Genomic DNA, 71,833 nt, shown 5'->3' with positions numbered 1-71,833 from the left:
AAGGTAAAAGCGTAGAAGTCCAAGAAGAACGCGTGCTCGCGTACTTTATCCTCATTTTTTCTGAGCACCCCGCGTGGGTTGCAATGCGGCAAACCTGTTCTTACCGTCGTGCAGTGACAACCGCACGATAAGTTTTATGGCGACGAACGCACGGTAAGTTTGCTGCTCTATCGTGTGGATTTGAACTGTGCGTTTTCTCCGATGTCCGATACCGCTACAAATGTTTTGGTCAATTTTATTCCAATTCTTCAATTAAATTGATTCTTATCTTAATAAGTTGGAAGGCTAATGTTATAAAGCAATATTTTTCTTTAACGAATGTCAAAAATGTTCAATTATATTTAAGTCTGGAGACTGTGCGGACTTGCCAAAATAAATGGACATTTGTAGAACAACCACATCTTTGCCATCAATCCCGAATGTTAAGTATTGTTGCCCTGATAAAATCCAAAGTTGTTCGTGATGTCGAGTTCTTCAACACTCGCCTGCACATTTTCTTTAAGAATGTTGAAGTAAAAAACTACATTCATGAATCCACGAATGACATAGAGTTTTCCTAACCCCTTGGCAGCCATACAACCCCAAATCATTATGGATCCTCATTCTTGATTCACACGCTTTCCAGACTGCACCGTCGCGTAACGCGCGTAACCCCGCGTCCACACGGCATAGTAGCGTAGCGATTTTGACACTCCGTCGTAGCGTAAATGATGGTCGAGAGGCTTTAGCCACGGCCATAAAAAATAGTTGAGACTACGACGGAGTGTCAAAATTGCTACGCTACGATGCCGTGTGGACGCGGCCTAACGCGACGTCGCCTGACAGGCGCTGAACTCCATGCAAAAAAAACCTTGCGCGATGTCGCGCGAATCGCGCTAGATTTTTTTTGCATGGAGTTCAGCGCCTGTCAGGCGACGTCGCGTTACGCGACGGTGCAGTCTGGAAAGCGTGACAGTCTTTCTGGTGAATCGTAAAAGGCGTTTTAAATGATTGCAACTTTCACTTACCAGTAACTGCCAAACACTTATTTCACCCATGTGAAACCCAACATAGCACGTCTAAACGCGAAATAAAGAAACAATTTGAGTTGCGCAAATAAAATTTCACTTAACGTAGCCGGGCTAGAAATTTATTTCACATCACTGAAAGTTGCTTGACAGCTCGTGCAACTGACAGATTTAGAAGGCGTCAACAGTATAAAACAATTTAAAATGATCGTTAAACGAAATAAACAAAGTCGTTTTATGCATGATTCACAATGCTAAATGAGTATTACTATTGTTGCAGAATGTAGGTTCTTTCCCGGGGTTTGACCTTAAAAGGAACACGTTGTTTGCCGTAGCGTTTTATTCACACACTGAGAGAAGTAATTCCGGGCGCGCCCGCCTTTATATAGTCCGACATATGCAATATGTCACAATGACAGCTAATGTCCCATGTAGCAAACTGCTAACATAGAGGTGGTAACATCGTTGTTACCGCAACAATTATTAATTTTAGAGATGTAATAAGCAGCTCATTTACAATTCTACATAATTTGTTTACCGACTTATGATTGCCGGTTGACAGTTAGCGTTAATTTGTTGTGAGCCGTGTAAACGCGTGATGCGTTCGGAAACTTTCAGTCCACTGAAATGACGACGACTGAAAGTTTCTCTTGAACATGACATGAAATCTGATGCATCATGACATCTGATGCATAAAGATTTATTTTTGTTTCGTTTCTAAACCAAACCTGTAAAAATATTTAAATCTAGCTACAACGGTTATACCTTGGATTAAAATTCTACATCTTTACCCATGTATTATTTTGCGAACTCAAGCCGTAGTTAATGATTTTTTCAGGTATGACTGGTTTTTTACTGTCACTCTTCCAGCAGCGTCTAGCACTCGATCGCGATCGGATGTTTTTCGAGAAGCCAAGTACTTATATGAAGAAAAAAAAGTGATTATCGTGCGCTATCTCTAACATAAGCCCTGCAATGGGCCGAACCAAGGGTTCAGGAAAGAAGAGGAGAGCCTCGCTTCCGTTAACACTAGAATCCAAATTAGGGTCATTTTGACCCCAACGCAGTTTTTGATATCTAGAAAACGATTGAATATTTTTACAAAAATAATAACGCTTTTCGTAAAATTCAAAGTTACATCTAAAACAAAAACTTCAAATTTTTCTGTTCGACCAGTTCCGAGAACCAACTTGACTTTCTCTAGAATGCTTTTTAGGGGTCATTTTGACCCCTACTTGTAAAACGCTGTAACTTCACTATTTTTGAAAAAATATATACGATACGTATATACGTTCAGGCAACGGGTCTGAAGCCACTTTACATGTCACACAACTACGTTTGTTGCACTATATGTTCACAATACCACCGGCATTTTATACTGCAAATTATCTTTTAGACACCCTATGACGAATGCGTGCCTTTGCTGTATGGCACGTGAGAAATGGAGTGACTTGTTAGTATGCAGGTGAAAACTAGCATTCAATTATCATACTAAACAGACAAATAATATCCCAGCGGTTTCCTCAACTGAGCTACAAAGCAAATTACCAAGTAGGGGTTTTATTCCCGTTCATAGCATTAAACCACGATTGCCACAAGATGAGCAAGCTCACCTATTTAGCTGTCTCACCTAACTCACTAGCTCAGCGCAGCATACAATGCTCCTCCCAAAAAGCTCACCAAAGTCAGCTGATCGGTAAGTTCAGCTTAACATTTAACTTTATGTTAAAAGTTGTTTTCCTAATGTTAGCTCCTAATTAAACTAAGTAGGTGACCTACCCTTTTTTCCCCTTTGAAACAAAGCACTTCATTCGAAGACACGTTCTAAAGCGAGAGAAAAAACACGAAGACACGTTCTAAAGCGAGAAAAAAAAATTCCCTTCCTATAATACATTAAATGCTGACAAGAATCCTATTTGCCCCTGTTCTACAATCAGTAAACATTATGGTACCCTAAAATGGAGAGACAGAATCATAATATGCTTCACTTTCAGTTATTTGTGTCGTGTCGGAGGTTAGGAGTTTGATTGAACACTATTCTAAAGAGCAGGAAAATTTTTAAGATTTTTCAAAACTTTGATCGGGTGCGACTGTGGTCACTAGTTGTTTATCTTTTTCCATTGGACATTTTAATACCACGGGAAAGAAGTTATTTTAATAACACATGAAACGCGTGAAAGCTTCGACTAAGTTAGACACGCTGTGCAACATCGCGACTAATCTCATCGAAGGCTATCTTGTTTACAAAGCTGGCGACAAACCCACGAGCTGCACGAATACAGATGTACTAGATCGTATCGAATTTAGGCCAAAAAATCTTCTAAGCATGGGTAAGAAGAAATAATCTGTATCTTTGGGAGTTCAAAATGCGAGCAACACCCACACATTTAAATTGCTCGGGAAATGTGCCTGTATGATGAGAAGCTCCTGTTAGTGATTGAGTTTCTAGTATATATGTGTATTATTATAAGCTAACCACAGCACAATAGGGAACTTGTATGGAACAAGCGGACATTATAAGTTTTAACGAGAATCGGTGGGCATTTTGCGATGTTAATGTTCGCATGTGGCTTACTCAAAGCCAACATTAGAACTATTCTACATGCTATGGTTTGTAACATAAATATCTGTCCCCAGCTATGTAGCTCATAGCTCATAGCTACGTAGCTACGATATATCGTACGATCGCATTATTTAACGTAGCTGGAGGGGGGGGGGGGGGGGGGGGGGGGGGGGGGGAGTTGCTGTTAAGTGAAAGTTGCGATCATTTAAAACGCCTTTAAAAGAGGAAATGAGGCCCCGGGGCTAGATTCTCCTCTTCCTCCTGGTTCACATTAAGCGCCTGAAGCTATGCAAAACGCGACGCATGTATTCTTTTCGAATATTTGATCGCCAACATAACGGTTTAATTTAATCACGCAGTGGAGGGTGAATGCAGGTTAATATACTTTTACATGTTAAGTTGCTTTGTAAATTATACCACGCATGATGGACATCATGAAACAATGGTCATTCGTCTCTAGGACTGCGCTAGGTCTACCGAAAAAGGGAGTTTGTTATACTTTTGTGATATAAGGGGGCTCGTAGATCCCCTCACACCGCGCCCCCTGGATTGATTGCGTGGTCTACATTAACGGTACACACAACGGTTTAAATACAATACATCCAAGAGCAGAGATTCGTCGGACGGAAGTAAATTGCACCTAAAAAGGATTGTGGATTATTAACTTCATGCAATCGACAATTTTAGCAAGTACTCAGCTGCTCTTTAATAATGTTTGTGCATCTTTCGGAAACTCACCCACGAAAATACTCCTCAGAAGATCGAGTAAATTGTTCAAAGCATGATCAGTTTGTCCTGTCACTAGAGCCCAATAACGAAATGTTTCTTTAAAAGACTCATCTTCGTTCTTCAAGTAAACTGCTGTATCTCGCTGCTACCCAATTCACGTTTTTCCCCAGCATCTTCTCTAGTCACGTCACAAAGATGTTCCTGAAAAGATTCAGAAAGATATTCAGCGCTTTCCGTGTTCTTCAAACAATTAGGATTAGCTGAATATTACAAAACATTTTTTTTCAACAGCTAAAGACTACCTTCGCTCTGATGTATCGAAGGCGCTGAATATTGCAATAGCGCTCATAAATATGGGGTGATTTGCAAAATGATTTTTTCGGCATGTTGAACTTACGAGAAAAACATATGCATAACACCAATGTGAATGTAAGATGTGCTGAGAATGTTAACTGACAAAACACTAACCTGTAACTCTCTAGAAATTAAAATAAAAAAATTGAAAATATGTTTGAATACTTTGTTTTGAACCAAGCAGCATCGTTCGAATCAAGAGCAAGTTATCATACCTGTTTTAGTGTAAATAGTAAAACGATAAAGGTAGAATGAAAACGAATGACCGCGTTTCATCGGACTTAGGTGACTAAGCTGTCAAAGGTTCGTTGCGTGGTAAAATTTTGGCGCATTTAGCAGGTTGATACCTGTAGTGACAAGTAGACATGTATTCTTTTGTTTAATTCCACAATCTCATGCTTAACGATTTCTTTCACAGCATGCTTACTCCTTGGAGGATTTGCTTCTGATACAGGACCGACGGATTCCTGAGCTCGGAATGCACACTGCGATAAAAAGCGCACGAAGGATTTTATGAGGAAAACATTCGGCGATGATAGAGCTTTTGCAAGCAGAATAAAACCAACTTTTGGAATTTTCTCAAGGACAAAAGAGGTCATTGTCGTAATATGGCCTTGGTGATGAGGTACAAGTTCTAAAACGTTGTTCTACACTCTTCAACGGGGTCGACATGGGTCCGCGAGAGCAATCTGCAGTGGTACCACCGAAGGTGCGTCGCCTTCATCATGGACGGCAACAGGCGGTACGCCAAGAAAGCCAACATTGCCAAAGCCGAACGCCATTCGGCGGGGTTCGGAAAGCTCTCGGAAACGCTCCAGTGGTGCCTGGAGGTCGGTATCAGCGAGGTAACGATCTACGCCAGTGATGTCAAACTCATTTTAGCCTGCGGGCCGGTTTGCGATCAAAAACCTGCTTGCGGGCCAAACGTAAAAATTTGTCATTCATATATAATAGTAATATTTTGGATAACAGTAAAAAAAAGTACAACATTGGTTCAAACATAAATTTTCTTGGTAATATTGCGGCAAAACTGGAAAAATCGAATGCTTATAAAAGAAACTGTCAATTTTCCGAGTTTGTAGAGACCTGATTTCGCTTCTCTTTGACTAACTTTTCAATGTTGGGTTGGGCGCAAGCTGCTTTTAGCGCACTATTGATATGGCTTTGAGGTAATCTTGACCGCGGTTTAGTTCTATTTACAATTCATTTCAGAGAAAAGTTGTTCGTAAACGTACGTTGGGCCAAACAACGAAAAAATCTGACCAGTAAGTTCAGTTAAATTAGGATTCGTTGGTATCAAATAAGGATACAATTTGTCTACAACTACCAACAAAAATGTCTCCTTAAAATTCGTATCGTTCCTGGACGGGCTTATAGACACGACTTGAACGTGTCGTGTCCCTGGACACATTTTTGCTGCTGCCAATAGTATGCCCCGAGGGTGCCCATGACGCAGCGGTAGCGCGAGGAAACACCACACCACAGGTGTGGGATCGAATCTCGAGTCTGGCACCCTCCGGTATTACGAACGGCTGACCACCGATCTATAATATACCGTCTTTCGGTCACACAAACTCTCTTCGGAGAGAGGCCTTGTCCCACCAGGGGATGTCGTGCCACATAAAAAAAAAATAGTATGCCCCTCGTAACGAATTATCCTTCCGTGAATGGTTTCAACGCTGTAGCAATTTCATTTGGTATGACGTAACTAGCTTTCACCGCACTGTCACTAATTTGTGTTTACTTCATAAAGGAAGATTGTTGTTTTTTCAATTGTAACATCAGCTTTTTCAGTTCTTGGTTACGCGCTTATCTTTCATATTTTTCAATTATTTCCTTGTGATACGAAACACAATGCTGACGAAGATGCAATTGTTTTATCACAGCAATAGTTTTGCCACACACCAAACACACAGGCCCGCCAGGTCGGTAGAAAAGCAAGGAAGTGAAAACCGCTACGAGGATTAACTTGGATGATAAAGTATAAGTTCAGGAATCAGATGTTAAGCCATGCCACCTTACATGCAACACAATTACATTTGTTTTACTATATGGTCACATTACCACCAGCATTTTGTACGGCAAGAAACGTTTTAGGCACCCTATTAACGAATGTCGCACAATAGTTATGTATTTTTCACGACGAAAATGATTCACAGTTTGTGAGTTCGATTGCGTAATGCACAAAAAATACAGCCCTAAGGTCGTGTAGGGTGAAGAGTTAAAGGGATTCGTTTATTATTTTTTTAGTGACTAGCTGATTAGTTTTTTATCAACCAGTTCCAGCACGCGTCAAGATTGTATGAAAGATGATCGTGATTAGTAATCGACACAATTTGTTTGCATCTGCTCGACAAGAGTGCTGTGGTGAAAGAGCAAAATGTATGAAATCAGTTCAGATAGTACCTTACATGCCACTTTTTTGGAAAAACGTGTGTCAATCATGATTAGCGTGCACTCCAGTGAACGCTGCCTCTTTTGTTCATCTGCACATAGCGACCTTCTACAGGACGTCATAGGTGTATCGATCACCAGCAAAAATCGTTTTGTGCACACACTAATTCAGCACGGATGTACTAACCCTTCGTGTTACATTGTGTTACAAGCTCCCAACACGCTATTAGATATTGACGAAAAGGGCCTGTTGGAAACGTTTCGGTCCAACGAAGCTGCCCGAACAAAAACGTCGCCGCGACGGCGATGTTTTTTAGGTAAGCATAAAAAGGATCGAAGGACGCGTCTCCGCCTCTTGCAAGGCGGAACAGTGAGAAGTCAGAAAATTTGTTGGCGTATCGAACGACCTTAATAGATAATAATAAAGTTAGTTCAAAGGCAAGAAAAGCTGGTTGCCTTTCATTTATTTCCGCGAAGAGCACCTTTAAAGACAATCGTCTTTAACAGGGCCGATAGGGAAGGATAGGAAACATTAGAGATCAGAGAACAACCGATATGATATATGACCACTACTATGAAAGTGCCGTTTGTAAACAACATCATACAAAAAAGGAGGCATCCGAGCAAGCTTTAGTGCTACTGCCGCTGGCGTGGTGGCAAGGATGTGTGCCCGACATGTTAACGGGGATCCTTAAGGGCACGGTAAACGAAGCGTAATCGCTGTGCTTTGTTTATAATTTGCAATTTGGTAAAAGTTACAACATTTCTTGAAGGTACAGCTATTATTTTGTTGTATGTTGTTGAAAATACAAAAACTAAGCTAAATAATCACAGAATTCCGATACATATTCGCGATCGAATGACCTACCGAATCGTTTGTTAATGTTCAGACAAGATTACGCATGCGATTATAGGATAGGTAAGTCAACATTCTTTTTGACAAATTGAGCAGTGGAATTACACGATTACGCTAGCGATTACGCTTCGTTTCCCATACCCTTTAGAGCGGGGAAACGGCGGCAGGATTGTCCCAACAAATACCAACAGCCACTTACATATGCAGATCAGGGCGGGCTTGTACCCGTGGGGACTCACCCGAGACTGGTCGTCGATGGCGTGGTTTTGGTGTAGGTGGTGCGCCATTGCACACTGCGGCCTTTGTGTTCGAATTTGGCCGATGCTTGTCCGATTTGCATCAGGTGCATCGTAGCTACTGATCGGCAGTTTGTTCGTGGCCGTTACCGTGGTTTGAGCATCAAAGGTGGCTCAGGTGTTCACCATCTTCACGTCTTTGCTGTGTGTTTTTACTATTTTGAACTAGGCACGAATTATTATCAATCCGAAACATCAAAGTTTACTAGGATCAACTTGCTGCAATATTGTCTACATTCATCTCGTGGCGAGAACAAACTAGGTACAGTTGATCCTCGCCAAGTCAACGGCCATTGTGACGATCAGACGAACAGCCGAAGCAGGTTATTCACACTTTCATCAGCATTCCGTCATGATGTTTACGGTGCACGCGCGTGCAAGCGAAAGGAAAAAGTAATTAAAAGTGCATTGCCACAACATGTCCATTGTGACCTGGTGCAATTCTTGTGTGTCACTCGTGCGATAAACGTTTGCAGTAAACACGGCGTACTCAACCGGTATTTAAAATCGTTTACCTTGACCTCCATTTTGCACGTTTTCGTTTTCTGTTTGTGCGGTATAAATGGACGTACAACTGTTTGGTATTTGAAACGACATCGTCACTAAACTGGGACTTACTGACGTGGATATACTCGTAAAGACATACGAGCTATAGATATATGTGGATACAGTCTTTTTTTTGTCAACGGTCTCATTTATTGAACCATAATTTTTTTTTATTTAATGCAAAAAAAACCCGATTGCTCCATAGATAAATCTAGAAAACTGTGTGCGTGTGTTCGTATGTTTGTAGCCACGCGAACCATGTCCCGGCTCGGTGATAAAAATAAACGCTTCGCGTACCACGCGTACCACTCATTCATCATCCACGGTCGTAGGTGCTGCCCATCGGGTTTTACTTTTTTTCCGACCAGATTTGGGGTGCAACCTTTTCGGTGTGGTCCGGATTCCGGTTCGAAGCTGCTCCGAGTTTTGGTGGTCACGCTCACACCGTGATGGTAGCAGCTGCCGGGAATGACTCCTCACCGAGGGGGGCGAGACGGAGGTGATATCAGCAACCTAGGTGGGGGCGAGGTTATCAGCTTGCTCGGACATTATAGGGCATCTTCGTTCGTGACCCGCACTCATCTTTGTGGCAGTTGACGGAAGCTGCGGTACGGTGCGTGCTCAGGACCAACCCTGGGAATCGTTAGCAACAGTGGCATGGGAAAATGGCCACACATTTTTGTTGCTCTGGGAACAGGGTGATAAGATAACGTTGCATAACGATGAAATAGGGTACACGCAATATTGAGCATTTAACCTGATCAATCCTTGAACTTAGGCTTGTAATGGAACTTTTGTGGAATATTTTAAGAGCACAGTGCATGCATGTTGATAAGCTCTTCCCGACCTTGACTCACTTTAGGGTTCTTTTGCCTAGTGATACGCCTTCGGTACTTGCTAATATTATTAATGCATCTAATACAAACCTAATTTGGACAAGCACCCTGCTGTAGAGGATTAATTATGACCATTAAGCCTAGAATTATTCTTAAACTATAAAGTGCTTTCTGATTCATCTCCAATGTGTGGTATCATACATGTACTAGTCTTCGTCTGCATGTTCCAAATAAAGTACTTTGCACTTCGATGCGTTTCGAAGTAAACATTCCCATATAGATCAACGGACCCGTCCATCGAGGGGTGGGGGATCATTCATCGAACTCCTGAACTCCGACGCGTTCCACAGATAGCGTAATGTTTTGTTTACTACCCACGTAGTGCTGTAATAATGGATCGCTCGGCAAACAAATGGCGGGTGGAGTGGAAATAGTCGACCACCCTTAATCAGCTGGACGTCTTAAGATAAGGAGTGACTTTCGCTCCATGCTGCTTGTGGGATTTACTAACTGGTAAAATCCGGTTAAGGATTCTCTCACGGTGCGGCGGATGCTGATTGTAGTCTTTGGATTGTTTCACTTCACGGATCGGTTTCCATCTCTTTCGTTAGCCGGTGAGGTTAAGGAGCATGTTCAGTTGATAACCATATTTAAAATAACGCGATCGTTGTCCCACTCATCGCCCACTGTTGGTACTTAGGGTATGTTTGTCTGATTTTGCAGGTTCAGTTACTTCCCGGACGTAGAGTAGACCAGCTGACCAGAGCGATGAATCAAGTGACCGTGTTGGATGGTGGTTTCGCGACGCAGCTGTCGGTGCACGTTGGTAAAAGCATCGATGGCGATCCACTATGGAGCGCCCGTTTCAACGCGACCGACCCCAACGCCGTGTTCAAGACACACCTGGACTTCCTGGAAGCCGGTGCCGAAGCGATCATGACCAACACCTACCAGGCGAGCATTGAGGGATACACGGAGTACCTGCATCTGACCGAGGATACGAGCCTGAACCTGATCAAGTCGACTGTGCGGGTGGCGCAGATGGCCCGGAATCACTTTTTGGCGAAAAAATGCGATGCACCCCTTACCATTCCGCTGCTGGTCGCTTCCATCGGTCCGTACGGGGCACATCTGCACGATGGCTCCGAGTACACGGGCAGCTATTCGAGTGAGGTGTCGGACGATACGATCCAGAAGTGGCACCGGCCGCGCATCGACGCCTGTCTGGAGGCGGGTGTTGACATTTTGGGCATCGAAACGATCCCTTGCAAGGTATGGCACGGTAAAAAAAAGGTTCCAAAGGGAACTGAGAACTAACGAAGTGATCCTTTACAACAGATGGAAGCTGAAGCCCTGCTGGACATGATGTGCGAAGAGTACCCGAACGTCCGGTTCTGGATCTCGTTCCAGTGCAAAGACAACCTACATCTTGCCAACGGTGAGCTGTTCAGTGAAACCGTCAACTCGCTGTGGGCGAAGGCTCGGGCAATGGGCAACCCCAACCTGATCGCACTAGGGGTGAACTGTGTCCATCCGCAGATCGTTACGCCACTGTTCAAGAGTGTTAACGAGAAGAAACCACCAGCAGCTCGCATTCCACTCATCGTGTACCCCAACTCCGGCGAGGTCTACACCGTCGAGGAAGGGTAAGTCAATGGCGTCAAAACGTGTCGTTAGTCGATTCCTTCTCACTCTCGATCGATTTTCCCCCCTTCAGCTGGCAGGGCAAGGAAGACTGCGTCCCACTGGAGCACTATGTGCCGCAGTGGATTGACCTGGGGGCACGATTTATTGGAGGCTGCTGTCGAACGTACGCACGTGACATTAAACGCATCAAGCAGGCGGTGAACGCGCACGGCAACTCGGACAATCACCATTGACTACCATTCACTTGACAAGAGCTGCAGCTCGAATTCGCTGATTGTTCAAATCGTTCTGCCCAAAATGACCATATGTTGTTCGTGTACGTGATCCTTTTATGTGTCACGCCCCATTAGTCTTGTAAGCAATTTATTACGTGTTAAAATGTGCCTTTTATAATTTAGTATGCGCAGTGCGTCAAATATGACAAAATAAAATATGTTTTAACGTTTAGTAATATCCTCGACGGCGTGGGTTCGAATCCCAACTGAGACCGGACCCTCCCCTGTACGAGAGGACTGACTATCCACGTACAACAGGAAACAAGTCTCGTAAGCCCTTCACGGGGCAGGCATGACCAAACAAGGTCGTTACGCCAAGAAGAAGAAGAAGAATATTTAATTCCAGTGCTTTCGATGGGTGTTATTTGGAAACAATGTTTTGGTTTTCTATCACAATCCTATGAGAAAATAAAACTAAGTTTTGAATGTTTTACATAAATGTTTTGCTTTATTTGTTTCTTTATGGTTTCTTATAATACAGATCATACCAATAAACTGTTTCGAATGCAAACGGAACGACTTTTATTTTACTCTTCCTAGCTTCCTTTATGCTGGACTTGGGTTTGGGTCAGTGAATCTATTTAATCCTGCACCAACTCCTCCAATGCCTCGGGGGCAAGGTCTTGTGTTGATATTGTCAACTCATGAGACATTTTCCATCGACCCTGCTAATATACTTCTCCAATCGGGGATTACTGTTTTAGGTGTTTTGCTTCCCTTTCATAATTAATTCAAACCGACAAACAACCCACTTCAGCGTGTTTTCCACCACGTGGAGTAATGCATCCTGTTTGTTTGCAAGATGCAGTGGGGGCTCTTAGATAAACTTTTTCCCCCCATCCAATAAATGGGAAATCCTCGGCTCAGAAACTCTCCCAGTGCCATTCCGATAAACAAACTTTAATGAGCATTCCGAATCCCCACTCCTTCAGCCGCCTTTGGCATCGCGCGTACACTTATAATACCGAAAGTGAGACACTTACAATGTACTGTAACAGCATACAATGGGAAGAAATGGAGGGTTTTGGGAGGAATATGTTTCTTCCACTATCAACCGCTTTGCCTACAAGTTTACTCCTTCGCCCGCTCTGTCCCGTGTGGAAGCGCCCGATGAGTGCCGCTTATTAACACTTTACATTAAAACCATGTCTGAGGACTTGCTTGTGGGAAATATAACACTCTAAAGTCGATGTATCGAATATCCGCCAGTGCGTTGGCGTCTGTGTGTGGGGTTTGGGTTTTGTGGCGTGAGATATAACTAACAGGTTTCAGGTGTCACTCTACCGCTCCCCCTTCGTCCGCGGACTTCTTCTGTCACTCTCCCGCTTCATCTAGCATTCGACCATTGCAACATTCTCTAGATTCCAGAGGCCGTACCTTCTTTGTAAATATTCCCTTCAAAGCTCTACTAATGAGCAAAGGTATTTATAGCGTGTGTAGACATTTTGATTATAGGTTTTCTGTGAATGTTTGTGTTCGTTACTATTTCCTGGTACTGGCTGATGATGGGTCATTTCTTACAGATAAAGGGATAGCGTAAAGAGTATGGTATAGTTTTCTTCTCGATGTGGGTTGGGTTTGTTTTTCTCTACTGCTTCATTTCATTTTGTTAAGATATGGTTTGTTATTGGGTAGAGTGATAAAATATTTACTTCTGTGTAACGTTCTTGTCCTGTTTGGTTGTAAACACTCGTACCCTATCGTACAGATAGTTGAGAAGGATATGCAACGTACCGTTTTGCCTTTTTCTTTCCTTTCCGGATCAATGCCAACGAGCTTGCTTGTCTCTGAACCTATCGTGAGTATAAGCGTTTAAGGAGCTTTTTTACATTGCTTAGAAAATTAAACAAACACACAGGTTTTGGACAAAGAAGCCCGATAGAGATAGTTTGATATCGTTCTATTCAGTTGATATGGTTTACGGTTAAAGAGTGCGGGGTGTTGAGGAAGAAAATGTCGGCCAAAGTTTCATAGAAACAGTCACGTTAGTGCTTCTTGGGTTTGTTTCTTTGGAAATGTTTCTTGTTTACGTTCATTCACCAGTGTCCTTCAGTTTCTGGTTCAGATTTCTTTATATGATCGACAAACCGCTTCTTTCGATAAATTCTTACCACCCTTAATCTTAGCTTAAACTTCACTCAACCCATCCCTGTCTTTGAAATCAAATGTCCCTACATCACCCTTTTTCTAATTTTACCCACTTCCACTCGCCCTTTGCCAGTCTGTTCGAACACTCATTCGCACACTCAATGAGCCATATTATATTTTAATCATATTGAATTCATCCCTCATTTAGTCCTCTTTCCTTACTTGATCCTTTTGATTTTCTTGGATTGAACCATGGGTTTCATTAACCTCTTCGATACATACGTGCACACTATTATTAACTCCAGGCCATGGTCTCTAATGGAATAGAAGAGCAACCCTGGGTGGGTTGTGAGCCACCCCCGCTATCTCGTCGTAACAGTTGTGTGCGGGAGGTTCGGTCTTAATCCGGCCTAATTTGCAGGGCGGAAGGAAAAATTGGGGTGTCCTTTAAACTTGTACTCTCTTATTATATGTATATGGTTCGCGAAAAATCATGTGCCTCGAGGCTCCACTCTCTAGCTCGAGACTCCACCGTGGAGGAATGTTGCGCTCCCTAGTCGGCTCCCTATCCGAGAGCGTTCGTATCACAAGGACTTTCACAAGGATACCAAGGACAGTTGGGGCTTTCTATGTTTTGTTTCCAATGGTCATTGGGTTTACTACCAACTTCTACTACGGTGGTGCACTACTATCGGGGAAAATAAAAACGTGCCCTGGGATGTGGTTAGGATCCGCCTGTGGGGCCTCTCTAGATTTCCTCGTAGCTTCGACACTGGGGCACCGGTCCGGACCAGTCACCCTCGGGCGTACAGCGGGGACGTTCCGGGGGGCCACCGTTAGCGCCATGCTCGACGAACCCTGGCCGGCACTGGACGGTGAGGTAGTCTCCCGGATCGTAGTGGAACTTCAGCGGCGCAATCAGTCCATTCGGTGGGTCTCCGGGGTAGGGGCACTGTGCTTTACCTACGGTAGAAATGAGGAGAATTGATTTGAACGAAGGTGAAGAAAAGACAAATTTGGATAACTCATGTAAAGAGGATTTTTTATAAAAAAGGGAAAATAAAGAATAACAGTATTTTTGTTTTATGATATGTTTAAGATTTTCATATGTTCTAGCAGACGTTATAATGTATTCTAGTTTCAATTTTCAAAGTTATATACCTAGCAACGTCAATAACACAGAACTCTAGCCCCAAAAATTTGTCTATTTCCATAGAATATATTTGTCATACTGAAAAGTGTTGGTCGATAATGAGAAAAACCACTACAAATAAGTGAAAATAAATAAATATTTTACAAAATCTAAAACGTAATAAAACGTGAAACGAAACAAATCCCATTTAATATAAAATTAAATAGTAAGTAATAATCACGAAAAAAAACGCTTAAAGAACTCAAAATGATTCAAATATTACTCGGTAAAGAATCTTCGTCTAACAGTGAGCCAACGAACGAATGATTTGTTTTATAACGGACGATTAAATAAGAAGATTGGATCAATTTTCGTATCGTTTCGTTTAAATTTTTTCCGAAAAACTTTCTTTCCAGGAATTCCCATAAAGACCCATTTCCTTTATGGGAATTCTTTCAATGATGAAATTTTATTTTAGTGAGTGAAATTTCGTCCGCAAAACGTCCGCAATGAACCGTGAAAGCAGGGATGATTTTATGCAATGATTCTGGTAGCTCATTGAGTCGATATAATTTTGTGTCTTTTACAACAAACCAACCTACGGAAATGTTCAACCTTCTTACGTTTGTTGCTTACTACGTGATGGAAAATTTATATGAAAAAAACAAAAATGAAAAGAAAAACTGTTTAAAAGTGTCAAGGATGTGCTTGGAAAATGGCAAGCTGGATGGTCACTGCACCGTGGCTTCGAGTGCCTCACTCGTTTACTTACAGAACGGGGGCGGGTGTGACCAGAACCCGGTTTCGGTGCAGACAATTGACGCCTCGCCGACGAGAAGATGACCCTCGGTGCAGCTGAACGTTACCAGTGCCCCGACCGCATAGCGTCGCTGACCGTACATCGTCAGGCCACTGGTGCCGTCGATTCTGCCGTTTATTGGAACCAGTGGCTGTGGACATTGAATGGCTAGATGTAGACGTACAGAAGGTTTTAGGATCCACATGAAAGGTAAAGGTGTCGGTGGAGGGGGGAAAGTGAAAGGGTGGTTTGGGGACGGTATCGGTGGGGGTACAAGAAGATAAGGGGAGAAAGAAAAAGATAGAAGAGATAGAACGATAGTTTCGATAGAGAAAAAGCTGGCCCATTTCTCCATTGGGGGTGATGGGCCACGTGTGCGTGTGGGTGAGGAAGGCTGTGTTGGATGGAAGGGGAGCAGTAATAGAGCTTGCAGGAAGGAACAAAATTGAAAAGTTGAAAAAGTTGGTCCGGTTGGAAAAGTAACGGAAAATAAACCATCCAATCTTCGGGGAAAATCTACCGGAAACTTAAGTGGGATAAAGCGTTGAAGCACAGTTGAGGGCGTGTGGTGGCAATGTGTGGCTTGTGGGAGGGTGTGGTGCTACTAATACTCTCCCTACTCCCTACACTTCCGTTCCACTTCCCTCGCCAGGAATTCACTCAAATTAACTTGTCGAAGCCAATTGGTTAATGAATGAATGCACCGAGGGAAAACGGTGGGTGAACGAGGTGGCGTGTGGCGGTGATCGAGCATGGAATCGCCCGCCCGGTGATGATGGTGGTTATGATGTGGTGAATGTCAAGAATGCCATCCGTGACGATGCCCTGCGGCATAGTTGGGTCCCTTAACAACGACAACAACACACACCCACACACAACCCACAGCGGCCCACATTCACCCACGTTTATTCGCGGAAGGTAAACACCCGGAAGGTGGGCGGGGGCGGGTGGGGTGGCAGGACGACAACATACCTCGGCAGCGCGGTATCGGGCCACTCCAGTGTCCGTTCGGTTCACATTCCAGCCCGGGTGGGCCGCTCAATCGGTAGCCCCAGGCGCAGCGGAATACGGCCCGACCCCAAGCGGACGTGTTCAGCTCGACCAGACTGAGATGCGGGTCCTCGAGGAACAGCGGCGGACATTGGATCGGGTGGCAGGTGGGCGTCGGCGATGACCAGTTTCCTGCACCGTGCATTCCCGGTTGTAGCGAATATTTTGCGTATTTTGCGGGTAGAGTTTTGGGGAAGAATGTGGTAAGTTACGGGGACCGTGATTGAGAGAAGGTTATGTAAATTATGGAAGTTACTAATGGATAAGTTAGATAAATTGCGAATGTGTTCAAAATCGTAGAGCTGTACATTGGTTTTTAGGTTCCAACGTTAGGTTTAGATACTTAAGTAGTTAAAGTACTTAAAGTACTTAAAAGTCTATTCAGAACTCATTATGTAAAAACTAGAGCAATAAAATGTAAGAGGCATGATTTGTTAATTTGTTATTCTAGTGCTTAATTTTATGACTTGTCTTAAAGCATGATATTTAGGAAGAAAACTTCAACAGTAATATTTACTTAAATATTACTTGAATCAGTTTTATACTTATTTCTGCAATAATTCTATTCTTTGTATTATTAAACTGATTATAACTGTCTACAGTTTTAAGAGACCTTTTTTCATAAATAAAATATTCTGGATTCAGATTTAGAGCTGTTCGTTTAATTTTATGTTTTGATTACGCACTTTGAATACTTATAAGTTAATACAGAATTCGATTTACAAGAATCATATAACGTAAAATTTAAGATCCATGGTATATTAATGTGTTATCTTGGGTCAAATTTGATATCATATATAATAATATCTAATAAATACGTTTTACTCAGAAACAGTATCTAAATTTATTTCTGGAATGGTTCTATTCTTTATTAATATGACCACAATGGTATAAAGCTTTAAGTGAATCTTTCTTTTTATAACTAAAATATCCTGGATTCAATGTTATGCGAATCCAGATTATCTACCTTTTCACGGAATATTTATCAAAACTTACTTATTTTACCAAGCTATCTACAAATTTGGACACCTACCGGATGCGAGACAGGTAGCGTTCGCCTCACCCTGCAGCATGTAGCCGAGCGGACATCGGTAGAGGGCGCGCTGTCCCAGCTTGATTCCTTCCAGCCGCAGCGACAATGGTGGATTCGGTTCCGACAGTCCGGCACATTGTGACACTTGGTGGAGATAAAAAAAAAAATTGGAGGAATAAAAGTATTCCACGGGTCGCACGGCAACTTCGCCATTTATCCAAACTTACCTGCGACAATGATTACAATGCTGTTCGTGAGTCCACGCGGTGAAGCGCACGTGTACGTGCCCGAGTCCTGATTCTGGATGTCCTTGATCGTGAGCCGGTAGCGGGAGGCTTTCTCTTCCGGAACGGCGGACCAACCTGGTGGGAGGAGGTGAAAAGGAAGCCGATGCTCGAGTACATACATTCTCCAAAGGTACCCATAATAAGCGAGTGAAGCGAGGGGAACTACCTACCGGTCAGATATTGGCGGAACCATCCGGTCCAGGTCCACTCGGGTGAACCGCGCCGTCTCGGGTACATGCAGTCCAGATGGATGGTGCTGGTGGGTAGTACGGCCAGCACGCCCGATGGTTCGTACGCGGCCGAACCGACCCCAACCTTGATGCGAATCGACGGCGGGCTGTCATCTGTAACGACCAGGCGGAGGCACACATTAGAGTCACTAAATTCTGGTGAAAAATGGGTGCACGTGGTGAACTTCCGGCGAAAATTTCCCGCAATCCACATGGTGCCTGTGTCATAGAAATCTGGCGGAAAAATGGTCAATTACCAGAGTAATTAGTTAGCAGCGTCGTTGGGACGCAGGATGGCATCTTCGGTGCCCACAGGCCGTTGGAGCAGAGGACCTTCGATTCGCCGAGCAGCTTGTAGAGCCCGAGATCGCGGCATCGTGCCTGGAGCGTGTGCCCGTGCGGGAGATCCCAACCGAGAGTCTGCGGAGATTGGAGATCAAAGGAAATGGAATGGAAAACGGGGGACTCTTTAGGGACGGTTCTCTTTTGCAACATTCTATTAAAAGTGGATGTTCTAATATTTGCTGTGGACCATGAAGGATCTATTCTTGTCTGGATCTAATAACATTGTTTTTCAAAAATATTTGGATAAAGCCTTCACTTCCGGGAGTTCCAGGAGTTGGGTGAGTTACCGGAATGTTTGTGGATTTTTTAAAACAATTATTCTGAACTCAACGATTCTAAGGAAGGTTCAATAACCCTGCCTTACATGTTGTTGCTTCGTCACAATGTTACTGTAGTGGGCACGACCCGTTCCCCGACTTACCACCGACACATTCTTGTAGCTCAGCAGCAGATGGGGCGGAATGTGGTCGACGACGCACCGCTTGTACAGCGGCTCGAACTTCAGCTGGCCGTGCTCGTCCTGCTCGTGCTCGTTCATCGCGCACAGTGGGCCCACCCAGCTGCCACGGATGCACTGGATCTTGCACAGCCGGTGCCCACCGAGCGGTCCGACCTCGCCCGGAAACCGCACCTCCGAGACCTCGCGGAACTGGTGCAGCTCGGGGCTTTCCTCCGTCTCCTCGCTCTCCTTGTCGTCCCGGTCGGGGCTTTCGGCCGAGTCGGGCAACGGTGGCACGAAGCTTCCCTCCTCGTCGTACTGCCCTGTAAGTGGGTTAGTGGCGTCGGACGCCCAACACCGAGGAGAAAGATGAAGAGAGTAAGGGAAGAAAAAGTGGGAAATGGAAATGGTTCACGTATTTGGGCTTGGAAGACGGTGGACACTAGCGGGGGGTGGCCAACGCTAGGGTGGGTCCCCAGTGAGGGTGCACACGCGCTTGTGTGTGTGTGTGTTTGTGGAGCTGTGTTGGATTCTTTCGCGAATAGAAGCACCTACTTTTAGGAAGCGAGCTTTGCTAGTTGCCAGCTGCCTTCAGCAGAAGGTAAGCAACTTCCAACCGGTTTCCTTCCAACACACTCCAAAAAACACACACGCGCGCGCAAGGTGATTTTCACTAGGAACTAGTACAAACTAAAGGCTCTTATGAGTTCTCTAGCACAAGCAGTAAGCTGGGTGTTGCTGGGTGAAATGGGCGCGCGAATGGCGGACGAAATGATTTTCTTGCCAGCAAGCAAGCGGAAGCGAAGCCATAATGCCAATCAAGTGGAAACCGCAGGAAGCACGCCACGCCACAGGCGCGCACACACACACACACACTGATATGAATAAGTACGGGTACCTGATCGTGGTGCAGCAACTATGTATCTACTAAAGCATGGGCTACACATACACACACACACACGCACACAGGAACTGAAGGGAGCATACGCGTGGCCACCGGAAGTAGCAACGAAGGGTTTGGGAGGATCGAATGGAGACGCGTGTTCCGCGTGAAGTCTTGGGCTTGGTGTGCTACCCTGTTCACACACCAAGTGCATCCCAATGAGGCTCGAATCGACTCGCTAGATGGGCTCACACATCAGGCATACACACACACACACACACACACACACATATACGCATGCACATTGTGAATGCACTTCATATATTTTCGAAAGGGTAAGGATGCTAAAATAATGTTTCGCTTAAGCTCGTCAACTCGGCATCGATCCAGCGCCTGGCGTAGTGTGGAAAAGTGTGTTTGCATCCCTTTTTTTCCTCACTTTTTCGAGTTCTCTATGGATGTTGAGCATGAAGGAGGTGGAATAATGTCTGCAGTTGACGTGCAGCCCGTGTGTGTGTGTGTGTGTGGAAGGAAAGTGAGTTTGAAGCAGCGAAATGCAAATGCAAAAATGTATATATCGGAAAATGCTAGACATCGCGTGTGCGTGCCGCGGATGCACTGATGCACTCGGTTGTGTGTGTGTGTGTGTAGGTGAGCTTGACTGTATGAACCGTTAGATTGTGAAACTAAATTTGCTTATAGCCGGGGCAACTTTTCTACACTCGGCACCGATACGATGAACTAGCCCGACTATGAAAGTTCAACTTTATTTCATTGTGATAACCAATTTTGGGATAATTTGGAAGCTGGGAAAGCGCTCTACATCCCTCAGGGCTGATTGGGAGAATTTCATGCTGGCTCGCCGGATGCACGTCGTTCTGTTGCTTCGTCTGTTCCATTTTTTTTTTCATTTTGTTAGTTCGAGTTTTAGTTTTGGCTTTGCTTTACCATTTTACCGATGCGGAGCTAGCCGACACTTGGCAGCGGCACGTAGCGAATTGCGAAATTGGCGCTAATATACAGCGGTGCACGAAGCAAGTGATGAAACAAAGATGCACAAAGTGGCAAGCGGTGGGTTTGCTGGGTGAAGTGTGCAGATGCGAGGGTTGGTGGTGCAGAGGTGAATGTGATGGTGGTCACATGGTACAGGGTGGCGTAAGTCGCTGATGTTACTTTCTTTTTCTTCTAGCGAAGCTATCGGAGCAATTCTTATGTTGTACTTTAAGAAGTTGTTTCGGTACATTCGATTTAATCTATCCTAATAGTTTTGAAGTAGGATAATATTGGATAATTGAAATGAAATTTTTAGTTTCCTTATCCATACTTTAACGTATGATCTTTGTATTGCATGTTTATAACATAGTTTGGGCTCTAGCTAAGGGTTGTCTGACTACAAGTTTCTTCTTAAATAGAGTTGGAAATCATAGATTACTTAAGCGTACATGATAAGTCAGTAGGAGCAGGATATTAAATCCTAAAAGAGTAAATGAATTTGCTTAAGACAAGACAAGCTTAAAGAGTAAGTGTGTTAATTTATTCAATTAATACCAAATAATATAAAATCTAAAACAAGTTTCACAGGAACCCCAAAAGAGTAAATAAAAAAAATAAAACAGTCAATAAGCTCAGAGAATAAGTCTGTTAGTTTTATCAAATAAATATAAAATAATATAAAACCAAATTAATGTTTTGCACTTACTTCATAGATGCTTATCTCTTTTTTTAGCTTTCACTTTTTTCGCTTCGGTAATCACTTTCATATTTTTGTGGATACTAGAGACTGTTTTACTTAATCCTAATCTCTTTTAAAATTTAAACTTTGTTGTGAGTTTCAAATATTTATGTACGGAAAGTACCCTAATCATCATAGGTGCATTGGTTCAGAGCAGTGTCAAATCATGACCCAGGTCTAGTGATCCAATAGAAGTTTTCTTTTGGTATGCTTCGACGAATCCTGGCACAGGTCTACGAAACTGTTGTAGTTTGAATTTCGCACTTTTCAGTTTTTCTCTTTTGTTGATTATTAATTCGTTCTTTGAATCATAAACTATTTTCGGTTAGAGCGCATAAACTGAACCTATTCACCGTTGAATTGATTTAGATGTGGACGCAAATTTACCCATTCCTTTTTCTAGAATTAAACTATCTGTTTGGGATTTATGTCTCTTTGGTGACTAATAGCTAATGTTGCTAGTAGAACTACAAACAAAAAAAGTCGGTAGTGATTTAAATATATCAATTCATTAGCCACATTTTACCAGTGGAAACATATTGCAACATATTGGAAGGTATTAAAATTCATCCTGCGAGTTGACTGGTAGCGCAAGTCATATGTTTTAATAAACCATAGCATGTGGAAATCACCATATTTTTTCCCTCGGTTTGCGGTTGCCACCCTGTAACATATGATTTACTGTTTCGTGTGTGTGTGTGTCTTTTCGCCCCCAGTGCGCTTAATCGTACTTTGTTTTTAAATTTTTGAAAACTCCAACTCTTTGCGCCCTCGCCAGGTATGGGTTTTTTTTCCGATATCGTGGTAAGCTGGTGAATTTCGTACTGGTACGTCGTGCACCGGGGTGCACCACGGTGGAAAATGCAGCGTGCAGAGCGGGGTTGGTGACTGTGACGGTGAGAGTTTTTTTCGGTTTGCTGTTGCTGACTTGATTGCAATGGACTGGTAGGGCTCACCTTTGTTGGCATTGCGACTAATACTCTTGCTGCCACTGTCACTGCCACCCTTCGGGCGGCTGAGCGCGCCGGTCGCTTTTCCCGACTTGCGCTTCACCCGTACCACCCGGCGGCCCATGCCCGGCCCGGGCTGCTGCTCGACCGTGTCGCCGGCCGGTTCCTCGGCCGCCACCGCGACCACGTCCGGCCCGTCCGCGCCCGCCCGATCTGATTGCATGTAGGGGAGCAGTAGAGGATTGGTTGGAGTTTGGAGTGGAAGCGTTCGGTTGGTGTGTGTGTCAGTTTCCCTTCTGCGCGCGATTCCCGTGGGAACCCGTTTTTCACAGGGCTTAGAGTGAAAGGATTTGTACTACTGTTTTTTTGTTTCGTTGTCGTTAACTTTGTTTCTAAAGCTACCTGCATTTTTCATCTATCATTCATCTATCGAACTATGGCGCCATCGATCAACGGATCAAACGCACCGCGGAGTTGCCGGAAGCAAGCTGTGTAAATTATTTTATGTTCCACCCTTTTGTACAAAGAGTTATTTTCTGAGTGTGTGTATGTGTGTTTTACTCATAACTCGTACCGTAACATATTGCGATATTACAAAAGCGTTTTTACGTTGCAGTTTGATCTACAGATGTTTCTATTCGCATAGCGTTCGATACGATGTGTGAGCTGAACGTGAAAAGTTTCGAATGCTGCTTTTGTTTTCATTCGTACGGTTCACGTTGTCATAATATTTCGAAATGAACAAAAAAAACAAAGAAATCACTTTTCAAAAATTATAATAAATCATAATTTTTCCTGTTTTCCCTTTTTGGTATTCTCCAAGAGTTATTTTAACTATTTTTATCGCCTTCAATTTTGTGTTGCAGTTATGCAAATCCCGATGAGACACTTAAAATAGTCGTTATATTATTAACCAATTTCAAATGTGTAGAAATTTCCTTTTTTTTAAACTAACATATTAACACGTTGACTGCCATGGCTATCATTTTTGAAAGCCAGCTGTTATTAGTTCTAAAAAGTTTTTTCCCCATAAATAAGTAAAAATGCTACATAAAAATGATAGTAATATTTAATTTCAGTTCTTTGGCAAGCTAAGTTTTTGCTCAGCCTTCAATCGTTGATTTAATAAAAGTTACAAAAGAATTTAATTAAAAAAGAATGTACTAAAAGTGTGCTAAAAACGCTCAACGTGTTAAAAAGTCAGCCTTTATCTCAATAAGATGATTTAATTTAATTTAATTTATTTTAACGAATCGCGAAAAAAAGCATAAAATGCATATTATTCAAAGTGGTTAAACATTTACAATGTGTTATGATGAATAAAATAAAAGCCAGTTTAGTCTATACATTTAGAATTGAAAAGCTTAAAAATGTAACAAACACACACTCAGAAAGAGGACATTACTTCTAATAGACCATAACAATTCGGTTGACATTTTGCAAGCTTTTATAAGCTTGGCACGTAATGCTTTCCTCTGAGAACAAAACTGAAATAATTTATCACAGAACCTCCGAATCTCCCGAAACTTCCGCACTGGATGCTCTAAGAGCCAAAGAAGTTTTTGCTATTCTAGAGTTACGGTGAACTGATTCCGCGAAGAACTCACTCAATCCCCGCACGACGCCGGAAGCGTTACTTTGATTAAATACATTTCCTTCGAGAAGCCAATTTTCTTGTTTACCGAACGCATCTGCAGCGCCACGACAATATAACCAATGTCACGCGTTCACATCGCCGAAGGGGTTTCGGGGGTGTGTAAGAAATTTTCCTACCAAGTGTGTGTGTGCGTGTGTGTTTATGTGTGGAAAACTTTCTCCACGGTGAACGGTGCGGAGGCGCCAGCCCGAGGATTGATTGACTTCGCGACCGACGACTGACTCGCTATTGACTAGCGCTATTAAGAGAAAGTTGGAATGGTATCGATTTCTTCTCTAAACTATCATTGGCCCTGGTCGTCCTGTCGACTTGGCTACGTGATGGTGGTGGTGGTGGTAATGTAGGTGGTCTCGATACGTGCTCGAGAGTTTAGACGCCGTTCGGGTGGACGGCGTTCGAGAGTCCTTCGGCTGGCTGGAAAAGTGAAGCGGAACGGCGGTGTAATCCGGTCACTTACCTTGCTTGTGATGGCGGGCGATGCTCTTGCTTCCACCGTCGCCACCACTGCCCGCCTTGGCCCGGCTCAGCGCACCCGTCGTCTTGCCCGACTTCCGCTTCACCCGACGCCGCACGATGCTCCCGTTGTCGTCCATCTCGACGATGATCTCTTCGCCCTCGATCTCGTTCTTGTCCATCCCTGGTGAGCCTTCGCCCTCGCCCCCAGCACCGGCACCCTCGAACTCCACGTCGCCCTCGACCGGGGCGCTGTTGAGGAACAGGTTGTCGTACACGCTGTGGTCGCTGTCGTTCTCGTTGAAAATGTTGTTGATCACGATGGCCGGACTAAGCTCCTCCAGGTTGAGCAGCTGATGTTCGTTGAAGGAGGCTGCGGAAGAAGAGCGACGGCGACGCCGGTGATGCCGATTGGCGGCCCGTCGATGAAGCACCCCCGAGGAGGCACGCTTCGAGCGCGCCGGAAAGGAGGCGGCCGCCAACGACTCCCGAACTTCAGCATTCTGTATGCCAAGCTCCCACCAGAAGGAGGTATCGCGGGACCCATGGAGGGCCGCATTGTGGCCACCGGGGTCGGTCGCGGGCGCGTGCAGACCGGACTTGCCTGGCTCGACCAGCTCGAAGTCGGCGGTCGTGAAGTCCTGCGGAAGGTAGATCTGTGTCGTCTCGAATGTCACGAAGGGCGGCTCGGTTGTGGCGTAATGTTTGCGGGGTCGCGAGATTTTCAAGTCCGGCGGAGGACACCCGGTGGTCGTTTCTGTCGTTCGGTGGAAAGAGAAGAAGGAAGATGTTTTCATTAGCTCAGATTACCGACTTTTTGCATATTAGAAATACAGTCATTGTTACTGATCTTTGCCTCTAACCTACCCATAATTGAAAAAGCGCATCAACTTTTGTCTATCAACAACTTCTATCTCTATTGAATTCTCTATTGCTGTATTTGTCTGTAGTTAAAAAGTTTTTGTCTCCTGATTTCAGGTTGTCAAAATCCTTTAATTTAGTAAAATAGGATCAATCTAAACAAGAAGAGTATCGTTTGTAAAAGGAATAATATCCTGAACCGCAAAACGTAAATTAAATGCATAATTATTAACAAATTAAACGTTTGGTATTGACTATGCAGAGTTTGAAGGGCTCTAGCAAAAATGTAAATCAGTTAAAACACAGTTTACAAACAGTAAATCTTCATTGTTTCATTTTTTATCACTGCTACAGCATATTGTCAAATAAAATCTCAATTACCTATTTTAATTCATGTTATTAGCAAGAAACAATAGCAAATGATTATCAGGCAAATAAAGATGCTTTAGAGAAAGTCGTTCAGAAGGTATTTGAAAGTTGGATGCTTTCGAGACAATGTTTATTGGCAGCATCTATATGATATTTGAAAATATTTATTTTCAATCAATTTCAAGTGTTTTAGTAATGTAAATTAAACATTTTATTAGTACAGAGATTCGACATTTTTAGTTAATTATGTACTGTAGATATAAATAGTTATTAGTCGGGGTGACTTTTATAATATCATCAATGGTTCAGTGTAAGTGTAATTAACATAAAGAAATCAAATGACTATCGATCGGAAATAAATACCTTTTAAAGAGCCAATATTTAAACGTGCTTGCAACACTCGATATGATCATACGGTAATGCTGTGTTTAATCCAGGGAGAACAAAGAAATTTGTGGTTTCCATAATGGCCCCCCAAAAGCGTCCCCGTCCCCCGTCCTCAGGCACTCAGGCAGCCAATAAATTGGAAATATCGTCCAGTAATGGCACCGAAACCGGCACGGAATCGATTGATTATGCAATCTAATCCAATTACAATCGCCGTTAACGCACGGACGTCGCGGGCCACGTTAATGGGAATGTAAATTTGCATCCCGTGCCCGACTCCTGGAGCCACGGATAAATTTGAATGATGGATGAAAACCCCAGAAATGGTTCACATTAAAATTAAAAACAAACGAGAAAAAAACAGGGTCTCGCTTCACCCGGCATTGAATCGAGCAGCTTAAATTACAAACCGTTCGGCCGGTTCCCGCAGGCCCGGCAAAACATTCGGGCCGCAAATTATGCAGTAAAATCATGATTTCAATTACTCCACAACCAACCGCGACCACGGGGGAAGGGTTGCACGCCATATCGAACCTGTCGCTTTCCAATTCGGCGGGCCGGTTTAAATTGCGAATAAAGTCAATTAAACCGATATTGCCCCGGGAAACAGACTAGCGTTTTTCCGGTCCCCGTTGGGCTGAGGGCGAGCGATAAAACCATATTTACACGTCGCACGGTGCAATTTAGACTCGCCGGATTACGGGAAATAAAATAGTACCAACTTCAATCAAAATCTAGGTCGTTAGATGGTTTCTGTGCGGGAAATGGATGCAGTTTGGCAACCGAAACCCGGGGCACATTCCTGAATGGAACGTGCAATTAAGCGCGTGTACCAGAGGTCTGTTTCCGAATAAATCGTTCGCAAATGTACGATTAAATACATCCGGCCGGGAAAGTGGAATGCGTCGAGATACCTCAACGGTTCTCATTAACCCTCGAGTTCCGCGGGACGACCGTTGGCCCGATTAAATAACCAAAGTTGGCACCATCGAATCGAATTGTTATCCTTACACGATATACGAAAAACCATTACTCGTTGTTCGACTCAAATTAGATGTATCAAAAGGCCTCGTGACCTCCGATGAACGCTGGTCTCGGTTTACCTCCGCGTGGGGCGGAGCATATTTCACACTTGGCACTGTTTTCCACAAATCACAAACAGTTTCTGTCGTTTGGAGTTTGTGGCTTGAAAATTCGAAACCATCCCCCTCCGTCCGCCTTTCCTGTAGTGTTGTTTGTCCCCCCACACTCTGTTCAACTCCGTGGTCTAATCTGTTTATCATTCAAAATCCTTTGGAAACATTCGAGCAGCTTCGGTTATTATCCACGGGAGAATTCATTGTTTTCCGGCGCACGGTCCCACAGCAGTCACGAATGATTAGAGTCAGCCGGGCGTTAAATATCGCGCCGATTGAGGTTGACGGAAAAGTCATGTCAGAGTGTTGAGGAACAAGAGAAATCTGCAGCCCAAAATAGTTTAGCATAATAAATAGGGAATGTGATGATGATAGGTGTACATTTGAAAAATTGGTTTATTGTCGATAAAATATTTTCTTAAATTGTCGAAAATGAGGGAAAAATTTCGTCAACATGCAAGGAACTTTTCCGGCAACCTCAGCAATCTAATTCGTGCTTGATGTGCGCCATCATCGACACCCGGCGCAGCTACAAGTGCATAATGCACCTCTCACCAACGCTAGTTCCGGTTCGACACGGGGCTCCGACACCGACTTCGAAATAAATAGCTCACCGCTGCCATTGTTTCACCCGATTCGCCTATTCTGGCTGTTGTGTTGTTCGCGCAACCGCGACCCTTTTCGCTGCGCGTTCTCGTGCGAAAAGGATGCCGCCTTTTGAAGATCATATTTCATGCGGATGACAATCGGTACCGCTCGTGGAATCGTCGTCGCTGTCGCGGTTTTCGATATCCGGCCGAAATAGAAAACCGCCACCGTCTGAGCACCGGTGAAGCAACCGCGGTGTGAAGTGTGCCATTTTCACGCCAACAGATTTCGCCCCCAAACACAACACTCCCGGACGCCTGGAAAGGACGAGCTCTCTAGATTGTTCACCAACCAGCTTCTCCAACGGTCCGTCGTCGGCGTGTGGATAAATTATCCTTGTCATAAATGGAGCCAAAACAAGTCGGCCGTATGCCGATGCGGCGATCGAATGCAGATGGTTTTGGGGCTTTCGAGTGAAGGCTCGAATTTGCATTCACAGCTAGAGTGAGAGGCTAGACATATTGCGGAGGTACAACGAGGAAATGCGAGAGGAGCAAGCTGGGATGAGAAATGATTGGTAATAAAACATCAAAGTCGCGCGGTAAGCAGCGACATCGCGGACGGGGGAGAAGTGAAAGATAACTTTTTGGGGGATTATATGGTACAACAAGGTATCATTCGGCAAATATAGATTTATGGTTCACTAGATTAGAGCAGCGGGGAATAATGCATTCGTATGAATTGAAATTTATGGCACTTACAGACGAGTGTGCGCGTTGGAAAAATTATGTTTTGGATTTGCAAATACGATTGAAAATATACAAATGAAACAGGGACGGTATGGTTAGTTAGATTTATTTCTTTTAAACTCTAATTACATTTTTTAGTATTACTTAAAATATTACATAAGTTTCAATGCACAGTTCTACTATATTAAAACTTCTGCTATATTGAGGCACTAGGTTTACTGGACCCGTCATTTTCACGGATATCTATCTTTAACGGAAAACATTGAACTAATGTCTTCATTTCCGTGATAAGTTCAAATAAAACTTTAAGTAATAATTTATTGTTACGTGAAGATTTCTGTTGTGGAATTCAGCTTACATTAAAATTGAATAAATTTAGCTTACTTTGTATAATATAGTCTTTCCGTCATTTCGACGTCAGAAACGACCGTAAACCTAGTGTTAAAAAGCTTCTACGTGATTTAACAGTTCATTTGAGAAAATATGCTGCTTTCCATTTCAACAATTTGTTTTATTCTTCTTTTCTTCTGTAGTTTGTTTCCAATTGAAGTTTGTACATTTTTTAAATGATCAGTGCTATAGAAAGAAATTTTTCGTAGTGAACTTTTAATGTTTTGTGGAACAAAAATAATTTCGTGACAATATTTCAGACTTTGCATTCTTAAATTGTTTTTTATCATATAATTTTCAATTGTGTTTGGCTCATTGTTGATTGAAAGATATCATTCTATGACCAACTGATTTAAGATTTTATTCGTTCATTGAACAAATAGTACTCTTTTCTTAAGGAAATTGTTCCATTTATTAAATCCTTTACCATCTTTCGTTTGCCACGTCACGTAAAAGGATCGTTAAGAGCGAGGAAAAAGATTTTCGTATCCATCAATTTTCTCACCGAGCTGATGCCGCACTCGTGCATCAAACGAAACGGTTCTCCCAATTGAAGTGAGTGTGTGTGTTTTTTATTCCTCTCTGCCCAATGAACAGAAACAGCACGTCCAAGTCCTTGCTACTGCAGCAAACTTTCAGACCACGCGAAACACGTTGTGGTTTTGTGTGGCAAAACCACAGTGTTTCGTGTCCCGAAGTGCCGAAATCCGTCGGCTCATTAAGAAGGTACCGGCCGGTGTTCGCTTTTCCTCTCCTTCCAACGCGGCGTCCTTCGCCAAAGTATGCAGCCACGTGCCGTCGGGCCACCATCGCCATCCCACCGGTTCGCGGTGCAGTGAAGTGCATTTTCCGGCCAACAAAACAAACCCTTCCCGAAACTAATTGTCCGAAATGTGTTCCAGGGTGGTGCGAGGAAGTGGAAAATGGGACGATTGTGCGGCGTGCGATGGGGGTTGGGTGCATTTATTTTATATTTTACCAACAAATGGCACCTTGTCTGGTCACCCCGAACGCTTTCCATTGCTCATCGTTCCCTTGGCTTTCCCCAAGCGCCGATCGGAGTAGCAAAACACGCTGAAGACAAACCTTTAAAAGTTTGTTTCACCGCTTCCCAAGAGCCGCGACGACGAAATGGGAAAGGAGTTTTCCGTTCGCTCTAGCGCACCCCAACGGGAGGTAATGGCACCGGTTCACTCCATAAAGCGTTCCGTTGATCGTGTAAGCTCATTAGTCGACTCTGGAATTTAATTGTTCGAAGAAACAATTGTTTTCCCTGCCGTTCCCTGCCGGGAACCTCTTCCTCCGACTTTCCTTTTATTGCTATCTACGAACTACCGACTGTCCAAGGGACAATGTTGCTGCTCCCTTAATGCTGTTGTCGTTTTTTCCTTTCGAGCGCCGGTGGTAAACAGTAATTAAAGCACCGAAGATATTCGGATTTCGGGCACGAATTCCTTTCGCAACCGTTCGCTTTCCACGAAGAAGAGGCTCCCTGTTGGCTGCATACTGCCAGAAATACCGTCGTGAGTGATGAGATTTTTTCTCTCTGTTCAGTTTCAGTTTTCTTTTCGGCTTTAGTTCACGCTTCTTTTTCGCTCCGCTCCAAAATGAGTCAGTCTCCATTTTGAAGCAAAACACATACGAGCTGTATTAAATGGCGCTGGTTTTGTTGCCCGAGTTTTTACTGTTTTTCCCCACTACGGACCAGGCACGGGTTGGGAAAATCCGGACACGTGCTAGAGGCGGCGATGATAAAGAGTGAGCAAAGCGACTGGCAAATGGAATCCAGCAATACACACGAAATAAACGTCCCCAGCAGCCGCCCGGTGATGAGTTCCGCGTGTGGAACAATCGTTTCATTTGGTTCCCGGAACAAGGGGGAAGGGAGGGAATGTGGGTGGAAAATCAAGACCTAAAAAGAAAAAAAAGGTAGGTAAACACACGAGTCGCAGCTTAACTGGTGCAGAGATAGATGCGTCATGGCGAAACCGAAACCAGAAGCGGAAAAAGAGTGTAAAAAATCCCATATGTTATGGAGTGTTTTTTTATTTTCATTTTATTTGCTCTCAAATCGACCTCCACCCGCGACTCTTGGGATACCGAGTTACGAGCACAGCGGAGGTAGGTTCGAACTCCATTTGTTTCCCCCGCTCCCCAGGACAGTTTCGGTTGCCCCTCTTTTTTGGCCAAATAAAACCCCCAAAACTGTGGCCATATTTTACGAAACAAATAATTTGATGGAGCAAAAACGGAAAGCCTCGATGCTGCTGCTGCACCCGCCCGCCCATATCTGTCGGTCGGAACTAAATGGAACACGGAAGAGTGGGGCCATCATCAGCTGGTGTTTGCCGGCAGGCCGTACATCACTCATAAGGCTGTGCAAACACACGAACGAACGCACGGAAAGGAATGGCATGAAAAACGTAAACCCTTCTGCTCCGCTCGCACACGCGGAGAATGATTAATGGGTACAATCCGTAAAATGAAATTTTAGCCTCCCCACCCGCCTCCCAACCAAAAAACATCAGATGGTTAGTCTCGAAATTTTAAAAGTTGCCCATTTCAGCCCCCCTTCCTTGTACTCCTCACACTTGGTGGCGTGTTCAGTTGGCGAGGGAAAAAAAAACATTCTCGCGTTCGCCGCGTCGACGATAATAATAATAAAGTAAATAGGAGAAACCTTTCGTCGGGCGGAAAAGCGTCGGGCAGACGCGAAATGCGTTACGGAGTCTGGAAAGTTGAACCATAAAGTTGGCGGGCATTTGGGGTAAAAACAAAAGAAAAAGGAAACGTAGTCCGTAAAGGGAGGAAAATAAATGAAAGAAAAATCGTACGAGAGCGTAAGGCTTAGTGTTTGTATTACGTAAGGCAGGCCTTCGGTAGGCAGCGAACCCGATCGACATACGAGCGCCCCCTGAGCGCGTGTGTTCACGAATGACGAATTATGGGTTCAAAGGTACGCACGGTACTTCGCTGGGAGGACGATGCAGACAGGCATTAGAAGACAGACTCACCGAAGTCGGCGCAAAGGGGGAGCATACGGTGAGGGCACAAAATGAATCTCCTAACATCAATATTCACTTTTCCCAACAGTACACGCACATACACACACACACACACTCGCACACGTGGCTCGTTTCTCTTCTGCCTGTCTTTATTAAAGGAACTCCGGCAGAAACAAAGTAACGGAATGGAAGTAAGAAAAAAAACAACTGCCATCCAACCAAAGACCGAGCCGTGGAAAAGTGAAAATTTATTCATCCCCTTTTATCGGGTGGGGATTTCCTAAGGCGTTGGTGAAGGTGGCGGGAAGCTGCGGGGCCGTGTGTGTTTGAGCAATAAATATTCACACGCCGCGGAGACGCATGAGTAAAGCCCGACTAAAGCCACCGAGTAAAGGGAAAGCTCAAGGAAAAACCCCCCGTGCGAGGAATATTAAAATGGAGACGAAAAAAAAAGGAAAACATAAAAACAACTGCACGTGAAGATGAAAAACAACACAAAAATCGCACCAAGCGCGTGGGCCAATTTTCTCCACTTTTTATCATTTGCACAGCGTGTCCGCTTTTCCAACCCCACCCCCGTTCCGCCCGCCAGGGGACCACCGAGGGGCGTGAAACTCCCGCATACAATTTGTGCGCGCCGATACGGTGGTGATAGTGACGGCTAGCCATGCGTCCCATTCCCATGGGTGTGGAGTTTTTCCGACCCCTTTCCTTTGCCATCAAAAGTCGGGTGCGATCGGTTCGCGATACGATCTCCCGGCCCGATAGCGGCGTTTCACTATTGCTGTGTGAAAGAGTTTGCTTGCCATCGTAGATTGTTTTTGGCTTCGCGAAGAATTTTCATATCCTTGAATTTTATTGCTTTTCCACGAGCGCACTAAATAACGGAAGCAACAGTGTCGGCGAATGTTGTAGCGGACAGCTCGAGAGGGGGGGGGGGAAACGGGAAAAAACATACCCATACAACATGCCAAAGTCAATGTCCTGGGCGGGAAAACGCTGCCGGAGAAAAACGTAACCAAACGCTCCCTCCCCAAAAACCGCTGAAATAGGCTGACGTTGAGAGGCGACGCATAGTTTGTTAGCGAGGCGAGTCACGTTGTTGCGTTTGTGTCCTCACATGCGCTCGAGGAGCAAGATTTATTGCATTTGTGATAAGAAGAAAAAACCGGAGGGGGGAGGCTGGAAAGCGAACCTGAAATGACGCACTCCGATGAATCCGATTCAAGAGAAAGGGTGTAGGAGAGGACAAGGAAGAGAAAAAAGAGGAAACGGAAAGGATGGTCCAGTGGGGCAGAGAAAGATAGCTATTTTTAGTCCGGAAAAGCGCCAGCTATGCTGCCGTGAGGGTGCGGAAGGGACATCCTGGTGCGAACTCGAAACGAAACCGGTGGAAATACTACCGGAACGCACGCAACCAGCTACTCCGAGGGTGGAGCAGCGTGGGCGGACAGGAAGGCGGGAATAAAATGAAGTGAAAATAAAATACAATAACATAAAACCGACGCTTCCGAACGCTGAGCGTTATTGTTGCCATTTCTCATTGCGGTGGTAGATTAAAGGCGTCATTTGAATAATTTATGTACAATACGGAAGCGCATGCACATGGGTCGTGCCTCCCATCGCACCACCCTTCGGTTCAGAGATCCCTTTTTGCCCCACCCTTACCCGACCGGGATGGTGCGGATATTCCTTTGGACGACAATTTCCCCAGCTTTCCCAAACCGACCGGAGTGCGTTATTCCACTTTCTAGTTCAGAGCCAACGACGGCCGGACTGTATTCGACGTTGGGTGAAATCGGTGGAATAATCCTTTATTGCAACCCTTTCCTTATTTCCCTTTTGGCCCTTTCATCTCCCCGGGTTTAACTCCGAGTGAATTGCACCGGAATGCAATTCGCTTTGATGTGTTGGAAATTCAATTGAAACATTGATTCATGTTCCAACAAATTTATTCCTACCTCGCGGCCTCTTGCCAGCCATTGTACAGTTTGGTTGTTGTCTTATATTTTTCACTCCGTTTCGAACCCCTACACTAAGTGGCACTCGTTGCTATTTGCCTACATCGATGGAATTCCTCTACGTCTTTGTTTGATGAAGGGTTGTTTTCATGCCGAGCGTCATTCACCGTTCAACAACAAGCCATTGGGAGAGTTTTTATGTTTTGTTTTAATTCCACCGCGGGAAAGTGCTTTCATAGTCGAAAGAGGCCCACTTGACGCGAGCTCGAAGCTCGTAATCAGAGCTAATGAGCAACTGATTGATTAACCGAATTTTCCTTCCATCCGGTCCGGCTTCCGGGCAATGCAATGCCTCGATTCCTCCCGCGAAAGGGCACGCGAACGAGTCGAAAAGGATGAAGTTCTCCAGCAGGAAGAGGAGGTTTTCGCCGTTTCCGATTGCGACCCCAAATCCCGTGGAAAGCCGCCCGTGCCGTGTTCCGTTCGTCTAACTTCGTTGAGATAATTCCGATCGGAAATGTAAACCAAACACACGCCCGCATCGGGACCCTTTTTCCGTCGCCGACTCGGAGCTCGGCCAAAGTCAAGTGGTTGGCTGCCACGTGCACACCGAACCGGGGGGGAGAGTGCCGGGTTTTTCCCACTCCCACTTCCACCAGCGCGGATGGAGGCGCCTGGTGCGCCGTACAAGCAATCAATCCCTCCGACGCCGACGATGCCCCGAAACCACAACGTTGCTAGCCACCCGCCACCACCAACCTCCACCTCCCCCTTCCCACTCTTCCCCGTTCGCCGTGTCGAAGGGACGCAGGTTAACCTCGTCGACGGAAAATCAAATGAACCGGCAAGTAGCAAATTGATTTGCCATGCCTCTCGCGCGCGCACACAAACATTCTTCACGACGGCGGGTGGCACGGGTTTCGGTTGTTGCGGGCTGTTGCTACTACTCGGAATTTCGGACACACTTCGTACGGGGGGAGGGAAAAACAAATTTGCGCAAACATACACAGTCTGATCGGGGCCCCGCGCGGGGGAGGGGTTCGCGGAGAAATTGATTGAATTGAATCTTGCGAACGGGAAAACGGTTAAACGGAGAAAACCTCACCACCGACGACGTCGGTTACCGACGTTGGCCGTTACCGACCTCAATCAACGTAACGCGCGGGCGAGTGGAGGAGAGAGAGAGGGGGTGGGGGTGGTTTTGGGCGCCACCCTTCACCGATCCAATCTTATCAAGCACCCATCGAAAAATATCGGATCGAGCAGTGAAGCGTCCTTCGCGTCGGTGGTTGTAACGGGGAGATTTTCCGTGGGTCAGATGATAGATAGCGGTCGAAATTTGTCGGAGGCAGGTTCTCGGGTACAACTGAACCCGATCAATCCCGGTGGGGAGGCTCTTTTTTTGGCTCTTTCGAGACGAGCGGACATCATATACATTATTTAACAGTTCAAAATGACAGTAGCAGATATCGTAACAAGCGACTAAAGGGCTTCCTTCCTTCGATGTGCGGGTGTGCGTGTGTGTGTGTGTGTGTGTGTGGCAGCTTTCCTCACTTTTTTACTAGATTTCGGTATTCGGCTCTCCTCTTCCCCCGACCTTCCCTCACGTAGGATTTGCGGTGATGAAATTGAATGGAAAATTTATCCCACGGCAACCCTCCTAATCCTGTGCTTGTCCCGTCCTCGGGACGCACGTCCCGGAATGGGATGCCTGCGACGCAGATTTCCATCAGAAAAATACAGTCAGCTTTAAATTGTAGCTCAAGGGAGATTGTGGAAATTTGTTGATGTCAGTTTTGTCATTATTTGATTGATTAAATTATGGAAGGATAGAGTGATTCTTTTTTGTCGGATGACATTTTAAGTTGAAAATCACTCGGAGTGCAAAGTGGTAGAAAATGATTTACAACCAATAAAATTTGTAGGTTTTTACAACTTTTAATGTAACAAAATTGATAAAGAATTTTATTTATTATTTCGCAAACGGTGAGGCAGTCAAATAAAATTATTTTGACGTCAACTATGGCTCGGATATCGGTTTTTAGTGGTTGATGCTTAATGGTTTTAGCTACAAGCTTTAGATTTGTGTAATACCGATTCAGATTAATAAATCTGAATGACTCTTTGCTACGTTTTCGAGATTTACAAATCTTTTAATGATTCCTAAAAATTTTAAATGTTAAACAACAGAGAAGTAAAGGCAAAAAAATGGAAAGAGAGACACCCTTGGTTTTTTTGATCGCTCCATCTACGCCTATGAGAGAATCATAAAGATTCATAAATGTTTCGAAAGATTCATCAATGTTTTAAATGTTTTAAGATTCGAATCCCTACAGATTTACGAATCAATCAGCAGGTATCTTAGGACATTTGTATGAATCAATTTCGCCTAAAGATTTATAAATCACAACACTTGTTTTCTTTTATATTATGGCTAACCAATAAACATGCTAATGTAAATTCTTGTGAAATTGGCAATTGATTTTTCTTTAAAGTGTAAAAGCGTTAGTAAAAGTAGAATATTGTAAACTATCAAATGCCACTATCGAATGCAATTGTTAAAGGTAACAATGTAATCGGTATATAGATTAAATCTCTTTCATAATAATATGGAAGTTAGTCTTATCTTTTGTTATATTTTAACCTTAGCTGTCAGGATACGAAATAATACCATGTGTTTGATATTTAATTGAATGAAAATGGGAAGGTACCGATTTACTTTTCAAAACACCAACCCAATAACTTCTAAGCGAGAATATTTTGTTAAAACGTCATTTGAATATATTGATTAAGTAAAGGTGTATGATAAACAGGCAGAAGCCAAAATGCTCATGTTGTTGAAAAACGAAGCTCACTGTACCGAATAACATCGTCAGTCGATGGAGAGTAGAAGACGCAACTACACAATACAGCACGACAAGATAAAGATCTGTGGACGTTTCGTGCCCCGAGGAGACGGAAAAGAAATCCCACTGACCCGCCCGCCAGAGTGGAGTATAAATGAATAAATTACGGACTGAATACGAATGAGCGTCGGTCTCGGACTGCCAACACGGGGACTTTCTGGCACGGAGGACGTCCTCTGATGGGACGACATTCCGGTTAATATTTATAAAACACTCGCCCGAACATGACAAACGCGCCCGGAGCGTGGTGGTGTGAGCGAGTGAGTGGTGGATCATGGCATTACAATTTATGATGACTCCGGTGCGCCATCGCTGAGCCGAGTACCATTACCTGTTCAAAGGATGTAAAGGACGATGCTGCCGGTTCACCTTGAGAACGGCTCCGGGAAAGGGCGAAAAGAATAAGAAACAGCTTGCATCAATTTTCCTCCTCCGCCCTCGTTCGGGGGAAAGCCAAACATCCAACGTCCGACGGCATTAGATTCAGTGCGACGCATCGACACCACCATCATCAGGATTAAAGCTTACCGAATCTCAACCCAGCTCGGTTCCTTCCGTTCCTCGTCCTTGAGGAAGTGACAAAGTGAAGGAAGGACTCTCGCGCTGAGTGAGGAACATATCTCAGGTCCGGGCGCTCGTTCGACCTCCGGTGATTAGATTACGGTGACCGGATGTCCAAGTAAACGCTGGGGACGCCTTCCCCTTTCAACCGGGAAGTAACATTTGTCGACGATAGCCCTTTTTTCGCCAGCGTTTTCCCGCTTTCCGGCTATTTATAGCTGCTGTGTTTTCCGCTTTCGCCGCCACTTTCATATCGATTGCCGTGTGACGCAAAACCGACGCAACACGGGAAAGGTGAAGGAAACGGGCCAAAAAGGTGGTCAACCGTTAATGGAACTCCCCCCTCCTAAAGCGCCTTTTACTTCCGGTGCGCGCGCGCTCCGAGTCGAGTGGAAAAAAGCACCGAGTCGCGGTTCGCGCTTCATTTTCGCGCGCGCACACTTTCCTGTGCTTTATTTTATTATGTGGCCCCGGTTTTTCCCACGACGCGCGGGTATGGCGTTTATTTCTTCGCTCGATACCGCAACATCAAAGGTGAACGTCGTCCGCACCCGAGACACCCGAGTGAAAATTGCTTTCGGCTCCGGATCGACATCCCGCCTCCCTCTCGCATTTTCCTACCGTACGGTGAGAAAGCCAAACGCTAACGCCATCAGCGGCGTCGACGAAGTTCCGCAGCGAGTTTGTAACGCGTCGCGTTCAAGTTATGAAAAGTGGAGAAGTTTTGCAATATTTCACCATATTCGACGCGATTCGCATATCGGCGAGCCGGTGGGGCAAAAGGGACGTAGTGCATCGGTTGTTAACCGAGGGAGGGTGCCGGGCTTTTGAGAAAGTATAAAACTGTTGTAAAAGTGCGAAGTGGGAGAAGTTTTTCCCGGTTTCTCATGCAGCGTGCGCCGGGCAAAGGTATAATCGCGAGATCTTTGCTTCGAAAAATTAACGATCAGCAGCAGAAGACGGTAAAGTTTACTCCCCCCCCCCCCCGGCCATGTTTCTTTGTGGGACCGTTTTGATGGTATTTGAAGCATGTTGATTTGATTCTCTGTTCATTTTTCTTCCTCTCGCAAAAAGAGGAAAAAGCCAATAAAAATGCGCTTAGCTTTCGGAGAGGGACGAAAATTTAATTCGATATAAAATGAAGAACAAATGATGATCCACCCGGTTTCAAAAAGCGTGTGCTGGGGAGGGGGAGAGGCGGGTTACTGGTATGCCATGGCGAGGGACAAACTCACAACCGGGAACACTCCAATCCCGGGATTCGATTGGAATGCTGGGATTAGCGCACTTAAATTGTTCCAATTCCATTTCGATAGATTCGAGTGGTGCCAAAATTGGAAGATTTCCTCGGCAAAAATTGAACCAAGGCGTGTTGGTCGTTAGATGCTTGGTTTCATCTTTTTTTTTCTTCCCTCTCTCTCTATCGCTCTCTCGATCTAATAAAGAAAAAAGGAAAACAGAAGGTTTGTTCTCTCGGATTCGGATAAAAAACGGCTCAGCGTCTGGTGCCGTGCGGGTTTAGCCGTTATTCTTCCAGTTTATTTATTTTATTCCGCTTTAGCTTTTCCTTCTTTTCCGTTCGCGCTGTCCATTTGAGGCCCGAATGCTCGAATATGTTCCCCTGTTGGCTGTCAGTTGGTTGTGTGTTTGTGCACGTGTGGGGATGTGTTACTCCCTTGGACAGGGACGAGCTACGGCTTTTCACTTCCATTCGCGAAAACTCCCTGCGGCACATCAATTTCGTATCACGGCTATCGATTTCGGTCCGCCGGGCTTTTACGCGATGATTCGCGATTTGTTTGTGTGTTGATATTTCGCAGGCGAGTGCAAAATTGAACCACAGAATATCGCCTCCCTCTCTCTCTCCCTCTGTAACGCCGATTTTCAGATCCGAACGGGCCGGAGTGCCGAAAGTTAAAACCAAAAATATTATAAAAAGAAACACCAGGCCGGAAAAAGGTTAATGCACTTTTTTTTTCTCTTGCCAATCCAACCACCGGTGGATAAATTTCGGCTGCCTGGGGTTTTCTGCTTGTTTTCATAGCGAATTTTCTTTCGATTTCCGTTCACGTTGTGCGCCGGATGGTTTGCCGGGAATGGAAGAGCTTTTTTCCCAATCGCTTTCGCGGTCCGTGACGGATTTTGCTTTCGTTTCTTCGCTCCGTTCCGCAGGAAGTGGCAGATTGTTTTCCCGTTCCTTCGACGGTTTTGCTGTTTTTTTTTTATGTTTTATAACTGGAAGGGAACAGCAGGAAGCGACTGTGAAAGTGAAAGCACCCTGATGGGAACGGCTTTGATGGTAGTTTTCGCGCGCCATCATCATTCGCAGCTGCGGAGGGCTCGCGTGCCGCCCCGCCGCGGGGAAAGACCCGATAGGGAAATCTGTTTTCATTTCCCTCCTTGGAGGATGAGTGTGAGTAGAATGGCTTAACTTGGCTAAGCCGTGACGGTGCCTGAGATTGAGTGTTTCATTTTCAAGAAAATCCACTCGGTTAGGCTGAATTGGTTGAACGGTGCCGGTAACAATGTGGAAGCATAGCTTTGAGAAGGAAAACAAACATGGGAAGAAACAAATTTTCTCATAGAACTGTAAAAAGAGCAAAAATTTACTGAAACAGCTGCTGTTAAATGTAACAGTAATAATAATCTACTTTATGAGTTTTCTTAATTTCGTCTCTGTAATATCATCCTTATATAACAATTTTAGTTGTTTAACCCGTTTCACTTAAAGAAGGTTGATTTGAGCGAATTCGCATTTTTAATATTTCATCATAATTCATGTAATAAATTTAAAATATTTCAATAAAGATGCTAGTTGCTCACTTGAAGCTCTTGTCATAGTTAAAAACCAGTTCTTTTTAGTAAATTGTTGAGTTAAAAATGTATCTTCAGTCTTCTTACATTGTGCATTTGGTTTTCTATTCCAGCATTCAACATACGGAACATACGATATTAAAAATAAGAATTATATTCTTGATAACAATAGAAAAATCAATAATAACAAGGCAAGACAGATTGATATGCCAAAATCATAAAAAAAAAACATGCCAATGGTGATAAAGAACATTTCAATCCATAGCATCTAAAATATGCTCCATAGTGACCAGAAATGGTCGTTCGGAGGGTTTCTTAGATTCCAAAGAAGCCCACACCTACAGAGCACGAGAAGATATGTAAATTGCAGTTGATCAATCAACATGATCGATAGGTGAAAGATGGACGATGTTTGTTCATTCCAATCATAATGATTTTCCGGCTGCAGCTGTTTCTCAGTATAAAACTAGAGAAGACAAACGAATGATAGTCGATGAGAAGCAATTCGGCTTCCGCTTGACAAATGAATGCATAACTGTATAACCGAGCGAGTCGTTCGGAAAAGTGCAAATGATGAACTGTTTGACGCAATCGGACCGAAGGTAGATTTAAATCAAACAAGCCGGCGAAGAAAAAAATAAAACGAGGGAACGGTACAACGAACCCGGTGGAAAAAGTACCGGCACACACTACAAAAAGCAAAAGACAAATACTGATACAAACAAACTAACTTACCGGGTTCGCTCGTCGGTGGCGGATGTGGATCGGCCGGCGTCGCACCGGCCTCCGCCTCGTCGCCCCGGACGCCCGCAACGCAAACACTCGTTAGCAGCGTGACGAAAAGCAAACATTTTCCGATTTCAATTTTACATATTTTCATCCCCTGCTGCAGCGTTGCAGCCCGGTGGCGACCCGGTTGCCGCTTCCGGCCGGCCACCACCGTCGCTTCCGCCGGCGGCACGGCTGTTGACATCGATTCTGGTATGTTAAACTCGTCGCCGTCAGGAGGTTTAAGCCGTCGTACGTCGTACGGTGCACCGGAAGCCGGCAGCCGTCGGTGCAACTGCTTCGTCGGGTTGGTTGATTTTTGTCACACTCGTCCCGAAACCCGCCGTCGATGGGGCCGCCCTCATGCGGGGGTTCGGTCGTGATTGCTCCGAGAGGGAGGGGGGACCACCGGGGTGTTCGCTGTGCTGGGCGGTTAAGGGAGGCGGCACCACACTGGTTCCGAAATTCAATTCCGAATCCAATCGAAAATCCTAAAACCAATCCAATTCGTCCCGTTTCGTTCCCGGGTTTTCCCGGGGTTGGGGGGGACCACCTGACCAGTATGTTGATCTAAGTTCCCGTACGAAACCTGGGTGTTTGCACAAGGTAAACTCTTCCCTCTCAGCCGCACACACACAAACACACACACACACTTGCGCTCACACTAACCTACGGGTAGGACTCGGTTTCACCATCCGGACACTTGGAGAGACACTTCTCGTTAGCCGGAAGCCGAGTTAGTTTTTCGTTTCGATTTCCGGACGTGTTTTTTTTTATGGATTGTCTTTTCGTTTTGTGTCCCTCTCTGTTTCTCCTTCTTCTTCTTCTACTTCCGCTTCTCTTCAAACAATCACCCGCGATCGAGTGTCCTTCGGTCGTTAGTCACTCGAGTCACTTCACTTATGGTTTCATTTGCTCGCCACGCCGTTGTCGCTGAAAATGGAAAAGAAGAGGGAAATAAATAGAGTGAGTGGAAAGCCGGACGAACAAAGATGGCGTAAAGAAAAACCAAAAAAAAAAGTCGAAAGAGGTTAGTTAGTATCGTTTCTGTTTTTCCTTCTCGACCAGGAAGCGTTATTTGGACGACGTGTGTCCGGATCGGGTTCGGTCCAACAACACACATCCATCGGCTTGGCGCAGTGTCAGTGGCTTGCGATGGAAAATATCCACCTGTCCGGAGATGGATTAACCAGTGTGACATCGCAGCCCGGTCCTCTTCTCCCGATCGCCAGCTCCTTCCAACGTTCCGACTCTGAATTTAATTCTTTTGTTTGTGTCCTCGGAAAACTCTTCCCGGGAGACTTTTCTTTTGCGCCCCCTCCCACCTGACAAACACCCTACCTAGAAACCGTGTTTCCATTCATTTCGGGATAGGTTTTTCCCTCTTTCTAATTCCCCATTCCCAACCAATGGCCAAAAGTCAAGAGTAAAGTCAAAGGTGTACAAACTCTTCAGGAAGCCAACGTCGAGGAGCGACTTCGGAAAAATAATATTTATTTTTGCGGGATGGAACGGGTAAGCCGGTCGAGGGAAAACTATGAAGAAACCTCAATTCAAATTTAAAAAAATTAAAGAACCATAACAAACTTCCTGCCCACCCAAGGGTTAAGTGTCCGGGGAAGCAAAGCAACCCGAACGAAGAACCCATTCGAAAATTGGTGACGGCGACGGTTTCGAGTTCCTCTTGCTGCTCCGAAAAGCAATCGTGGTGTGACGCTTGTCTGCGGCATGTTTCCGCCAAACTTGCTTCCCTTCCCTCTCCACCGCCACCCACTTGAGGCTTGAGCAAGACGTACTCATCGGGAACGGGCGGAAAGCCAAATATTTGTGCCAAAAATAAAGCACCGAACCCCAGAGGAAAGTTTCGCGATCACTGTTTGTCGAGCACTCTCTCTCTCTCGCTCTCACTCTCTCGTTTGCCTTTGGCCCCGGCCTCGGAACTACTGTTGGAGTGCCAAACGGACCCACCGGGCCATCGAGCGGTACGACAAACATCCTTTCGCCGGTGGCGCGAGTCAACGAGACGGAAAAAGGGGGCAATGGCCGCCAGCGACGAGAAGTGCGCGCGACGGAACGGATTGCAAACCGGGCTGGAATGGATTTTCCCCGATTTTCCCGCCCGCAACTTCCTCCCCGGGGAAACGTGGCATGGAAAGTGATATGAAAATAATCTTCACACCGTCGGCGTCTCGTTGGACGCGCATCGTCCGTATATTTCTTCGTTTCATTGCGACCTTGCAGCCCCGAGGGCGGGCGATGACGACTTGGTAGGCTTGCTTGGCTCCACGGGGGTAAAAAATTTCCCAGCAAATACTTTCGACGCCACTTCGAGTGTGTGTGTGTGGATGTACCCGGGCGTGTTTCATTCGTTCGGCCATAGCGCCCGAGGGCCGGTTCCTTCTCGTACGGTCGGATGATGAGCTAGTTGATAGGTTTGTGGCCAACGCTTCAGACGCATTGTGAGTGATGGTGTGGCAATGCTACTCGACGGCTCGCTGGCAGGCGCTGGATGAACGGCATAAAGTAGCATTCAAGTGAAGGGAGTAGCAGAAGAAGAAGAGGAAAAGAAGGAAAAGAATTTCCCCAGCAATGAAACTGAATGCGCGAAAAATCAACAAGATGGGATAAGGCTAGACGTTGCCTTGGGTTCTTGGCACGATACAGATAGATCCTACCGGGATCTCGGTGCCAGAAACAACCACATCCGAGCACAAACACACAAACACACACACACACGTCGAACAGAAGCCCTCCATAACGAGTTACAACCCCTCGAAAAACGGGAAATGGTACTTGAAGGGCGTTTTTCCGGCGACCAAAGAAACCCGGAGGTTCGTTCCGCCTTACGGGTGAACGAAGATCCGTTGCTGGGAAATGATGAAATTCTACCGGCGACGCATTTTTCCTGCCCTCCTACCATGCCCTTATCACAGAAGCACACACACACGCAGCAGGAGGGCATCGAGCATCTGAGGAAACTTTTCTGAGACTGTATGTGCACGGCTTCCGATCCTCCCTAATAGAAGAAAACCATGCTAGACACATTCGCATACACACACACACATACGGCTGGCTATGGAAAACTGCCCAAGTCCGTACTTTATTTGCACTTCCGGCAAGGAAGCTGCCGTGTGTTTATGTGTGTATGCCCGTTGTAGTGCTTCGTGTTTTATTTCATCCTCATTGCTAAGGACATTCGTTCGTTGTTTTCATGTGTCTAACGCTCGCACCTCATCGCACCGGAAAACCACCCTCCGATTTCACTTCAATCTTCTTCATCTTTTCCAGCAAAAAAAGGGCTCCATGCCGGTGGTGGATGACTGCCCCGTTTCGCCAAGGCCTCAACACGCCGTTCCAAGACCACAGATAGAGAGAGTGCTCTTCGGATTGCTTCACACGACCGGAACCATCTTCAACCGGATGTAGTCCACCGGTCGCCGGGTAAACAACGCCCGGACCCGAACTAATCGGCCCACCCGACGGCCGGATGCTGGATGTTTGGTTTTTCCTCCCTCTCCCCCTAGCGAAATGGAAAATTGAACCAACCAACAAAACCTAACAAAATAAAAGCTTATTTCTTCGTCAGCCTCGTCCCCTTGGTCGGCCGTTTCGCCGGCCCCGGAATGTAGCGTCGGCCCGCAAGGGGTTTATTTCGATTTTGCCGCAGGCAAAACAACCGAGCCTCCTCGGTGTTCGACCATCGGCATGGCACGCACGGATCGTGGCATGGAATCGAACCTTAGTAAGGAAGAAAAATCCTTGCCCAACGCGGGGAAAACCTAACACCAGCGGTAGTACCTTGGTGTTTCATGGAAGGAAAAAGTTGCCTAAACTTTCCCACCACCGGTGTGTTTGTATTTTTCTTTCCTCTTTGCGCCGTACGGCTCGGGCGTAAAATTCTTCCGGAAGGAAAACAACCACCTCCGCCCGGTGGGGTGAAAAAGTTGTCCCAAACCACGCAGATGGCGGACTCCCTCGGCTGCCGGGGGACGGGAGGGACGGGAGCGTAGGGTAAAAGTTGTGGGAAATTTTGCACCATTCATCAAACATCAATCAATCGGAGTTGTGAAGTTGGGTGGTGCACTTTTCACGTAACCTTTTGCCGGGAGGGTGGGTAAAAAAAAACCACGCTGCCAGAGTTATTCCGAACCGACCGAAAACACATTTGCACCACCGCCAGATGTCGCTGATGATCCGTCCTGAGTGGAGATCCGAAACTAGTTCGGAGAGGCTTTTTACATCCACTTATCCCTCAACCATCTATTCAGTTGGGTTTTGCTGCACGTTTTGCCCTCTTATTGGAAGTGAGGGAAAAGCTCATCCGGTTTGACCGAAACGTCGGCACAACATCCGCGTGATGGAAGCTGGTGTGTGTGTGTGTGTGGGGGGGTTTGTGTTTGGCCTTGCTTTTTTCCTGCCTAGTCCTGTTGGCCAAACTACTTCCCCTTCGAGGTCCCTTACACATCTCCCCCTCCTCACCGGCATCGTTGTATTTGAGGAGTTTGTTGCATCAGCATAAATCAACAAGCGGCGCAGAAAGCACTTCTTTCAACCAGCCGGCGCCACGGGAAGAGGGAGGGAGGGAGAGAGCGGCAGAGAAAAGGAAATACATCATGCAAGTTGGTGGACCTTGGACGGGGCCGCCGTGGAAGAAGTTTTTCCCCGAGCCCGAAGTGCGAGCGAAGGGAAGCGAAATCGGTTGCTCGTAAATAAAGCATGCTGTTTGAAAGTTTTGTGAACATTTGACTGTCGTTTGCTTTACTACCATCGTCATCACCCAGCAGGTCAGTTTCATCTCCCCTTTTACCACCTTCCCCTCTCTCTGGCCACTCTTGTTAACTGGAATTCGTTCGTTTCCGCACTGACCAAACGAACGTTTCCCTTGCGTAAGACCGTGTCCGAGAACGACGTCATTCCAGCTTTGTTTCGTCGGATCTTACTGGTGGTGGGTGAGGTGGGGAAAAACGGGAGGCCATCCTACAATGGTACAACATGCCGGAGGAAGCAAAAAAAAACAAAGCGTCCCCTCCGGTTGGCTACGCTTTAAAAGTTGTGGAGATGAACTTTGCTTTGAGGACAGGGACTTCCTGGCGGGGATCGTTTTTCCGGTGCGCAAGAAAACGCACCGAACCACATGGTGTCCCTGTTTTGTTTTGTGTTTTATATCTTCAACCAAACCCCTTTTCCTCTTTCGCCGGTGGGCAAACTCACAACTTGCACATACAGCTTAGAAAATATGGCAAGTGTTAGCAAAGCGGCCCAGGTTGAATTGCACAGGTTTTCCGCGACCCACTTCCAACGGGGTGGTGCGAGAGGGCTGCGTAATGGGAAGGAAGGAAAGTTTTGTAGTTAAATTTTTACCGCTTGACTTTCAGCCCCACCAAAGCAGGAAGCATCACATGGGAACCGCTGTGCAATAAATTACGCAAATTCTGTATTACTTTTTCACCACTTTTTGTCTGTGTGTGTGTGTTTTTGTGTGGACAGGGGGACTTTATTTTCCACCCGGCGCTCAACATCCGTGGGAACGTGGGTAAGCAGCTTTTTTTAACAACAGGCACCACATAAGGTCCTGCATAAGCCCTTTTTTCTCTTCCGAAGATTGGCGACTTCCGGTTGTTTCGCACTTTTGCGAAAGAAAGCGTCACAAAAAATGCCGTTCCTCGGGAGACCGAAGGAAGGAAGTGAAATTAAAAGAGCGAAATGGAGCATAAGTTTCATTGTAGTCTCGTTTCCGGTTCGAGCCGAGGGGGGTTGGGAAATATGCTGAAGGAAACTTTCCCCCGCCTTTGGCAAGGGTTCTTTTCCACACCGCAGCGTAAAACACCCTCTCCTTTTTTCTTGTTTTGCTCACCTTCATGAGCATGAATTTCTCACCGCCTTATGATACAGTTCCAATTTTCAACCACTTGTTCCCTCACCTCCCCCCCCCCCCTTTCCTTTCCGCTTCTTGTGTTATAATGTGTCAAAGGATGGCGGAACCAACGGAAAGGTGGGATTTTAATGAAATTTTTAGCACAAGAAAGGTTGCTCTTGGGTGGTGACTTTTGGTGAACCTTTTCGCCTTCCGTTCCTGTCTCGAGTGGGTTCATTTTTTTTTTTAATGAAAGCAACCGCTCCTCCCCAAGCTCTCTTCCCAATCCTCCGCTTACTTTATGCTCGTGCAAATTTTCTCGAATATTCCTACAATTGCATACATTTCCCTGGCTTCCCAAGACGATGATGATATAGTGAAGTCGGTTTAGGGTAGTTTTCGCCCACTCTCTCCAGTTTTCTTGCCCACCCCGGTCTTGTAATATCCTGCAGACAGTGGCAATCATCACCGGCGTTTCGGCATAGGAAAACCGGAAAAATATTGTACCAATCGCCCCGACCGACCACCGAGCGCTGCGAGCAACACGGAGCGCGTGGGAATATTGTGAAAATTGATTTATATTTTTCTACCAGCATAGTTTCCACATGAACCCACATTTTTTCCACGGCGATGCGCACATCTCGTCTGCATCGTCACATCGGTCGTTGTTGCATACAGTTTTTTTCCGGTCGCCTCCCCTTGGGGTGGGAAGGTGCTTTCTTTTCCATCGCCCATCGCTTCGGTGGTTTTTCCTTTCAACGCGTTCAAACCCGAAACCAACCGGCGATAACTGCGAGCTTTTCTTTTTCCCCCATCCGTTCGTTTTCTAACATTTTATATCACCAGAGTTGGGTTGGTAAATCATGGTTCGTCGGGTTTTCACGCCCGGAGCTGGGAGGCGGGGGGTTGGAAAAACTGCTAGCGCATGTAAGCCCGGGATGTTGTGGCAGTTTGCGGTTACGATTTGCCAATGCCAAAGCTGACTTTTTGAAGAATCATCCCGAGCTGGCAGATCTGCATACCGTGCATCACCGTGTCGGTGGGTTGAGTGTACGGAGTAGCGGCACACATATACACTCGAGAGAGAGAGAGAGAGAGAGCACCGGTTGATGTTTATGGCACCGATTTGGCAGAGTGGATTATATTTTTTAATCCACCACCGCAAACCGTCCCGCACGGGGATGATATTTTTGATGCTGCGCTGCCCTCACTCAGCTAAACATTTTTACAGCGACGCTGATAAAGAACATAAAGCGTGCAAAATGGGAAAAACCTCGACACCAACTTTATGCAGCTCGCGAACGTGGTTTGCGCCCACTTCAGACAGTAATTTAATAATGTTCTCTGTGGTTTGCGGAGTGATAAATATACCCCGGGTTTTTCATGGAGTTAATGTAACAGCAGCAACAGTGGACCCAGTGTGCTGATGCTCCAGCTACATTTTGCATTCCCATAAACCCACCCCGTGTCCCCGCGGGAGGAGGAAGGAAAGGTACATAAAAAAAGTGTATAGGTAAGTGCCCACTGACGCGGGCAGTTTTATATTTCTTTCACGTTTGAATAATTTTCACAACCGGTTTGAACCTTTTCTACTATTTATAGGACATAATTTTCCATCGGAAAAAATGAAGAAAAACCACAATAGAACCCCGCGCAAATGATGGCACCATTTAGCACAACTTCAGCCAAGGTGAAAAACGGTGAAAATCATCAAAACGATCGTTTAGGACAAAATGTCAATAAAATAAACTCTCCCCTCGCCCTAAAAATCCCCAACCGATGACAAATGGAAAACGATGAAAAAAAGAGAATGGGAAGCGAATAAAACTCCCCCCGCTCACCACACCACACTCCCACCCTCTCATATGAACTAGTTCGGGCGTCATCATAATTTATTCATCGGTGCAAACGCGCCGGAAGAAAATGGGATCATTTTATTTACGGTCCGACGGGAAGCTACAAACAACCGACAATCTCAATAAAAGTTTACAAATGATTTTTCATGAGTGCGAAGGTTTTTTTTTCTCTGCTTCCCCCCCCTTGCCCCGGCTCGTCGTTTTTGTTTGTCATTCTTTTCGCTACGCCTAGCGTGTGGCTTTCCGCATCCCGAGGAGTCCACTTTTCTTCGATGATTTGGTGTTTTGTTTTTTTCCGTTTTGGTTTTTTAAACACGCCATCCGACGGGAAAATGTTCTTCGTTCAGGGAGGGGGGATAAAATGTCCCTCCTAGATCAAAAACGGTTCTGCTTGAGGGAGGAAACAAAGAAGGAAAAATGAAAATATGAAACCCCTGCCAAGGGACGATCAAGGAAGGTGTGTCCATTATAAATGGCCTGTCTGTCCGTCGTCCGCCAAACTTCAAACCAAAGTCGTCCACGAAAAAGCGCACACCGAAAAGAAACGCAACGGTAGGCGAACTGTCAAAAAGTGTGATCAATCTTCTCTCGCGCGCGCCGTCGGGAAATGGAAAACAAACACAATCGGATCGGAATCAGCGTATGAAAATCGCGACCGAATCGAAATCGTCACGCCAGCGAGTAGTTCGTTGGGAAAGAGGTCCGCGAGGGAATCATATTTTCACCAGCAAACTTCACTGAACTCCCGGATTGAGCGGGCGAAAATGGGGGAAATGTTTGCTGTTCGGAGCACCCGCGGTGTGAAACCAGGGGTGTCAAGGCAACCGTTCCGTTCGATTATGGGTTTTTGGAAACGGGACTTTCGCTACCGGTACGGACCGGCATCAGGAGTAGGCTCTCGGAGTTTCCTGTCCCAGCGGACGCCAAAAGCAATGGAGTAATTCGAACCTCAAAAACAAGACGACCGTCGTGTTGTCCCAAAAAAGCCAATGAAAATCGAATGAAATCGAAAGCCCGGTACGGGGACAGTAGCCTCGTTGCTGCAGGTCCGTTTTCCCGTTTGTTCTATCCTTTCCATTTTCCGGGAACCTGTTCGAGAGACGGAAACGAAAAACATGATTGATGATGCCGGCGAAAAACACGGACCGGTCGGGACACCGGTCAAACACGACAACGGCACGCAACCCGTCCCGGATCGACACATCGTCACTCGGACGGCACGGTCATTTTCCCAAACGGTTGACAAAATTCAGGGAAAATCGGCACCCGGCTCCTTCCGCTCGGCACGTTCATGCAAACGATTCGGGAAGCATATTAGAAACCGCTTCAGGGAACCGTTTCTTCCGATGGATGGAAGGAACGGCATGACAAAAAAAAAAAAAACGACATGTTTCCCAGGACGCGCCAGGATGAAGTATAATTTTGTGTAGCAGTTTTCCATTACCACTCCACCGCACCGGGCTCTGGTGGAAAAGTTTACAGCGTGCATGCAAAAGCAAAAACCCATCCGGACGGCATCCGGCCAGGGTCGGTCGTTCTCATCGTCGCCGTCCTTTGGCGTTGCGTTGGATACTCATTTCGCTTCCATCAGCGGCGAACGAACGGGCACAATGTCGTCAGGATATGGGTTTTCGGTCCCTCCGGATACTTGGGAAGTCCTTCAGCAGCCGGAGCTGCAACACAGTAACACCATTACGTTTCCCGAATCCTGGATGCTGAGAAATCCTTTTTTGCATTGTTTTCTGGCCCAGCCTTTTCCCATTTTCCATCCCGAACCGGGAACGCTGTGGCACCACGGGTGCAGTGGCTCTTGATTCTGTCTCATTTTCACCCAGAACGACTCCCCTTCAGAACCTCCCTTCCGTTTGTTTCGCTCTCCAATCAAACGCAAGGACGACGTAGCTCGGAAAGGCGTCCACTTTCATATTCAGCTCGACCGCAACCGTTTGCCCGCTTATGAAGTATGAACTTCATGATACGCTCGGTGCCGGAGCCGGGTTGAAACATTGCCACCGACCTGTCTGCACTCTTCCGGGTAGAATCGGGAAGTTTCCTTCGGCGAACACCGACCGGGTACAGCGTCGCGCAAAACATGGCAACAAATTGAAAGCAAAAAAAAACCCTCACTACAAAACGGTTACAGACCATACAGTGCCGATGGGTTGTCGAAGGAAGAAACAGATTCGGCGTGCACTTGTTCCAATGGAAAAAAAACAGGAGAGTGAGATAGAAGCACGCAACCGGAAAGAAGATGGCGAGCGAAAGGAATCCCCTTTCGAGCTGCTGTTCGTTGAAGCATAAGTGGTGCCATTTTCATCCTTTGCTGTCTGCTTCTTGTTAACATTTGCCAGCGCTCGCTTTCCACGCCGGTGTTCCTCGAGTCGAGCCGGTGGTCAGTGACGATCCCAGGACGATCCTCCTCTGCGGTCTCCGGTTAGCAGATGTGATGATATAAAATATAAAACACAGACGGAACAAAACACTAAACCCCCACGGGCGGTGATGGGAGAAAAACATCAACGATAGCAACAACTTGACGCAAGCTGTCTCCATCGGAACGTGAGCTATGCTGTACGAGTGTGTGTGTGTGGGATCGGATGGAGCTAAGAATCCACTAAATGTTTACCCAAATTGAGGGAAACAAGCTGATTAGTTGTTTAGTCGTCAACGGTATCCTCGTTTTCTTTATTTCTCGCCGTTTCACAGCTTGCTTCCATCTCCCTCCCTTCCCCTTCGACCTCGGGTGCTTTGTCGGATGACTTTGCCAAAGTTTAACCAAAAGGATCGCATCGGATACCTTTCGGTGCGCTTGGGAAAGTCCGGCTGAAAGTCATTAAAAACAGGGAAAACGACTTGATGAAGAGGGAAATTCGGTTGCAGTGAGGTTCTAAACTGGTTCTCGTCAGTTCCCTGCGGTAAAATGAGTGTTCCAAACCGATCAATCTTACAGGGACGATGAACGTTTTGAGAAGCGGGTCGTTAGACGAATTTAGCTGCGCCATTTTGCCCTCTTTCCATTCCCGTCCAGCGGAAGGAGCTCGTTCCCGTCACGGGTTGTAAAAGTTAGGACAGGTTGTGTTTCAACTTCCTCCAAGAATTTCGGTGTGTATGTGTGTGTGTGTGTGTGTACAGAGTTTTCGAAGTAAACTTGGACCATTTCCACGTCCACCGGCCGGTCATCCAGCCTTCGACCGTCTCTCCGGTTCCGGAGGTCAAAAGAAGCGAGTTCAAGTTCCCGAGTTCTTCGTCTGAGCAAAGCTGCTGCAAACCGGCCGGAGACGCATCCCGGCGGGAGCCATTCGTTTGTTTTCCACCGCAAAGCCGGTCTACCGGTACCAACATCAACCATTGTTTCGACCGTACCGTTCCCCTCCCTTCGCTACATGCCATAAAAGAAAATGTTATTTAATCCTCGGCCAAAACGAGGAACGATACCCTTCGGAGCCGGAGCCTTTCCAGCGTTCCCGGTGTGTGTGTGTGTGTGTGTTCCGATGTGTTTCGAAGCGCACCGGTTCGCCGTCTCGAAGGCAAAATAAACGTTTAACGCTAATCCTCCTTAGCGGGCGATTGCGCGCAGTTTTCCGACCGCTTGTCAAACAGCCGTTATGGAGTGTCCATTCGCTTCCAACTGCGTGTTGCACTTGTCGTCAGCGTTCGCCTCGAAGTTGTGCCGTCCTAGGGCACGGTTTTTGGCCATCATGTCGTCGGTATCCTCATGAGAGAGGGAGCGAGGAAGGTCCGGGCGATGGCAAGATGTATGGTTGTGATTATAATTGGAATATCTTTTCCGTTCCGTGCACAAAGAGCACCACGAGGCGAAACGTGCACGACGATCGAGGATCCTCTCTCTCTCTCTCTCGAGGGTAAGCAAAACTTCATGGATATGGATGCCTCTGGCCGTGCGAAGCTCGAGCTGTTTCTATGACCACTTTACCGCAAACGGATGCCCATTTAAGACCCAACGTTGGTGGCGCTCTGCGGTGACTCGATTCCGCACCGTGGAGAAAAAAAACACCAGACGGAAAACCCGGGTGCAAACTGTGGGAAAGAAGCGAACCGACAGCTGTCCCCAGATCTGCCGTGTTATCTTTCTTGTCTCATTTTATTTTCCCCGTTGGAGTTTTCCCAAGCACTGCACCGCAGCGGTGTTTTCATTTTTCCAAATCCGAGCTCGGACGGAGCTCATTTTTTCAACCTTCCTAAACGTTGGGCTTCCTCTTTTCCTTCCTCGGACTGCGTTTGACAACGAACTGCTTGATCATGTGTGTGTGTGTGCTTGTTTCTTTTTCTTCCGATTCAGGATGCCGACGAGGAAAGAGGGGGGTTATTATCTTTCCTTGCACGATGTTGCTCATAACTATAACCCTTTTCCATCGCGCAATCCGTGTTCCCAGCGTTGTGTGTTGGCGGTTTTCCTTGGTCACCGATTTTGGGAGCCACCCTTCTCCCCTTCCACTTCAATTTCCACAAGTATTAAAATGTGGAATGTCTTTCCACAGAAGCACCGGGCGCCTCCATTTAGGAGCGGTTTGGTGAGAAGATTGGATTTCTTTTTTTCGTTTTTTGGTTCCTCGTATGCTTTTCATCCTCATTGTGTTCGCATCATTTTCCAGATACCGTGGTTTGTGGTCCGGCTTGCCTAGGCAGGCTTTCTCAAAGGATTACGAAAGCACTCTTGTTAGGATAATTAAAGAAAAGCCGATTTGCACAGAGTGATTCAGAAAAAAATGCCGTAATTTAATTTTAATTTTCAAATGAAAGGAAAAGATGTTGAGAATCAATTTATCTCTTCGGTTTGAGAACCACTGCCTTATTCGCTTATGATATCCTCGATTCGCTCGCATTCGGGTCATTGGAATAAAGACAGTCTCTGCCTCTTCTGCCTCCCTTCGTTTCCCCGCTTGGAACACATATCTCCCTCAAAGCAGCCTATTATCGACAAACCGTAGCGATTGAATTCAATTTTATTTGTCGACAGCACCGGCCCGCCACCTCGTCTTGCCCCTTCCCGCCCTGCACGACGAATCCGAACGACGACTGCGACGACGACGACGACGACGACGCCGACGACGTTCCGCCGTAGAAACGCTGTTGCTTTTACAACCGCATCGAATTTGCATAATTTTATCATTCTCAGTTCTCTCGCCCCGCCCCGCGCCCTGCCGCCACCCCCGGGTTTGGTCCGATCCGGGGGAAAATGTTGCCCCATACGGATATGGATCCCAATGGCTTTATGTCGATGCCGATGGCAGCTTCAACATGGCCTGTCATCCTGCTTGCGAATGCAGCATACATCGTCCGATTCGTCGCCCTCCGCACCCTCCGCACGTCGTTTTCACTCCCCCAGAAGTGGACACCTCGGTATCCGATATATCCGTTCGAGTGCGGTTTGTGCAGTCCGACGAGTGTGTGTATGCATGTGTTTGAGTGGCGAAAATGAAGGCAAAATCTAAATAATGTTTAGAGTCTTGTTCAGTTGTTAAATTGATATAATAAGTACTAGTTTAACTCGAGCCTCGTGTCCGCCGTGAGACACAGCAGATCCTCTCTTCAAGCCCGTTTTCCCTCCGTCCACGATCCAAGCTGAATCTCACACGAACCTCGAAGCACTAACTAAACACGTTTCGCCCTAAAGTCGATGATTATGTCCACCTGCAGTACTTTCCCCTTCCCATTTCATTTCCCTCTCTCTGGCTCTTTCTCATACACACACTCGTCTATCTCTTCCTCGAGGGTGCTGCCTAATCGGGTGCCCTTTCGCCGGCTCGCAGGCATTTCCGTTGATGCAATGGAATAAATATTTCATTAATGACCTAACTTAAAATGCTACGACCGTATCGTCGCATTACCGGAGGAACGGCTTCCCTTCCGGTCCCTGGTTCCAAACGCTCGAGTCCTTTCGGCACAAAACTTCGATGCCCGGCTCGAGCCCTCCTCTCCACAACTTGCCTTCAGTGCAAACCAAGGCACCGCAAACCGAAGTGCAAATATTTATGGACTGCAATCTACGTGCCCTTCGTTGAGCACGCAGCCGAGGATGAGCCGCCGTGTCTGTGGGTTGGTTCGAAGCGCATACACATAAACAAATTAACATCGCACACACACACACGCACACACACACACACACATACAGAGACCGTGCACATATGTATGCAGTCTCACGGATGCCGGAGGATTTCAATTCACCGCTCGACCCGAAGGTCCCGGTGTCGGGTTTTGCATTATAATTTAATTATCGGCCATGTACACAAAATATGGCTCTGTTCATACACCGTGCTTCATTTCGAGCCGGAATGGTCCGCCCTACTCGGTAAGAGGGTTTTTGGAGGGGGAGATTGGGTTCGGTTTTGGTTTGTTTTATTTTCGCCCCACTCCGTTCAGTTATTGCCCTGCTTTTGATTATTTCGGCAGGCAGGTTCCCCGCTTTGGGCAGGTCGGCGTCGGTCACTTCTGCGGGCCGGCAAGCTCATTTATGGCCATGTCCCTCGACCCGGAAGATATACACCGCAACCCTGCCCGGTCCGTGGGAACCATAAAGGGCCGAAGCAATTTATTTTACCACCAATTTTTCGCATTTTTATTCATACCACGCCGTGGCCGATTCCTTTGCAGCCAGCAGTGTTGCGTGTGCCGGACGCAGCTGGAATCGGTGAATGCGTTTGTCACGCATTGCGGGCAGCCGGGGCTTGCAGGAGGGGGGGTTAAGCTGTAAACGAAAGGAATGCCCTCTTTTTCCCGAGTGAATCCCCGGAATTTTATTTTATTCATTTTTAATACCACGTGACGCTCGTTCTCTTCCCGCTACCTGCCATAAACAAAAAAACATTCACTTGCTTACCACAGTGGACAGATACTTTTTGGTTGGTCGGTTATGGGTAATTTATATTTTTTCTCCTCATTCGCTTTATGCACCGGTTTTTTTTTTATTTTTATTTCGCTACTCCATTTTTGCATAATTGGGTCCATGTTTGCGCGGCGCAAAGAAGTTAATTGCAGAACTCGTTTGCACGAACGCAGCAGCGCAGCAGGCGTACCGGTGCGTTGGTATGTTGGTTCCCCCTCGCTAACCCCCGCTTTTCCCACTTGAGGATCTGCTTTTCTTCTCGGGAGTAAAAATTCCACACTGACCGGCAACGCACGTGGATCGTAATAAGGCATAATTTAACATACATTTGCCGAGCGTCGAGCAATCTGCGGAAGCACTGAAGCGGAACGGGGAGGATTTTTCGCGTACGCATTAAATATGTAAACCCTTTTTCTGGAACTGACGGATGAAAGCCCTTTCGTTACCCGCTGCCAACAAAAAGAAAAATTAATGCAGTGATTTAAAGCCAAAGATACAACAATATTCCATCTGATAGGGTTTACATTATAATCGTTTGGAAAAAACAATTTCCGAAAAATATTGTTCATCCGTTACGTTCAGTGGAAGAATTCTTCAATGTTCAATAAACAATTTTCTGCTCTCTTTCTTTTAATAATCTATGAGGCAAATTTCGAGAACGTTTTAATTGCATGATTCGGCTTGCCGTTCAACAAAAATTATCATAGAAATTTCACATTCGTCAATTGTTATATCGACTCCCAAAGTGAAAACAACAAAAAGATGGCCAAGAATCATTCAACTGTGGAAATATGTAAGTTGAACTTATTGTTGTTGTACTTATTTTAACTGTCATTCTATCACATGATATATTCTACACATAATACCAATGCAATAAAATAAAATAAATAAAAACTAGCTGCCAAGAAGAAGAAAAACAAAAAAAAACTAACCGTTAGATGATGCTTGAAAACTTTTTCTTTAAGCTGGTTGGAATAATATTAGACTGATCTTTTATTTGGTGTTAGACAATCACATTCTTAGTTAATGAATTTATTTATTAGTTCATAGCATGACTATGCCTTTATGGATTGTAATTTACTTATTGAAAATTATATATCAATATTTAGCATCAATAGTTCAATATACACCATATGGGTGATGATAAAAGAAAAGAAATATGAACACATGTCTTTGGATTTAATCACCCGCATAAAAAGTTTAAAGAGTGAGAAATAAGTTTCTAAAACAATAACGTTATATAGTTTCATTCAATTGTACACTGTTTCCCGAAAACAACAGAGTGTATAGTTTTTGTTTGAAATGTAATTCACAGATGTCGTTACTGTGAATACAAATTATGCAAAACCACACAGCATAAATCACTAACAATTATTTTCCCATGAACTTCGACCAGCTTGTAACCTTCCCACGATTTCCTCTGAGGCGAGATCATTACGTAACTCACTCAACTAACCATCACGGTATGGACCTACGATCAAGCATTATGTAAAAAAAAAATACCGTGCGTAATGTAACTAGGGCCGGAATGTGATAACGCAGGATAAATGTTACGCTGCGGACAGTAATTGCCGACAGACGGAACCGTTCGCATCAGCGTTCCGCTGCGAGCAGGAAAAGTTATCTGGAAAATATTGCCACCTCACCTCGGGAGGTTGGTTTCCCCACCCCTCGGTAACAAAGCCGATCGGATCCGATCCGAAACGTCCGGGCCTCTCCGACACGCCGGCTGGAAAAGCGATTCGTTTTACATTCTGACAGATATTGTGTACCATATGACAAACAAATAAATCTTCCTGCCACACACTCGTCTCGGATTCAAATGTGCTGATGATGATGTCCTGATGTGGTTTGGGGACGGAATGAGCGGAAGGACATGTCGGAGCGTATTTCAATTGTCGGTGATGGGTTCCATTTTTCCCACCCCTCCCCCCCCGGTAATCCAACCCCTCTCAGCCGTACGCTCCGTTGAGCAGCAAACACTGTGTGCACTGCTGAAGGATAAACAATTCATCCCGAAAGCATGCCGTCCAGACGAAAACGAAACAAATATCTGCAACCGCACGGTAGTGGAGGAAGTCTCTAGCCTCCGTTGGTGACACACGATACCGGCGTACATTTCCCACACAGGCAACACTATTTCTCCTCTGCGCCGGGGACTTCCACTCCGGCGGGAGGGGGGCCCGAGGAGTTACGGATGATTGATATGGGAATGGTATTGTGCAACGTACCTCGTATTCTTCAACAATATTGTGCCACTGCCGATGGTGGTGTCGTTACACGCTATTACATTTCCGGACCCGAGCCCGGGAGAGGCTGTATGCAGAACCGGCTTCTGGCAAGAATTACCCACCGTCTTACAAACCGGGCTGGCTGGGGTGAGGTGGCGGATAATACCAGAGAAAACATAATCAAAATCTATCAAAAGCATTAGCAGTCGGGTATGGGTAACACACCACCACCACCACGGGCGAAGAAAGTCTGGCGAAGAAGCGATGCTGTTCGACGGTCGATCTACAACAAACTTGTCCCATCGGTGATCAGGTTACGGCAGAGATTTATCTCCACCGAAGTCCGGAAACGATGTTTATCATCATTTACTGGTACCCGGGACGGAAGATCCTTCTGTTTACTATGGTCGGAACATAGACGGAACCGATGTGTGGGCCGGGAAAGGACACGCCAGTGTGTTGTGCAATAAACATTCCGTCGTTTCGGAAGCCCTTCACCGAGGGAGAGGGATGTGAAAAATGTGTGTCTCCGTCCATCGTCGGGGTGGATGTCGGGATTTTCTATTTTCACTCGGAATGTCGTCCCGCAATAGAGAGGTCCTACACGAGCTACATTTTCTCCCATCTCCCGGAGGCAACACGCAAGCGGGTCTTCTTCTCCAGAGACGTCCAACGTACCATGAGCTTCGATTACTCATCTGCAGGGCACGGCTTCGTTTCGTTCCGTTACATGGAAAACAGTGATCCGAAAACCTTCCCCCGACCGGAGCTTTACGGGGCACGATTTGTGCTGATAAATGATTTCCAGATTCCTCCCAAGCTCGGTCAGACACGGGTGGGAAGAGTGAGTGACGCAATATCGGACGCAGTCGAGGGGTAAAGTGGGTCAGTAGCCCGAACGATTCAGCATTCCCATTCCGTTCCTGCCGCAGCCGGGTTCAAAAGCGGAAGCTTTAGGAACCGATCTTACCGTCGTCAAGCAAGTCAAGCCACCGGGATCCGGACCGGTGGGTTTGTTTATTAAATACACCGGGCCAAAGCTGAGCGAAATTTGCATAATTTTCCTGGGAAACGACCTCGCCAAAGATGGGTACGTTTTGCTGAAAACTCAGCTGCAGCCGCTTCGTGCTTTCCTTTAATCCTGTTTCTTTTATTCTTGGGCTTTATTTTTGCAAAGTAAAACACATTTTCTCGCTTCAGTTGCGCGCTCCATGCCGAAGCTTCCGATTGAACATCGCACACATATGTTTTCTTTTCCACTGTTGGGGAAGGAAAATGTGGGGTCGAACGATCGGGGAAAAAAATGGTGGAGGAAAACGGATAACCGGAGTACCGGAGACCGTTCACGACCTCCCTCCCCCCCCCAAGGGAGACGAACGTGTACTTTGCATACGTAAGTAGAGGCTTTTACTATTTTCTATTTGCTATTTTTCCCGTAGCCCACCATAATCTGCTCACCGGGAAAAAACCCCAGCTTCCCATACCCGGTGGGATTGGGAAAAAACGACGAAAAAGAACCCAAATGTCGGGTCGGCAAATTCACTCACGAGCGAGGGGGGGGGGGGGGGGGGGGGGGTGAGACAAAACAAAAAAAAATACTCCTACCGAAACAAAGAATAAAGCCGTGGAAAAATGAGGCACCCCAACAGCTTGGACCGGTGCGAAAACACACAAAACTTTGGCCGTCGAATTTTGTGGAAAATCTTCTCACAAGCGAACCGCTCGCCGGGTTCATTTACTTTGAGGAATTTCATCTTCTGTTCCTAAAATTTGTTACCCCCCCCCCCCCCCCCTGCCTTCGTTTTTCGCAAGAGTGGAGTAACAGTGGGGGTGGAGGAGAGGGGTGGTTGAAAACTTGTTGTGTGTACTCCGGGTTTCCCATTTCACACGGCTTGGAAGTCGTTCGTAAGATTCGTTTTAAAAACTGTACCTCAAGAGGGAGGAAAAAGAAGTGAAATAAAACCTGACGATTTCTACCGGAAGAACACACACACACACACACCCTTACGTCACAGGAAGCATCCCGACAGATTATGTAAAACAATACGAGATCACAGCTCATATACAATCATGCCACCTTCGTCGCTTTCCCTCTTGGGACCCACGCCGAGTAACGCGATGGCTAAAGTTCACACAATCTAAGTTCACCTTTCCTACTTTTCTTCCGTTGTGTTTTATTCTAGAAGGTGCTTTGCTTCCGTTGGTTTTCCCAACACAACGTTCCTCAAGAGACTCTTCGCTTCCTTGTGCAGCTCGTTAGAGGAAAGTTTTGCTTCACGGGAAGTGGCAGACCATCGAGGCCGGGGTCGAAAAACGGCACAGGAAGTAATAAAAACAAAACCAAAAAAAACCCTGGTGGCGCAAAGGAATGCAGCTGCAAGCGAAAGAAAAACTCATAAAACGAAATAAAACGAAATAAAAATGAACGAAAAAGGTCGTAGAAAAAAAAACGACGTGTACAGCCCAACACACAAGCGGATGGAAGATGCTGCAGGAAGATAATCATAGAAGACGCAAATTAATTCACACGCGAATACGCCACTAATGGTGGGAGGTAAAAACTACGACGGAAGTGTGAAGGAGTGAAAAAGGGGTTCGTGGAAGGAGTTTGGTGTATTTTTGAAATATCCTTCCGTAGCTCGCGATAGTATATCGGGTGTGTTTTTTTTTACTATGGAGATGAAGTGGAAAAAGTTTCAATTTCGTAAAGAATCCAATTTGCCTTCGCCGTTAAAATGTGTGGATGAAGTACTGGAACGGAACCCGGAAGGAATGAGGAGACCAAGTCCCAGAGCGGGTGAGAAGTGCGACAAATGCCCCACTCAACTCCCCTTGCTCTCTCTCCCTCCCTTCTCCCGCACGGTGCGAACTCCGGCCCGGGAGATGTTTTCCTCACTGTCACACTTTTTTGTCAGCCCGTAAACTTTCTTTATCAACAACTTTTGGAAACACTACAAATTTCCCACTCACACGACGAAACGCGAAACGGTAGAGTTCCTTTCGGGAGTTCCCACCGTCACCACCGAAATATGTGTTTATCCGAAACGTTCATCGCCGGAACGAACGACGAAGCATCATGTCTTCCCTTTTGCTTACGACGCGAACAAAATCATTTTCCGCAGTGAAGGAAAACTTACCGGGGAGGGCTCGGTGGTTGCCGCGATCGTTTCGTGGTGGAAGACAATCGTGTTGGGGACGCAGCCCCGCATACACACACACACAGAACATGGCACGCGATTTCTCGGCGAATTATCGTGCACGGGACTACGCTCGAGATGTTTGTCCTGGCGGGATCAAAAAAGGCGCACCAGATAAGCGCTCGGAGCTACGACGACAAACTCACAATCCTCGGCCTCATAACGGCGGAGTGAAACAATATCCGGCCAGCACGGTAACAACGCCACCACCCCCTTGGACCGCCCCCGCCCGGTCGCGTGTTCCGTTTCGGAAAGGATTAATCAAGGGTCCCGGTATCTTCATCTCTTCGGGCGCAAATCTCTTGTACATCTTCATCGCGGGTGTTTCGTTACGTGTTTTTTCCCTCGTCCCCCCCTCCCCCCCACCCCCTCTCGTTTATTTCATTTTCCATTCTATTACCTTCCCGCCGACCATGTGCTGCGTTGGCCAGGCCAAGGGTTTTTGAGCCGCTTCTGATGAAGTTGAAAAGCTACCGCGCAGAAACAAGAGAAACAAGCGTCCGTCGAGACGAAGACCTATGTCAGATTGGGGTGAAAAGCCACTTCTCATTACGTGCTGCCAGCGACGACGACGAGGACGACGACGAGAAATACGGAAACAAAACTGTACAACATGCCCTCTCGGTACGCAGCCTCCTACCGATGGCCTGCCCTGCTCCGGTCCGGGAATTAAGCGAACGCTGACAGGAAATGAGAGTCAAGATTTGCATACAGATAAGCGGTATTAAGTTAATTATGCCTTAAGCCTTAATAGCTTCGTGCGTCCTTTGGCCGCGGGAGCCGAGAGCATCGCGTCGGGCCCGCCTCTCAACGGCCGTTAGGCATAGGGAAACCCTCCCTCCACCTCCCCCCTACCCTATCTCCATCCGTCAGCCAGCCCAACGCAGTGAGATTTCCGGGGCCAAAGTTGGGTGCGAACCAGCCACCGGAAATGTAGCTAAATGGCAGAATCCTCGTGGGAGTTTTCGGCTCCACTTTCCCGGCCGGCTAACAGGGTGGATCCATTGCGTGTGCGGCGTGGCGGCATCACTTCGGCAAACAGCCACTGTTCCTTTTTCCTACTCCCAGGACAACCCCAACGTTGGCGTCGTCTCGGTCGTCTTCGTTGAGGTGAAAGTGGAACCGGAAATTGATGTTCATTCCAGCTATCCGTACCCCGGGCGGGGGATGCGCCACGCGGGGGGGCTGGGACTTGTGGCGGAGGCTCTTCAGAAAAGTAGCTTTAATAGGATTGGATTTACGCTGGAGTACGGATCCACCCACCACCAACTTCTTGGCACGAACGTAGGGAAAAGCGCGTGCTGTGATTTTGCTCTCGAGGGGAAGGAATGTGTATGGCGGGGGTTGCAGGCAGAAACATGGGAGGTAACTGGCACTCGATGAAGGGTTAAAAGCGCTCCAACTCGAGCCCGGACCCGCACGATATTTATATGTACAGCCGCCATACGTACGCTGAATGGTGAAATGTGACAAGGCGTGCTTCGGAGTGTCGTATCGTTCATTTCCTCTTCTTTCAAAGTTCCCCAAACGAGAAAAAATATACACATACACACATACACATAGGCACGAGGACAATTGGCACAATCGTCGAGTCGCGTCGAGTTTGTGCGTGCGCGAGAAAAAGCTCGTGAATTTTTCAACACACCTCTCGGGAATTTCCCATCGCTTTTCGGCGACAGTGGCGTGCCGGGCTTTTCACCGGGTTGTGCATGGTCGTTTTTTGTGTGTGTTTTGTTTACTTTTCGGCCCCGAAACGAACAATCGGATAAAAAAGGGAGCCGAGCGACGCCCGGAAGTGTCGAATGCGTCCTGAGGTTTACGCTTTTTATCTTCCGTTCTGTTGATTTTGCCTATCTGCTATCTGCGCTGGTGGTTTGCGTCGCGATTGGTGGCACACACACACACACACACACACTTACACAGGGAAGGGCTGTGAGAGGACACCACTAGGGTTTTCCACCCACTTTCCTTCCGTTATTTGCTGGTGTTTATTCGCCAGCAGGGGGGACTTTTCGCACTGCTTTGCGCTATTTGTTCATCTCGTCCTTTGTGGAAAGCAACACAAATTCGTAGGACGGGATGAGCATTCGCATCCCTTTCTTGCGATGGTCTCCAGTTTGGGTCGCCCTCCAAACCCCCAGCAACGGTGTGATAAACCAGTGTTCTTCAAGTGCTTTTTAAGTGTGTTAACCGACGTCAATCTGACAGGCCCCGACAAGGCATAACAATAAAAAGGGGGAAGCTGTAATTTTCCGCGCGCTTTACGAAAAAGCAATGAACAGCGCAACGGGAAGCGGTTTTCACAAATCACTGCTTGGGGAATCAAGAATCTTTGAAAACTCAATTGAAACGGCCAGGTAAAACACGGTACGGCCAGCACATCGGGTAGAAGTTTGGCAGATCGTATTAACTTTTTATCACACAATTTATTTGAACAAGAAACAGCTTTAACGAAGGTACAGGCATTATCTAAGCCTTTTAATTGGCATCCCTCTAATCCTTTTCGTCCCGTTTTTTACCCCCCAGTCTTGGCGTACAAATAACCGTTTGACGAATACTGGAGTTGCCTCCTGGTCTCCTTTCCCTTTGGGAAAACGATCTGCCAGCAAGCATACAAAAAAATGCTCGTTTTTGTACAACTCTCCCGTGCTCATGTTGTTCACTTTTTCGCCAGCTCCCGTGTTTTTTTTATTTGCTCCGTCCATTCTCTTTTGTCGGTTAACACTTTTCAGATTGCGCATTCGAATTAGCGCACGTAGCAGACGGTGTCGTCCTTCGTTCGTCCTTTTAACGGTTTGTCCCGAAGGGACAGGGATGATCGACGGCAGCCGCGTGTTCTGCCCCTTCGACTAGCGTGGTGACAGAATTTACGACGTTTTAACCAGTCTTGTGGTGGGTGAAAGGATGTGTTTTTTTGTCAACTGGTTGCTTACAATCCCGTTTTCCAGTTTGAGTCAGTTGAGAAGCCGTTTCGTGACGGTAGGAATGTTTTACCGGTTTTGTGCAAGTAAATGTTGCATAAAGTTTCGCACAAAAAACAAATGACAAACGACTTATTTTCTTTTCGATTGAGTATCGCTAGTTTACGAGTGTCGATAGGTTGTTGAAGCTAAGATTGCCACCATTTTCCGGCTGCAGGTAATTCAAACATCCACCGTTTATATCCCGATAGCAAGTGTTCTTTTTGTGTTCAATTTCTCCATTCCTTTACCAGCTTTATCGTGTTGCTTTTTTAAGCCAACGCGAGAGATTTCCACCGGGAAGTGCATTGCGAACTGCACGTTCTTCTAGACTTTCCACTTCGGTGGTTAAAAGTTTCACAACTCAACAAACTTCCGAGAGGGAAACCGAGCCATCCGATAGCGACCCAATACCTTTCCGAGGAAAAAAAGTGCCGCTTGAGATAACACAAATCCAACGACATCGCGGCTGGAATAAAATGACATCAAGCGATTGCGGGATACTTTCTTCACCGCCGGTGTTTGTTTTCCGCCGAACACGCGATTTCAAGCGAAGTGGATTTTGTTATTTATTTTAACAATTTTTCGCGTTTGCACTTTTCATTCGGTTGAAATTCTCTTTGATGATTTGTTTCATTCTGTGCACTTTTTAACTCGTTTGATAAAAAAAAGAATGTTCAAAAGTAGACACACCACGCTAGCTAAAACTTTGACACAGAAACATTTCTTTGCATAAGCTACCAAAATGACGCGAATTCAAATAGCAAATCATCTCGCTTGACATGCGAGAACGGTTGGTAAAAAATATTAAACTCTAGCGAACGCTGAGTGACGTAACAAATAAGAGACGAATAGAAAAAGAGGGCTACGAGAACTAAGAACTGGCCCGTTGCTTCACCACAACGTCCACCCCGAAAGGGAGGCCTTGAATAATGTGTGGTATCCTGTGGAGTGTGTTTCTACCCCGACTAGGATTACCGAGCGACAGAAAGTGAGAGCTTATCTGCAGCAAAACTTTGTACGACTAACATCGGACGACCGCTGCTGACTTAGAGCCACCCTGGAATGACTTTCGGTTCCGGGGGAAAGGCGGAGGTCGGGCGGATAAGAAACATGACAGACACAAAAATGCTCACCATTTTGTTGGTGCATCTTTTTGCAGATGAAGCGAATGTGGTGTGTGTGTGTGTGTGTCTGTTTGTTGGCAGTTTGTGTGCGGTATGACAAAGCTCGGTTTTTACATTTGCTAAATCATTTTTGTCTCTCCGTTTTTCTTCGTCTGACTAATAGTCAGCACGTACCTAGTTCCGGAACGCCGTACAGCAACAGTCGGGGGTCGCTGTGAATGTGAAAATAAAAAAACCATTCCTTCAGTCCCATACATGCTCCCAACCGGCAACCCCCGGGGGTAATGTTTGCAAAATCCCGTTTTCCCCGGAACACACGCATCATAAATAATGAGTGCTTTGTGCAAATGCACAATTTGTAGTAAGTGCTGGTGGGTTTACATTTCACAGTGTGTCTGTCGGTGTCGGTGTGAGTTTGTGTGTTTACATGTGGCCTTTTTTAATGCTTTCCAACCAGTCAGGTGCAGGCAGGAAGGAACAATCTCCACCGTAAAGCTCTTAGCATCATCCGATTTCCCCTGCACTCTCACACAGTATCTGTTTTTCGATCCGCTCGGTGCGCTAGTTTTCCGATGGAGATGTTCAGCATGCATCAGGTAAATTAATTGATATGTATGTTTTGCATCGGTTTCGAGTGCATTCGGTTTATGTTTGGTTTTGTATGAAATATGCATGCACCCATCTTGGTGTGTTGCGTTTGAAAACCCTCTTCAAAAACAGCTTTCCATCACTGTAACACACACACACACACACACACTCTCTTTCCGAGCAAATGGTTTACTTAAGTGAAAAGATAAAACCACCTCGTATCAGCATTATCCTTCCGGCGAAACAATCGCCCATCACCAAGCATGGTTGATGTGTGGATGAAGTTTTTCCTTTATTGTTGACAAATTACCAGATACAGCATTCATAAAGGGCATTGCACCGGCGCCGCGTGGAAATCCGGGGCCGTGAGTGGAACCACTTTCCGGTCGTCATTTTTCATGCTCCGAATCTCCACAATGGCAGTCGGGCAGCATTCCCGTAATGGATTCCGCGTAGTGGAAACAAAGAGACTGACTATCATGAAGACTTTAGGCGGGAGGGAGAGAGGGAAATATTAATCGACGTACGAGCACAAGGCGAACCGGCATGTGCAGCATCATTCGATTATGTGTCCATCGTGTTGATACACTTCACACCAAATCATCACGGCCGTCTATTAATCATCGCCAGCGTTGACAGGGTGAATTTGTTGAAACTCAAGCTTCGCCACGCTCGTCCGACGGATGGAAATGGGAATGCGAAAAGCGATCCTTTGCGTGTGCCCGATGCGTGCGGGTACGTGTTGGGCCATGGCGCACGATGAAGTGTCCTTGCGCTACCGAGGTTCTATTTGCTCGAGCGCTACCGCACGGAGAGTGTCTCATCGTTGGAAGCAAGGGGAACCAACGACACATCATCGTCGCTTGTCCCTGAGGCCCTTTTTCCAATCACACACACACACACACACACACTCGGTGGAGGAGAAGATCCTTCACGCACGTGCCCTTGCACGGGAGCGGGATCGTGCAAACCGTGCATCAAATCACTTTCAATTCTCTGTCTCTGAACGGGAGGCATCGGTTGAGTCCCCTTTTCGACGCCTCGAGGACCTAAAGGATAGCACTAGAAAACAAACGCAAGATAAAAAACCAAATGGAATCCTCCATTGTTTATGACGAGCCTCCCAGGGAGGTGGAAAGGGTATGGTGGGAGTTTTTACTAGCATCGAAACCACGATGACGATGATGACACAGCGCTTTCCCCCGAAATTGCCAATCGGTGCAGACCTCTCTTCGCTTCGTAATTGATTATGTCATAACAATACAGCAACAAACATTAAACATGTCAGATTATATTTGCAGATGCGCGCGCCGGGGACGGAATTTATGTGCATAAACATAAACTGGGAACTGGTTGACTCTTCGAGTGGTTTTCGGGAGGCACAGCACAAAGCATATATGTTGCGTATGCCCCGGGATCTGACAAGCTCCAAAGCCGTCGAAAAGGTTTATTGTTTCCGGCTCCCCGACGCAGCGGGCGAATCAATGCGTGACCAGAGGATGGTGAGTTTTTCCTCGCTTTTTATTTTGATTCCATTCGACGGCCTCAACCCCAAAAGAGCTGTCACTTTCGATGAAGAAGTCGGTCGTTCGATCCGGCATGGTATGGACAAGCTTTCCCGGTGCTTGGTATGGATTTGTTTTATTGGAACCTTTTTTTTATCTCTCTCTCTCTCTCTCTCTCTCTCTCTCTCTCTCTCTCTCTCTCTCTCTCTCTCTCTCTCTCTCCCTCTCGGGCAAATGAAATGTGTGGAATCAAGGCAACAGAAGGGGGCTATCGGAATAAGCTAAATCGCACCAATTTGGGGATGGTCTCACGCGCACGCATACGGAAACGATACGAAGCACTCATCACCCACTCCGCAAGGCCTCCGAGCGAGGGAGTGAGTCCTTTAGCCATTTGGCAAATTGAGACAGCCAATTAAGCCGGGGTCTATTGTGTGTCGATGCCGCACGGAATCCGGTGATTGAAAGGCTCGGCGCGCGTTGGAAAATATGCTTCATCATCACACGCCGGCAGCGCAACGAAACGCAGCATCCTCATCAAGTTCCGTTCGTTTGATCCATATATCGCACCGGTTTCTCCCCGCTTTCGACACACACGCGATCGGTTTGATGATGGAGGAGCCTCTTCACAGGAGTCCTCGTTGCATGCAACAGACAGCTCGACACGGGGCACTGAAACGTTTTTGATCTCTTTTAAGCCTCCGCTCGTCATAACTAATGTGCGTCCCCTCCCCCCAGAGCCGGTGTTGATGTTGTCCCCCCACACGCGCACCTGTTTTGTGCACCTATTTTCCACTGTTTATCCTGTTCCATTCGTCTATCTGTCTGTCTGTCTGCAATAATGGCGACAAAGCCCGCGGCTATCACAGTCGGTGGTGTGTGATTGGAATCGACATCGACGCCATGGTGACATTTCGCCTCCCCCCCTCCCTGCCAAAGGACTCTTCACGCCGACTAACGTACACAACAGTCCTTGTTGTGCGCTCTCAAAGCCCCTATTTTCCGGCCTGCGCTTGATTGCGCAAATTGAGAGCAGAATGTGTGACCCCAACCCGAAGGTGTCTGGTCCGGATACCTCCCCAGTGCATCGTTTGTACGTGCGTCCTGCCCTAATGTGCGTGTGTGTGTCAGCCCCAAAACCCCACTCCAACCGTTCCGTAACAAGGTTGATCCCGGCGTCGTGGGGGGAAAAACCGGGAACGGAAAAGAATTATAAGCACGCCCACGAAAAAAAAGGGAAACCGAACGGAACCGAACATATTGTAACGATAATTGCTAAAGCATGCGTGCACGTCAGAGTTCCTTCCACGACTTTCACCGGTACCGGGAAAACTTCCTTTCATTCGGGTGGCCTTCTTCTTTCATCCTCGGTTTGTTTTCCAGTCTTCCGCTTCCAGCACTCATCTGATTGGGATCATTTATCCACCATTGCGTAAAGCTGCCGCCCGGCGTTCTCGCTTTTCCGATAGTTTCGTCTTCCCTCTTTCGTACCTTTTGTAGTGGGTCCTTTCTTTATGCTTCCCCTCCGGGCGCCCATCTCCTCCACGCCTCCCGCCCGCATGCAGTTTGTATCGCAATTTATGTGAGCATAAATATCGTCTCTCAAGCTTCCCGGCGGTCGACGCCGTGCGGCAGCGGAATGAATGAGTCAATGAATGAATGGATGTTATTTTTCCACATCGTTAAAAGCACGGCACAATACATCATGTAGTTAGGGCTTGGGATGTAACATTTTTGTCGAGCGTGTGTGTGTGTGTTTGCTTGGTCTTTTTTCAAACCTCCACCTTTTTTTCTCCCTCATCTGAAGTGTATTTTTTTCCGCGTTTTGTGTTATCTCCGCCAGCATTCCGAAATCCGATCCATGCGGCATGAAGGTGGTTCAGATAATGTTCTGCCTAACTCACACACACAAACACGACACGTTGTTGATGTAGTGTCACGAGGTAGGGATAAAAAAAGAAATCCAACATGCTTGTTTACATCGTTTACAAAAAAACACACGAACGACTAATGTAATACAGAAGGTAATATATTACCGCCATACGTGTAGCACTTTTGTTTTTTTATTTTGCTAGCTATATATTTTTCTTGTGAATAATTAATTCTCATACAATGCCCCCAGTGTGGAAAACATAACGCTTCCAGGAAAATTATGTTTTAAACGTAACTCCATGATTGGAAAATAACATCCGTTAACATTTACGAAACGGGTAATGGAACACAGTTTGTTCATCAAACATTATTCAATTGAAATTTGCACTAGATGCGAATATTAATTAAAGTCCGTTAGATTATTCTCGGAATATTCTAGATGATCTTCTCTCTATAGAATCCTCTGAGAACCAAAATGACAATTAAAGTGTATTAGCTTTAACAATACTGAAACGCCAGTAACATCGTAATGTATAAATAAAGTTAAAATCGAACAATTCTATAATAATTTCATAGAACTCGTTAGGTTTCATAAATACAACACAAGTTTATTGTGCACCTCAATGTGATTTTACAAATGTTAAATGCAAAGCCCGATAATATGCGATATGGAATAAAATGTATAGTGGTTTGGGAAACTTTACGAAGCCATAAAATAAATTAGTAATCGCTCATGCTTATTCGATTTTCAAGTTTTCTTTAAAATATTATCTCACAGGCAGAGTTGAGTAAAGCACCAATCAATCACCTCCTCTCCACTGTTGCTAATCAGAGGCTTTTCTCAGCTCAGAGCACTTGAAATAACAGTATCAACTTCCGGTTTCATTCCGTTTTCCAGGTGGCACTGCATAGAATGTACACTCTCGTAGGGCGATCATCAATTACATCACTCCGACCTGACTCGTCTCGCTTGAACTGCACCGAGCAGCAAACTGGGAAAACCATTCATCAAGCAAATGGAGGCCGCCCGGTAATTCATCATCATTGACTCCTCGTGCCATCGTTCGGTCGGCATTTACATTTGCCCAGCTGCAGCTGGCAGAGCCGTAGGGCGGCCTTTGTGCCGGCGAAGGAAGTAACTTAAAACCACACTCAATGTGGCCGCTCGAAAACTCTTTGAAAGTCGAGAACGTCTTCGAATGACTCCGGGGTCGTTAAATACTGCTGACCCTCTGGAAGTGGGCCCGGTTTGATACCGCTTTCCCTCAGCTGCTCTGTCCGTGCGATCGATGCTGGAGATAGTTGAGGTCGACACCGGACAGACACAGATCGGATCAGATGAGTCGGAAAAGAAAGGGTAAACCACTTGACCCCCGGGGCTGAAAACCCATCGACCCACCTGGCACGGGCTCCTCCGTTCGAGATCCGTTACAAAGTGGCAGACGACGAGCAATCGGCATGCGGAATACATTCCGAGATGATATCTGCCAAGTGGCGAACTTTGTGGCGAAACATCCTCGCCGTCCCCTCGCCCCCGCTCTCCGACCTTCTTAAGGTGGCGGGACCCGTTTTTACGCTCGGCAGACTATTTCGGAAAGTTCAAGTTCGGAGCAAAAAGTTGCACCAAAAGTTTCCCCAACCCGGCCAGCATATTTATCCGCCGGATGGAAGGCATAGGCCGTTGTAAAACCGTCCCATCCTCCTCATTGTTGGCACACTTCAAAGCCCGGATCCTCGGCCGTTCGTCTTCGACACCCAAGCGTGCGCCCTCGTGGAAACCGTTGGCGGCATCGTTAATGTAGTTAAATGACGACATTCCCCCCGTTTTCTGCAAAGTTTTGCAACAATTTCACTCACCTTCACCTCCGGCGACGAGGTGCGGCGGTGAGGGTTCGGTAGGGCGGTATGCTGGAGGGGCAGAAAAGGACCTTCGGAACGCGTTGCTAATGCGTTTTGCCGAGTGTGTCGCCACCGGTTGCTGGGGTTGCGCCTTCGAAACCTTTTACCGGCCAGTAAACTCCCGCACGGGGTTTAGAGGGCAGGAGACGGGTTGGGGTGCTGGCAAACTTTACATCTCCAAAACCCATAAAAAGGGGTGGTCCCTAATAATTCGTAGAAAATGCTGGTGCTGGCCTTTTCTGGCCTACAGCCTTCGACGGGTTCGACCGAAGCGAGTGTGGGAGCAACATCAACAACGGGTGAACGCTGTCGGAACTTTAATTGTGAATGCTTCGCTTGCGCCAATATGTCAAGCACTGACTGATACCGGTGGGCAGGGGTTCCCGGTCCTGTAGGGAAAGTTTTCCCTTCCGGTGCTTCCGGCCCCCGCGCTCCTCGGCGGTGATGCAGGTACGACCATGTACATTGTGCCATCGTTAGCAGAAATGCCACGAGCTGTCTTATCGAAAATGGGGGATAAATTGGGCCCGACGTTTACTGACACGGAGAAAGGAAAACTGCTCACTATCCGATCCACAAAAGCAACCTTCCTAGGTTGGGTGCGAAGGAGGAGGTTGGGAGGGGAGTTTTTGAAGGAATCCCAGTCCGTAACTTTACCGGATCTCCATCCATCTGCATGTGAGTGGTTTCGCAGCGCACATCTGTGTATTGGCTCGTTTATCATGCTACCAGGATGTGGGAAAAAGATGTTTTCTCACGGAAAGCACCCCGTTGTGTGCATCTTCCAAGGAGAACACATTTTCATCAGGAATATACACAACAAA

At 46.2% G+C, this 71,833-nt stretch overlaps 2 protein-coding genes across 3 annotated transcripts; one reads left to right on the top strand and one right to left on the bottom strand.

The window, feature by feature from the left end:
- Positions 1-8,261: 8,261 nt before the first annotated feature.
- LOC131291076 (homocysteine S-methyltransferase-like) lies at positions 8,262-11,496 on the top strand. Of its 2 annotated transcripts, XM_058320276.1 has the most exons (4): positions 8,262-8,317; positions 10,305-10,853; positions 10,920-11,227; positions 11,299-11,496. In XM_058320276.1, exons 2-4 carry the CDS (start codon positions 10,350-10,352, stop codon positions 11,459-11,461), a joined length of 975 nt encoding a protein of 324 aa, XP_058176259.1. In that variant the 5' UTR covers positions 8,262-8,317; positions 10,305-10,349; the 3' UTR covers positions 11,462-11,496. The 2 variants fall into 2 exon arrangements, with proteins under 2 accessions (XP_058176259.1, XP_058176251.1); XM_058320268.1 differs by lacking the exon at positions 8,262-8,317 and having other exon boundaries at positions 10,282-10,853.
- Positions 11,497-14,339: 2,843 nt separating this feature from the next.
- Positions 14,340-41,281, bottom strand: LOC131293191 (locomotion-related protein Hikaru genki). Its single transcript, XM_058321271.1, has 11 exons — positions 41,044-41,281; positions 24,586-25,338; positions 22,478-22,684; positions 18,889-19,229; positions 18,380-18,542; positions 18,063-18,236; positions 17,833-17,967; positions 17,606-17,749; positions 16,495-16,704; positions 15,496-15,690; positions 14,340-14,554 (listed from the first exon to the last, which is right to left on the bottom strand). Exons 1-11 carry the CDS (start codon positions 41,279-41,281, stop codon positions 14,340-14,342), a joined length of 2,775 nt encoding a protein of 924 aa, XP_058177254.1.
- Positions 41,282-71,833: the final 30,552 nt, after the last annotated feature.

The sequence above is a fragment of the Anopheles ziemanni genome, chromosome 2 (genome assembly GCF_943734765.1).
Source record: "Anopheles ziemanni chromosome 2, idAnoZiCoDA_A2_x.2, whole genome shotgun sequence".
In the NCBI taxonomy this organism is placed as follows: domain Eukaryota; kingdom Metazoa; phylum Arthropoda; class Insecta; order Diptera; family Culicidae; genus Anopheles; species Anopheles ziemanni.
This window is presented reverse-complemented; position numbering and strand designations above follow the sequence as displayed.

What these genes read in the sequence shown, in the direction of transcription:
- LOC131291076 (XM_058320276.1), top strand. Translation starts at nt 10,350, where the DNA reads ATGAATCAAGTGACCGTGTTGGATGGTGGTTTCGCGACGCAGCTGTCG. An exon ending in TCGAAACGATCCCTTGCAAG is followed by an intron (nt 10,854 to 10,919) that starts GTATGGCACGGT and finishes CCTTTACAACAG; the next exon opens with ATGGAAGCTGAAGCCCTGCT. An exon ending in GTCTACACCGTCGAGGAAGG is followed by an intron (nt 11,228 to 11,298) that starts GTAAGTCAATGG and finishes TCCCCCCTTCAG; the next exon opens with CTGGCAGGGCAAGGAAGACT.
- LOC131293191 (XM_058321271.1), bottom strand. Translation starts at nt 41,281, where the DNA reads ATGTCAACAGCCGTGCCGCCGGCGGAAGCGACGGTGGTGGCCGGCCGG. An exon ending in CATTGTAATCATTGTCGCAG is followed by an intron (nt 17,750 to 17,832) that starts GTAAGTTTGGAT and finishes ATCTCCACCAAG; the next exon opens with TGTCACAATGTGCCGGACTG. An exon ending in GTCACACCCGCCCCCGTTCT is followed by an intron (nt 14,555 to 15,495) that starts GTAAGTAAACGA and finishes TTTCTACCGTAG; the next exon opens with GTAAAGCACAGTGCCCCTAC.